The sequence below is a fragment of the Hemiscyllium ocellatum genome, chromosome X (assembly GCF_020745735.1).
Source record: "Hemiscyllium ocellatum isolate sHemOce1 chromosome X, sHemOce1.pat.X.cur, whole genome shotgun sequence".
In the NCBI taxonomy this organism is placed as follows: domain Eukaryota; kingdom Metazoa; phylum Chordata; class Chondrichthyes; order Orectolobiformes; family Hemiscylliidae; genus Hemiscyllium; species Hemiscyllium ocellatum.
In genome coordinates this window covers 7,478,348-7,550,436 of record NC_083453.1, presented here as the reverse complement: position 1 = coordinate 7,550,436, position 72,089 = coordinate 7,478,348, and positions in this window count along the sequence as shown.

Here is a 72,089-nt window from a genome sequence, read left to right as displayed (position 1 = left end):
CATGTGCTGGTCGGGGTAGAAATGAATGAATAGGCAGGATGAATGCGTGGCTTGAGAGATGGTGCAGAAGGTTAAGATGTTTGGGACATTGGGACCGGGGGAAGTGGGAAGATGACAAATCGGACAGTTGACACCTGGGTCGGACGGGAATCAATGTCCTTGGGGTGCTTTTGTTGATGCTGTTGGGGAGTGTTTAAACTCATGTGGTGGGGGATGGGAACAAAATGAGGAGGTTAGTGGACAATAAGGAAGGAGTAACTAAAGCCTGTAAGGATCTAGATAATGAAATAAGCGTGACTAAGAGGAAGAGTAGGCAGGGAGCAGATGATGAATGCAAAGGGACTGATGAGCTGAGGTGCATTTGTTTTAATGTGAGAAGAGTGTTAGCTAAAGCCGATTAATTTAGGGCTTGGATTAGTACCTGGGAGTATGGTGTCATTGCTATGACTGAGACTTGTTTGAGGGAAAGGCAAAATTGGCAACAAAATATCACAGGACATAGACACTTCAGGCGGGATAGAGAAGGAGGTAAAAGGGGTGAAGGAGCTGCATTGTAGGTCAGAGGGGATATCACAGCTGTGCTGAAGAAGGGCAGTATGGAGGACTCTAGCAGTGAGGCAATATGGGCAGAGCTCAGAAATAGAAGGGTGCAGTAACAATGTCGGCGCTGTACGACAAGCCTCCGAACAATGAGCGTGACATACAGGTTCAAATATGTAAACAGAGTGGAAAGCTGTAGGAGCAACAGGGTGGTGGTGATGGGAGATTTAAATTTTCCCAACATTGACTGGGATTCACTGAGATGATTAGATGGAGCAGAATTTGTAAGGGGCATCCAGGAGAGTTTGGAAGAGCAGTATGGAAATAGTCCAACTCGGGAAGGGGCCACACTGGACCTGCTGTAGGGGAATGAGCACGGCCAGGTGGTTGAAGTTTCAGTAGGGGGTTACTTTGCGAATCGTGGTCACAATTCCGTAAGTTTTAGAATACTCGTGGACAAAGATGAGAGTAGGCCTAAACAAAGAGTTTTAAATTGGGGAAAGGCCGACATTAGCAAAATTCGGGAGGAGCTGGGGAATGTGAATTGGGAGCAGCTGTTTGAGGCTGAATCCCCATTTACTATGTGGGAGACTTTTAAAGAGAGGTTGATTGCAGTGTAATGTCCCTGCAAAAATGAGGGATAGGAATGGCAAGATTCGGAAACTACGGATGACAGATGAATCTGTGAGAATAGCTAAGAGGAGAAAGGAAGCATACATAAGGTCTAGGTGATTGAAAACCGATGAAGCTTTGGAAGCATACTGGGAAAGTAGGGCAAATCTGAAATGAAGAATGAAGAGGGCAAAATGGGGTCATGAAATATCATTAGCAAAGAGGGTTAAGGAAAATCCCAAAGCCTTTATTTCGTATATAAGGAGCAAGAGGGTAACTAGAAAAAGGGTCAACCCACTCAAGAACAACGGAGTAAAGTTATGCGTGCTGTCAGAGAAAAGGGGTGATATTCTTAATGAGTACTTTGCATTGGTATTCACCGATGAGAGGGATATGACAGATGTTAAGGTTAGGGATAGATGTTTGATTACTCGAGGTCAATTCAACATAAGGAGAGAGGAAGTTTTGGGTATTCTAAAGGGCATTAAGGTGTACAAGTCCCCAGGTCCGGATGGGATCTATCCCAGGTTACTGAGGGAAGCGAGAGGTAAAATAGCTGCGACCTTAAAAGATATATGTACTGCATCCTTGATTACGGGTGAGGTCCCAGAGGCCTGGTCATGTTGCCCCCTTGTGTAAGAGGTGTAGCAAGGATAATCCAGGTAATTATAAAGCCTAACATCAGTGGGAGGAAAGCTGCTGGGGAAGATACTGAGAGATTGGAATCTCTTTACATTTGGAAGAAAATGGGCTCATCAGTGATAAGCAGCATGGTTCTGTGCAGGGAAGGTCACGTCTTACCAACTGAATAGAATTCTTTGAGAATTCTTTGACAAAGCTGATTCATGAGGTTAGAGCTGTATATGTCATGGACATGGACTTCAGTAAGGCATTTGATGGTGTTCCCCATGGTAGGCTGATGGAGAAGATAATGCCGCATGCGTTTCAGGGTGTACTGGCTAGATGCATAGAACACTGGATGGGCAACTGGAGACACAGATAGTAGTGGAAGGGAGTTTCTCAAAATGGAGACCTGTGACCAGTGGTGTTCCACAGGAATCTGTGCTGTGACCACTGTTGTTTGTGACATACATAAATGATCTAGAAGGTGTAGGTGGTCTGATTAACAAGTTTGAAGATGACACTAAGATTGGTGGAGTAGCCGATAGTGAAGGGGACTGTCCGATAATGCAGAAGAGGATAGATAGATTGGAGAGTTGAACGGAGAAATGGCAGATATAGCTCAATCTGGGCAAATGCGAGGTGATGCATATTGGAAGATCCAATTCTAGACAGTAACTGGAAAAGCCCTGGGGAAAAATTGGCGTGCAGAGAGATTTGGATGTTCAGGTCCATTGTACCCTGAGAGGGTGCAGAGGAGGTTCAGCAGGATGTTGCCTGTCATGGAGGGTGCGAGCTTTGAAAAGAAGTTGATAGATTAGGATTATTTTTATTAGAAAGACAAAGGTTGGTGGGGGGTGGGGTGAAGGGGGAACCTGATTGAGGTCGACAAAGTCATGAGAGTTATAAACAGGGTGGATAAGAAGAAGGTTTTCCCAAAGTGGGGAACTCAATTACCAGGAGTCGCAGTTCAAGGTGAGAGGTGAAAGTTTAAGGGAGGTATCCGTGGAAGGTGCTTTACACTGAGGGTTATGGGTGCCTGGAATGCGTTGCCAGCAGAGGTAGCAGGGGCGGGCATGATCGTGCCATGTAAGATATATCTAGACAGATACATGAAAGGGCAGGGAGCTGAGGGATACAGATCCTTAGAAAATAGGTGACAGGTTTATGTAGAGGATCTGGATCAGCGCAGGCTTAGAGGGCAGAAGGGCCTGTTCCTGTGCTGGAATGTGCTTTGTTCTTTGTTCTAATTCTGTGCTCCTTGCCATTGCAGTTTCTTCACTTCCTCTTCCCACTCAAGTCTTTTCATTCCACTCTGTCTTTTTCTCCCAATTGAAGTCTCATCATATGAAACATTATCTTAACTGGGTCTCACTGTGACATCTCAGTTCCACGTTCCCCTTCTTCTACGTTCAAAAGTTTATTCATTTCTGTAAACATCTCCTCTGGACAAGATCCTATTTCCGTTTCTGTTTCCAGTTTAGCTGTTAATTCTCTCAGGTTAGTCCGAATGAAATAATTCTAATACTCCACTGTCATATATTCCACTCGCAGAATGCTTTTCACAATGTTGCAATTCATTTTAAAACCTCGACAATAAAATTCATCAGAACACAACTGCTTCAATTTCAGAAACTCCTGGTGCCTGTATTCATAAAAGTTTCAAAGATGAAGGGCTTATGCCCGAAACGTCGAATTTCCTGTTCCTTGGATGCTGCCTGACCTGCTGCGCATTAACCAGCAACACATTTTCAGCATGAGAGAATACAGGTTCAGAATTAATTCTGGCTCAATAGATAGCATCTTTCATTCATTTAATGAGCCAGTCCTTCACTGGAAGATCACAATATCAGGCTGTGATATGGTTCTCTCTAATAAGTGGGCAGCACAGTGGTTAGCACTGCTGCCTGACAGCGCCAGAGACCCGGGTTCAATTCCTGCCTCAAGCGACTGACTGTGTGGAGTTTGCACGTTCTCCCCGTGTCTGCGTGGGTTTCCTCCGGTTTCCTCCCACAGTCCAAAGATGTGCGGGTCAGGTGAATTGGCCAAGCTAAATTGCCCGTAGTGTTAGGTAAGGGGTAAATGTAGGGCTATGGGTGGATTGCGCTTCGGCGGGTTGGTGTGGACTTGTCCACACAAGGCCCCGAAGGGCCTGTTTCCACACTGTAAGTAATCCAATCTAAAAAACAAGACAGATGTTTATTGCACAAAATAAATCAAACTAAAATAAAGCAAGTGATCAAAAGATAACATAGTTTGAAATATTTCACAAAACCCCTCTAATCCCCCAACAACATACTTTCCAGCGTTCAAGATGCAGAGAAATTGCCTGTGGATTTTCCAGATTTGATTTAATTGCTTCTTCTCAACTCTTATCTTGTAAACTGTGATTTTTTTGTGTGTGTAATATTCCTACAACGGGGAGTTTAGATTCAGTAATCTGCAGAAGTTGAGCAAACTCATGGACTGGAATGTACACTAACCGTACACTTTCACTGAGGCATTCTGTCATCTAAACTGCTTTGAAAAATCTCCTTTATCAGAGAGCTTGCCTGCTTCAAAGCTCAGTCAGCTCTCTTTTGAATTGAAATGAAATGTTTTCCAAAACAATTTAGAACCTTGCCTATCACTCTTGTTTAAGCTAACAATGTTTCCTCTGCTGTTTCAACTGCCATGGTATTAACAAACTTCTATTAACAGGGCAGTTACCTGCTCTCTGACAACTAAAATTTTTCTTAAGTAATGATCTTGAGAGACCGAAGTAATTAATTTTAAAATCCATAAAAAAAATAGACGAGCAACCAAAAGCTACTAATCTGATCGTCAAACTCCAAAATAAATAATATTAACACATAAAAAAAACACACAGACTTCACGTATACACAATACAGACTGAATTTTCATCATTAAGAAAAAAAACTCTGTTCCTCTGAACAACGTGTGCAACGTCACATGCATTCCCATCATTATAGAGCTGTCACATAGCCTTTCCAAGTCCGTCATAAGTTTTTTTCCTAACTTTGCATTGTGATCACATCACAGATTTCCATCTCCGGTCCAAGCTTGGAGAGTATCCAAATGCCAGCGGAGATAAGATTGTAAAACTGTTGAGATGTTTGATACAGAATGATTCTGGGGAAGGACTGAAATCTGGCAGTGATGATGGAGAGGGCATTCTGTTGCATTTGCTCACTTGGTGTATGATGTTCTGCCTGATTGTCCTAAAAGAGATAAACCTATTAATCGAATTGTAATCTAGATTTTGGCTTCATGGAATGGAATTGTATTTCAGCTGGAGTCCAAGATACGATGGTGGAACAGTAAAATCTGTGAATCACCAGTCAACAAGCCACATCCCACAGGTATTTCTTTGAAGCCAAACCCCTTCCATCCCTTTTTTTATATGTGACATGTGGAATAATTGGTCATTAACTTCCAGTTTACGTTACGAAATCTCTCTCCCCCACAGTTGATCAAGATGTGATCATGATTCTTTCCCATGTAAAGTATGGCCTCTACACCTGCACCACTTGCTATTAGGCTGTCATTTCAGCAATGGATCTGCTGTCTACTAACAGTAATACCATACTGAAGCAAAGTATTCCTTTATATGCTTTGCGACACTCTTCCATGGGTGTAGTTTTTTTTGTATGCCTTGTGCTTTGTGATTAGAGACTCTTCTGTCTGGTTCACTGTCTTCTTCTGTTTTGATAGATTTGTGGCCATTTGTTTCCCGAAGCTAAAAACAAAGTATTGTACTGAGGGAACTGCAAAGACGGTTCAAGCAACAACCTGCATTCTATTCTACATCAAAAAAGTGCCTATCTGCTTTAAATATGAACCTTAGTATATCGTCAACAATGTGCTTTTGAAATGTAAGCTGAAGGAATGGGCGGCATGGTGGCACAGTGGTTAGCACTGCTGCCTCACAGCGCCTGTAGACCCGGGTTCAATTCCCAACGCAGGCGACTGACTGTGTGGAGTTTGCACGTTCTCCCCGTGTCTGCGTGGGTTTCCTCCGGGTGCTCCGGTTTCCTCCCACAGTCACAAAGATGTGCGGGTCAGGTGAATCGGCCAAGCTAAATTGCCCGTAGTGTTAGGTAAGGGGTAAATGTAGGGGTATGGATGGGTTGCGCTTCGGCGGGTCGGTGTGGACTTGTTGGGCCGAATGGGCCTGTTTCCACACTGTAAGTCTAATCTAATCTAAAAGCTATTTGACTGAGGCAGGATGGATAGGGTATGACATATTTAACAAACTTAGAACCCCTTTGCTCACATTTGCATTAATTCTGTTACTCAGCATTCTGACAGTCAAGCACATTTTAGTGGCGAGTCAAGTCCGTAAGGGACTGAGGCATCCAAATAAAGGAGAGAACCACAGTGACCCCTAGTTAGAGAACAGAAGGAAGTTAATTATTTTACTCTTCGCTATTTCCGGCAGTTTTCTACTTCTTTCATACGTTCCAGCATCAGAAGAGATTATCTAACTGAAACGATCAAAATATGTAGAGTCATTTCAATTAATTTGGGGAATGTTAGTTCTTGCACGAATGCCTTTATTTATTTGGTAACGCTATCCAAGTTCAGTCAGCTGATCAAAGACACTTTTAAATCTGAGGTTGCACCAATTGCTCAATTATTGAAGAAATAAAAAAACGGAGAGAATCAGCTAAGACGTGGATGGTATGATTCCCAGTCTATAAATGCTATATCAATCTGTGACCTGGAGCTAATAAACTCTGGCAGTAAATGGGGAGTAGGTGAGTGAAAGCACACCCTGAAGGGCAAGACAGAAACCAGCATGGGTGATATACTCCCCTGTATGATGGATTTTCATCAATTCACATTGTCACCACTCACTTGGGAATGTGTGCTGAGCCTTGTACCCCATGACACTGAGGGTGGGGTTGGGATCATCACAAATATTAATCCTTTAATCAAAGCACGCAAATTCTACAAACCTCCTGTCGGCTTGCATCAAGTTCACAGAAAATGCTGACACTTTCCCTGGATTGGCAAGAATTAATATTTATTGCAGATAAGTAAATGCTAATCACAAGTAAACAGCTATGAGCTGATAACATATGGGTGCCCTGGTAACAGTTCATTTGGATCGTTAAAAAACCTGCACGCAGATGCAGACACAAGTTCACAAACTAAATACAACATTGGTTTACTGGTGATGGGGAAAACAACCCTGTGAACCACAGTTTGGTAGCATCACTCCAAATGGCTTCACTAAGATGACCCTTTTGGCTGTTGGTGACATTTTGTCATGCAATGACTTTTCTCCAGTCTCACTTCCTCTCAGAGGTACGGTACCCTATCGTCAACGTTGATGATAGCCCACTGCTTCAAGGCAGTGATCTGACAGCAAGTGATGGGAGGAAATAGATGCCTTTCTTCAGACTCCATGTATTTCAATGCATCACCTCACCCCTCCAGAGGTCCTCAGGGCTCTCCTTGTCTCGTTCACATCCACAAGCTACCAAGAAACCAACCATCGAGTTGCTTGCAGGCTCATAAACTTTGATATCTGAGAATGGTCAGGTTGCACAAACCAATCAGCGACTTGTTGAAGGCCAAATCCCATTATCCATATACCTGCTGACTGCCCGACTGAAAACCCCACCCCCTATTGTTCAAAGTAAGCAGCAGTGTAAACAGCACTTGCAATGAGTTTCGGGGATGTGCTTGCTTTTAAAAGTAAAACTATAAAAGAAATCTGGTCTTGTGAGGCATATCAAAATTACCTTTCCAGTGGAGAATTGGGAATGAGTCTGTTTTCCAGACTGCTTACCTTTGGATAGAATGGACAGAATCAAATTGATCCAACCAGTTAGGAACTGACGAGTGGTGATCTCCAGCTTGGACTAGTTTCAATCAAGTGATTTCCCCAGCACGACATTTGAAATGTTCTTATCCCTGAAAGGTAATCTGCCCATTCTTTAATTTTCCCTTAATGAGACCTTCAAATAGTAAATTATCTGCTCCTGTGGGTGTTTCTGCAAACACAGAGATGTCATACAATTTTGAGGATTCATCCTCCTTTTCATTGAAAAACGTATTGTTGAGAGTGGCATTAATTTAGCGTTCCATATCTGATGTTTGCCATGTCACATTAAACTTCATCTAACTGTGTCATATCAGTAAGTAGCCTTCTGCAAATGGAAACAAATCTCAATATGAAAACAGAGGACAGGTTATCACAATCCTTTATTTCCTTTCTTTGCCTCAGTATCTAATGTACCATTTCTCAATTAACTGTCAGATAAGTGCAACAAAATGGTCACCGACCTACATTACGCCACTGTGATCAGGAACTCCCTAATATTACCAGCAAGATAATGCACTTTCAATCTCATTCCCATGATCACTTCAAATCAGCAAATACCAGGATATTAATTTGGGGAATCTCGAGTAGCAGATATGAAGAAATATTGTCTCTTATTCCTGCCCTCTTCTGTTTCTGCCTTTCTAACAGGTTTTAGAGTTTGATGATACATAAAATATAGAACATGAAACGGAGAACACTACAGCACAGTACAGGCCCTTCAGCCTTTGATGCTGTGCCAACCTTTTATCCTACTCTCAGATCAAACTACCATACACACCCTTCATTTTACAATCTTCCATGTGCCTATCCAAGAGTCATTTAAATGTCCCTCATGTATTTGACTCGACTACCAGTGCGGGCAGTACATTCCACATACTTACCATTCTCTGAGTAAAGAACCTTCTTCTAATCACCTTAAAATTATGACTCCTCACGACAGCGATTTTCATCCAGGGAAAATGGCTTTGGAATATCCACTCTATCCGTAACTCTCTTCACTTTGTATAACTCTACCAAGTCACCTCTTATCCTTCTTCACATCATTGAGAAAGGCCCTGTCCCCCTCAATCGCTTTTCATAAGACTTGCCCTCCAGTCCAGGCAGCATCCTGGTAAACCTCCTCTGCAACCTCTGTCAAGATTCACATCTGTAAAGAGGACGTTTTACACCTGAACCACACTGGGACCAACACCCTTGCACGTAGGTTTGCTCGTGCAGTTGGTAGTAATTTAAACGAGCTGAAAATATGTTGCTGGAAAAGCGCAGCAGGTCAGGCAGCATCCAAGGAGCAGGAGAGTCGACGTTTCTGGCATGAGCCCTTCTTCAGGAATTAGGAAAGTGTGTCCAGCAGGCTAAGCTAAAAGGTAGGGAGGAGGGACTTGGCCCGGGGCGTTGGAAATGTGACAGGTGGAAGGAGGAAGGAGGTCAAGGTGAGGGTGATAGGCTGGAGTGGGGGTGGCGACGGAGAGGTCAAGAAGAATATTGCAGGCTCGGAAGACGGTGCTGTGTTCCAGGGATTTGACTGAGACAAGGTGGGAGGAGGGGAAATGAGGAAACTGGAGAAATCTGAGTTCATCTCTTGTGGTTGGAGGGTTCCTAGACGGAAGATGAGGCGCTCTTCCTTCAGCCATCGTGTTGCTATGGTCTGGCGAGGGAGGAGTCCAAGGACCTGTATATCCTTGCTGTGGTGGGAGGGGGATTTGAAGTGTTGAGTCACGTGGTGGTTGGGTTGCTTGGTTAGGGTGTCCCAGAGGTGTTCTCTGAAACTTTCCGCAAGTAGGCAGCCTGTCTCCCCAAAATAGAAGAGGCCACATCGGGTGCAGCGGATGCAGTAAATGATGTGTCTGAAGTTGCAGTGGAATTTGTGGCGGATATGGAAGGATCCCTTGGGGCCTTGGAGGGAAGTAAGGGGGCAGGTGTGGGCGCAAGTTTTGCATTTCTTGCGGCTGCAGGGGAAGGTGCCGGGAGTGGAGGTTTGGTTGGTGGGGGGTATGAACCTGACGAGGGAGTCACGGAGGGAGTGGTCTTTTCAGAATGCTGATAGGGGTGGGGAGGGAAATATATCCCTGGTGGTGGAGTCCGTTTGGAGGTGGCGGAAATGAAGACGGATGATAAGATGTATATGGAGGTTGGGGAGGCTGTAAGTGGGGACCAGTGAGGTCCTGTCCTGGTGGCGATGGGAGAGGCAGGGCTCAAGGGCGGAGGAGCAGGACGTGGAAGAGATGTGGTGGAGGGCATCGTCAATCACGTCTGGGGGGAAAAACTGTGGTTTTTCAAGAACGAGGTCACATGGGTTGTACAGTATTGGAACTGGTCCTCCTGGGAGCAGATGCGGCGGAGACGAAGGAATTGGGAGTATGGGTTGGCATTTTTACAGGGGGCAGGGTGGGAGGAGGTGTAGTATAGGTAGCTGTGGGAGTCGGTCGGTTTATATTCAGTGTCCGTGTTGTTTCGGCCACCCGAGATAGCAATGGAAAGGTCTAAGAAGGGGAGGGAGGAGGCTGTGACGATCCAGGTAAATTTGAGGTCGTGGTGGAAGGTGTTGGTAAAGTGGATGAACTGTTCACCCTCCTCGTGGGAGCACAAGGCAGCGCCGATACAGTCATCGATGTAGCAGAGGAAAAGGTGGGAGGTGATGCCAGTGTAGCTGTGGAAGATGGACTGTTCCACATATCCTACGAAGAGGCAGGCATAGCTGGGGCCCATGCGGGTGCCCATGGCTACTCCTTTGGTTGGGAGGAAGTGGGAAGATTGGAAAGACAAGTTGTTCAGGGTGAGGACCAGTTCAGTCAGTCAAAGGAGGGTGTCAGTGGAAGGGTATTGGTTGGTGCGGCGGGAAAAGAAGAAGCGGAGGGCTTTGAGCCCTTTGTGATGGGGGATGGAAGTGTACAGGGACTGGATGACCATGGTGCAGATAAGGCGTTGGGGACCGGGGAACCGAAAATCATGGAGGAGGTGGAGGGCGTGGTTGGTGTCCCGAACATAGGTGGGGAGTTCTTGGCCTAAGGGGGACAGGACCGTGTCGAGGTATGCAGAGATGAGTTCTGTGGGGCAGGAGCAGGCTGAGACAATGCCCCTCATTCCTGAAGAAGGGCTCATGACCGAAACGTCGAATCTCCAGCTCCATGGATGCTGCCTAATCTGCTGCGCTTTTCCAGCAACACATTTTCAGCTCTGATCACAAGCATCTACAGTCCTCACTTTCTCCTGGAATTTAAACGAGTCTGGCAGGGGGATATTGATGAAATCGAGGCACATCATGCGACAGCAAAGGAAGTAAGTCAGAGTGAGTTCAGGTATATTTAGTGTCAAGAGTGTAAGGCAAGGCTAACTTCAATACTAGGAGCTCAAGAGATCAGACTGATGAGTTAAATGTGTGTATTGACCAATGAAATTAAGATCTTGTTGCCGTCAAATAAACATGGGTTCGGGAAGGGCATGACAGGCAATTAAACTTTCCGGAGCATGGAATCTTTAGGCGTGACAGGGAAGTGTTAAAAGGATGGTAGGGATGTAGCACAATTAATGAAGGAGTCAATTACTGCAAGGAGAGAAGATGTCTTAGATGGGTCCTCAAACGAGGCATTGTGGGTAGAAAATTAGGAATGTTAAGGTGTAACCTAATTTATTGGGATTGCATCATAGGCCCCCAAAGAGTCAGTGGGAAATAAAGGAGTAAATATATAGACAGTCCACAAAAATGTGTAAGAATAATAATCGGATAATTGGACAAGGGGATTTCAACTTTTCCAACAGAAATTAGGATAGTCATCCTATTAAGGGTTTAGAAGGCGCAGATTTCTTGAAATGCATTTGGGGAGATTTTTCCCATCAACACGCAGAAGGCCCAACATAGGACTGTGCATTATTGAGTCTGGTTCTTGGGAAAGAATCTGGCCCATGGTATTGTTCAAATTTATTGTGATTAAAGTAAAAGATGACATGCGAAAAAAAATGGCGTTGGACTGGGGAATGCAGAGTTTATTAAAATAAAGGAAAATGTGGCCACCGTTGACTGGGAACATGTCGTTGTAGGTATGTCTATAGCAGAGCAGTGGGAACATTCAAAAAGGAGCTGGGGATATTGAAGGCCCACCGTGGCACTTTAGGGGGAAATACAGCAGCAGTACATTCAGGGAACCATGGATGTCTCAGACAATTCAGGACTGGATGAGGAAGAAAAGAAAGGCTTTGAGTAAATCCAAAAGGAGGAATTCAGATGTGGCCCGAGAGGAATACAGGAAGTGCAAGAGGGAATTAAAAAAAAAGAAGATGGAAGACCAAGAAGGGACATGAAAAAAGATTTGCAGACAGAATTAGGGAGAAACCTAAGGTATTTTTGAAATACAAGAAAGGGAAGAGATTAACCAGGGAAAGCGGACGGTCCATTAGGGACCAAGGGGGCAACGTGTGTGTGAAGCCGCAGGATATCGGACGGGTATTGAAAAAAAATTCTCTTCGGGTTTCACTCTGGAAAATTTGATGGTAGGAATGGAATTTCTGGAGCAGGGATTGTGAGGAACTTGCATAGTTTTAGAGAGGAAATAGGGAGGTATTGTCAGATCTGTCGGGCTTGAAAACAGACAAATCCCCTGACCCAGATGAATTGCATCCCAGGCTGCTGTGGGGAGCGGAAGAGGGATGGGGAATGTGAGGAAGGATATTGCAGGGGCTCTGACATAAATTTCTAACTCATCTGTTGCCAAAAGGGAGGTGCCAGAGAAGTAGAGGATGGAAGATGTGGTTTCACATTTCAAGAGGGGTGGGAGAGATGAACCAGGAAATTACAGACTGGGAAGTCTCACAGCAGTGGGAGGGAAGATGTTGGAGAAAGATCTAAAGGTTAGAATGTTATTTGAGGACTGGAGGCTGACATCCAGTGGTATACCAGAATGATCAGTGCGAAGAGCCTCATGTAGGTAAAATACAGAAATGATATGCATGGAAATATGGGGAGAATGTGAAGCAAGATTGAAGATGACACCAACATTGGTGTGGTGGTTAACAGTAAGTGAATTTGACAGAATGATTTTACCAACTGGGTGTCTGTTGAGTTGGGATGACTCGATCAGCCATATTCAGTCACAGTGTAACAGCAGGAAACAAGCCCCCCATTGATTTAGGCAAATTCAACAATTTCAGACATTTTTAATTGACCTGCACAGTGATGTGAGAAACACATTGGGAACATATTGACAATCTGTAAGCATTTTATGTCTCAAATGACTTGTGGATGAGTGTATCTTGATTCCCAGTGCAATGTTTCCATCATGTCTGGGACACTGTCCTTACTCCATGGTGGTATTTGACCAGCGATTTCGTGCACATTCATATTATTTCCAATGAGGCACGATATCAAAATCCTTCTGATAATCCAAATACATCACATCCATTGCTTCACCACGTCAACTCTGCCAGTAACATCTTCAGGAAACCCTGTCAGTTCCCTCCCCTTCGCAATTCTGTGCTGCCTCTGCTGAAAGAATGTTTTTTCTAATTATAAAATAATTGCTTGCTCCATAATATATTAATCACCTTCCCAACGACTGAGGTCAGATTAACAGATGTGCCACAGCCATTTTTATTGTCCAACCTTTCTTCAGCAATGATGGAGCATTTTCAAAATGCTGAAGAACTGTCCGCATTGAGATATCAATATTATTTAAACTGTGATGAACAAAGTACGTGATGAAAATCTTCATGTAATAATCACTCTCTCTGTCCAAATCTTTTTCACCTCTCCCAGGCAAAGGCTGACAGGTCCCCTCAATATGTTAACTTTCAGCCTCATGAATTTCTCCCATATCAATTCTCTATAACATTGAATTTTTTTCAGTTCCACACTTCACTGGATCATTTAATCGTGTTTGGTTTGGGGAGACTTCCGGTGTCTTACACTTTTAATTCAAAGTACTTATTTCGCTTCTTTACCATTTCTCTCTTTCCAATCATGAATGCCTGTCACTTCACAGAATTGACCCACATTAGTCTTTCTTCATCTGTTTTGCTGAGCATTGTGCAACCATCAGCGAACATCCACCCTTTCGACATGATGGTGGACGCAGTGTAAAATGGTTCAGCCTGAGGAAATCCTGCAGAGATGTCCTGGAGCTGAGTTGCCCATTCCCCAAATAACTACAACCACCTTCCAATATCTTCCATCAGGCTCCGAACAGAGGAGAGAATGCCCCTGATTCACATTGACTCCAGATTTGTGGTGTATCTTTTCCAACAAATTAACAACTGTCTCCGTGATGACAAAGACAGTTAATCCTTCCTGTTCTCCAGTGGTTGTAATTTGTAATAATAACAGGAAATCATATCATGATAATTCTTTTCATAGACTGGAACATGACGATTTCCACCTTAATAAATTCATAACCTGAGTGATAGAGGAGAAGGAAATCTGCTGTCTGGTAAGAATTAATGCAGTGAGTAAAGCTAAGTGTACCTCATGAACCAAGATCATATAAGGCTTAAGCCCTTGAAGCTTCAGAATAGTGGGTACACAGTTAACAGAGAGCCATGGCAGAAATATATTAATTGGTGAATGTTTAAGGAGTGGCCAGCCGAGTGGAATGTGCAGCTTGTCACATGTGGGGGGTCCTGGACATTGTCAGTGTCAGAAATGACCACATGTGCAGGAGGTGGTCCCAGCTACAAAAGCTGGAGCTCTGGGTCTCGGAGCTTGAGCAACATTTGGAGACACTGAGGCACATTCACAAGGCTGAGAGTGACCTGGACAGCACATTTAGAGAGGTGGTCACACTGCAGCTCAAGGGACTAGAGGTAAGAAGGGAATGGATGACCACAATACAGTCCAGAAAGAACAGGCAGGTAATACAGGAGACACCTGGGGTCCCACATACTAACCGGCATTCCATGTTGGATGCTGATGTGTGTGCTGGTACGTCGGAGGAAAGCAGTCAGAGCCAAGCTTCTGAAACCACAAGCAGCTTGACTGTACAGGGGAAGGAATGAAGCAAGAGGATTAGTGATAGGGGATTCTCTAATCAGGGGAACAGATATCTGCACCCAAGGATGTGACTCCAGGATGGTGTGTTGCCTCCCTCATGCAGAGTCAGGGATGTCAATGAATGGCTGCAGGGCATCCTGAAAGGATTGGCTGTTGGGCGAGAGAGCGGGCAGAATATTGGTGCCAATGATTCGTGCAAAGTGAGGAATGACATTTTACATCAAGAATTCTGGGGGTGAGGCAGGAGATTAAAACGCATGACCTCAACAATTGTAATCTTGGGATTATTACCGCTGCAACGTACCAGTGTGTATCCAAATAGGAAAATTGGACAGCTGGACACGTTGCTCATGCGTTAACGAAGGAGGGAGGGTTTTAGATTCCTGGATCACTGGGACCATTTTTGGGGAATGTGGGACTCGTATAAAGAGGACGGTTGGCACCTGAACCACACTGGGACCAACATCCTTACAGATAGGTTTGCTCGTGCTGTTGGGAGGAATTTAAACGAGACTGGCAGGAGGAGGGGACACAGTCTATTGATGAAATAGAGCCTCATCATGCGACAGCAAAGGAAGCAAATCAGAGTGAGTTCAGCTCCGTTCAGTGTCAAGAGAGTAAGGCAAGGCTGGATGGTCTTTACTTTAATATGAGCTTTGTAAAAAGTCAGATTGATGTGTTATTGGTGTTGATTGACACATGGAAGTACGATGTTGCTCCCATCACAGAAACATGGTTTTTGGAAGGGCTGCCTTTCCAACTCAACATTCTCTTTTCCAGGATCTTAAGGCGAGACAGAGGAGGGTGTACAAAGGATGGTGATGAAACACTATTCATGAAGGAGTCAATTACTGCAAGAAGGAGAGATGTTATCTTAGATGGGTCCTCAAACAAGGCTTTGTGGGGAGAACGTAGGGGACATTTAAGGGGACAGCTACTTTACTGGGAGTGTACTATTGGCCCCCAAAGCGTCAATGGGAAATAGAGGAATAAAGAAGTAATTGTTTAACAGAGATGTGAAAGAACAATATTCGGTAATTGTACAGAATAAGACGTTATAAAAAACCTTTCTACCGACAACATCCCCTCCAAACACTCATGGGGTAGGGACAACAAGGGATGGAACAGAAACATACTAATACATTTCCATGCTGTGGATGACCAGGTGCTCCCCCTCCAGGGACACCCGCGGGCGAATGTAACCGTGAAAGAGGGGAAGAGAGTTAGGAGCGACAAGCCCGTCTTCGGCCTGCTGCCTGGGCCTGTGAATGGCCATCTTGGGCAGGCCTAGGAGCAGACACATGAGAAGGCCTGGAGACTTGTCCGCTCATCCCCACACCTGGTGTCAGTAGATCCGGAAAGTAGGACTGAAATGTAAACAACATTATAACAGAAGTCCCTTCAAAAACCGAACAGGCTGCAAATGGACACACTGTACAGGTACATGGAAAACAGTCTCCTCTAGGTCACAGAACGTGTGTGTGGTCTGACACCTGTTGAACTCATTCAGCTGACAGTTGTTTGAGACCACTGCAGGCAGCACTCTCCACACCAGATCCCTGGGGTAAGAGGGGAGGACATCTTTGTAGATGACCCTCCGATTGGAATGTCAGCTCACAGAGGGAAAAACGTCACACCAAAGCATGTCCGGGCAGTGGGCTGAGGCGTAGCACTGGAGAATATGCAGCATCAGCCCGTACAGATAACACCTCAGTGCTGTTGGAAAGGACACCGGGAGGATATTCCTCAGACAGTTCAGATTGTGGAACACCCTGACACGGGGGAAGGTAAGGGCTGTGGGGCTGATGTCGAGTTCGGGATGGACAGGGATCAGAATTCTGTCTCCTTTCTTGCTCCAGAGGACACTGTGTGACACTGATCGTTCCCCATTTATTCATGTTCATCCATCCTTCTTGATGCAGTCATATCTGGTGTGAATTAAATGTGCTGTTTCATGACATCCTTTTATTAATGCTCTGAGTACCCTTTTCATCATCGCTAATATTAGACAGATTTGCTCCGACACACCCTTCCTTTTCCTCCATTCATCTCGCTATCAGTGTTATCCATTCACCTGCACATGCTGTGGCATTATCATTTGTTTTATTGATGCTGACATTGAATAATTCGCTGAAAAGGAAACATCAACACGTTTGTGAAGCTTTCTCTGAACTTGGACAGTGTTGCTACATAAATAAGTGTGTTTGTACAGCAGTTTATGTCCCGAAGCATATTTGCGACATATCGGAATACATATTCAGAATAGTCATCCAATAATGGATCTAAAGTATCAAAATATTTGAAAAGGTACCACAACCATAGAAGGATGAAGCTACTGGATATTGCGAAGAGTAAAATGATAGACTTTCTTCTGCTCTCCATCGCTGGGTCACATTGATTGTGCCCCTTGCTCTGCTCCCTCAGTCTCTTACGGGCTCGACTGGCCACTAAAATGTACCTAACTGTCAGAGTGTTTATTAACAGAATTAAAGCAAATGGGAGCATTGGAGTTAAGACCTTTTCAAAACTTTTGAATCCTCTCCATATGGGATCATCATAATAGGCGTCAGTATTGGTGCAGTACCACTCGACATTGTTAATGATTCGTTTAGCTTCATATCTGAAGTAGGTGGGGATGTTTTTGAAACAGAGCAGAATGCCTGTTGTTGCTAGAACCACTGTTGCAGTTTTCTTGGTGCAATATTTCATTTTCAACTTCTGGCAACAAATGGCAACAAATCGATCAAAGGTAAAAGTGACGGTGAACCAGACGGAACAATCGGTGGCAGCACGGCGCAGGGTATAGTGAACTCTGCAGGCAGTCGTCATATACAAGAAATTCAGAGGGAAATAATAATCATTGATCCGGTACAATATGACCTCAAGGATAATGTACAGCAGATCCGCTGTGGCCATGGCAACCAGGTAACAGTTGGTGCATGGGGAGATTCCACATTTTCCTCTGAATAAAAGCCCAAGTGCCAGTAAATTTACTGTGGGAGAGTGAAGGGAAAGGGAATTAGAAACTATGGAAAAATCATTCACACTTTCTGAGGACAGTCCTTTGAACAAGACAAATCAGCCATGCCTTCAACAGGTCTCCAAGGTGGACAGATCAGTGTAAAGATCAGGTTGAACAGTTATCAGTCAGAGGGGTGGATCAGACTGCTCACCAGAAGCATGTCAGTGCTTTAATATTCCAATGGAGAATTGTGTGTCTGAAGCAGGAGATGTGCAACTTTGGAGAAGACCCTCTGCCCCACCGGCTGAAATTTGTTCTATTTCCTTTTCTGTTGCAAAGTGTGTTACCTGCCAAGAAATACTCACTACCGCATTAGACACACTCTCTGAGTTGTGTGTCTATCCTTCACACGTCATATTTTGTGGTCTTACTTCCTGTAGATCACATTCAACTCCACCCCCAACCCGCCAGCCAAATTAACGAGCCAATCTTTATTGGTAATTTGCAAATCATTCAGGGATTTCTTTTCACTTCTAGACTTGTTTCAGCAATGAGGCAAGTGTTTGTTGATATATTACTGTCCAAAAATTGGGTATATTTCCCTTCATTCCTTCATATTGTTTGGCACCCTACTTCCCATTGAACTTTGTCTCTGTGACGAGACCCCAGTTGATGTGAAGGTGGATGCAGGAGGAGAGCTCTGCAGATGTGTTCCCACTGCTCCACATATCGCCAATTGAAATAAAACTGCGCAAGAATACTCATCATCAATTTACATTTCACACAAAACGATCTGTCAAACAGATTCCCCAGCAAATACAATTGTTTGTTTGCAATCAGGAGAAAACATATTCAACAAGTATGACATATTTGATTCCCATGGAATTCAGGAAGATCGAAGAGTAAATGGTTATCCCAATTAAAGTACTTAAAGACACTCTCTCCCTCTCTCTTTCTGTTCCCGAAAGGAACAGAAAACAAAACAGGTTCTTGTGCAGAGATGGACAAATTCTGAAAGAACGGGAACAATTTAACGACTGGATTATTTGTAAACACAAAATGAAAAGGTGTTGGATGTTGCAATGTTACTTGTTCTGTGTTTTTACACACGTGGTTATGTCAATAAAGGTTCACCTTTGCCCATAAAGTCTTGTACATACAGATTCTTCAGAAAATGTAATGCTTTGATGATCTTCCAGCCCCTCTATCAAAATGAGGAAAAGGATTCACTCTGAACTGATGTTGTGGGATTTTTTGTTTCTGAATTGGGGCAGGTTAGCCGGAACAGCTTCCTAATGGCAGCTTTCTCTCCAATTCAGCTTGTTCTTAGCAAACCTTCCTCCAACTCAGCTTTATCCTCAGAACCTTCCATCCAATCCTGCGTTTACTTACCAGACATTCTCCCAACTCAATATGTTTTTAAGTGAGCTTCTGTGCTACTCAGATTCCGTCCAAATGAATCAGACACAGCAATAACCTCTCCTAGACAGTCACAGTACAAAACATATTGACTCATGAAACCTCAACAATTCCAAGAAATTGTTCACATCCAAGAAATTCCCAGGAAATAATATTTTTTGATTCAGTACAGTGTGACCTCTAGGATAATACACAGTAGATCCGCTGTCACCATGGCGATCAAGTAACAGGTGGTGCATGGAGAGATTCCACATGTTCCTCTGAATAAAATTATAAGTGCCAGTAAATTCACTGTGAGTGAGTGAAGGGAAATGGGTTTAGAAATTATGGACAAATCATTCACAGTTTCTGAGGACAGACCATTGAACAAAACAAATCAGCCATGACTTCAACAGATCTCCAAGGTGTAAAGATCAGGGTAAAGTTGAAAAATGTGGCGCTGGAAAAAAAAACTCAGCAGGCCAGGCAGCATCCGAGGAGCAGGAGAATCGACATTTCGGGCATAAGCCTTTCTTCAGGGTAAAGTTCAGGTTGAAAAAACCTCAGTCGGAGGCACGTAGCAGACTGCTCACTGGCAGCAGGTCAATGCTTTAATATTCCAGTCGGGAATTGTGTGTCTGAAGCTAGAGGAGTGTAATGTTGGATTTGACCCTCTGCTTCACCCGGTGTAATGTGTTCTATTTCCTTTTCTGTTGCAACGTGCTTAACCTGGAAATGAAATACTCACTCCGCCATTAGATTCACCCTCTGACTTGAGTGTCTGCCCTACACACATCATTTTGTGGTCCTCCTGTAGATCAGCCTCACTCATCATTACTTTTCACTCCTCCCACATTAATGATCCAATCCTTGTTGGGAATTTGCATTTATTGGAGCGGCAGGGTGGCTCAGTGGTTAGCCCTACCAACTGATAACGTCAAGGATCCGTGTTTGATCCCAGCCTTGGGTGACTGTCTGTGTGGAGTTTGTGTGTTGTTCCCGCGTCTGCTTGGGTTTCCTCCCACAGTTCAAAAACGTGCAGATTAGGTGAGTTGGCCACGCTAAATTGCCCATAGTGTTCAGGGATGTGTAGGTTAGTTGCATTTTGAGGGGTAAATATAGGGTAACAGAGTGGGTCTGGGTGGGTTACTCATCAGAAGGCTGGTGTGGAGATGTTGGGCTGTACGGCCTGTTACCACGTTGTTAGGGATTCTAAGAAGAAAACAAAAAAAATTCTTTTTGTTTTCACTTTTATACTTGTTGCAGCAATGAGTCAAGTGCTTATTAATATACATTGTACAAGAAATCGGGTAGATTGCCCTTCATTCCTTCATACTGTTTTGCACACAAATTTCAATTGAACTGTGTCTCTGTGACGAGACCCCAGTTGATGTGAGGGTGGATGCGGGAGGAGAGCACTGTAGGTCTGTTCCCACTGCTCGGCATTTCGCCAAGTGAAATAAAACTGCACAAAAATACACATCATCAATTTACATTTCACACAAAACGATCTGGCAAACAGGTTTCTTAGCAATAACAATTGTTTGCCATCAGGACAAAACATATTAAAAAAATATGGCATCACTGATCAACATGGAGTTCAGGAAGGCAGGGAGTAAATGGTTATCCAAATTAAATGTACCAAAAGACAATCTCTTCTGCTTTCTCTCTCCCTCTCTCCTTTCTCTCTCTCTCTGTCTCATCGCGTTCCCGAAAGAAGCAGAGAACAAAACATGTTCTCGTGCAGAGATGTTCAAATTGCGAAAGGACACGTACAGTTTGACGAACAGATTATGTCTGAACACAAAATGAAACGGTGTCGGATGTGAATAGGTTTCACTCTGAGGTCATGTTGTGGGATTTTGTTTGTTTCTGAATTGGGAGAGATTATCTGGAGCAGCTTCCTTATGGCAGCTTTCTCTCCAATTCAACGTATTCTTTGCAGACTTACCCCAAACTCAACTATATCCTCAGAACCTTCCCTCCAATCCAGTGTGATCTTACCAGGCCTTCTGCCAACTCAACATGTTTTCATTGAGGTTCTGTGCTACTCAGCGTGTACTCAGCAGTTTCCCTCCAAATGAATCCGATACAACAATAACTCTCCAAGACAGTTAGTATTCAAAACATATTGACTCATGCAAACTCAACACTTTTAATCAAGCTGCATTGAGATGTGAGATACACATGGGGAACAGGGGGATAGTGTACCCAGGCCTGCTTCCGTTCAGAGGTTGGGACACTACCACTGCACGACAAGAGCCCTACTCTCAACAATCACAGACACTTACCAGGCAAACCGAGTACAGCAATTGCAACGTAGAATACGTTCCTGATCACTTGGATTGGTCGGTGCATTTTCCGAGTGAAGAAATGAATTAGCTTGTGCTGTGTAATCAATCTGATTCAGAATGGGATAAAGCCCCTTATTTTATAACCTGAAGGAACTGACAGGGGAAACGGTGGTTGTCGAATTATTCGAGTTGATTATTTTCTGGAGAATTCACAAACAAGAATTACGACAGCCGATTTAACTCCCTGGTGATAGAGATGTTTTGGACTATGTAGCTCTCCTGAGATGAAGAAATTCAATTGAGACATTCTTAGGCTCAAAGATATCACAAAGAATTCCCGCCTAGCATTTTTATCATAGAATCCTGACAGTATGGAAACAGGCCAGCATCTGGCCAAAAAGACCATAGTGACCCTCTCAAGAGTGACCAACCCAGCCCCATTCACCAGCATTATCCCAGATTAATGCATTAAGTTACACATCACTGAATTGCATGGACAATTGACTTAACCCTCACATCTTTGGAATGTTGGGGAAAACCAGAGCAAACCCACACAGACACATGGAGAATGTGCAAACATTATGCACACAATTGCATGAGGCTGAAATTGAACGCGGGTCCCTGGTGCTTTGAGATAGCAATGCTAACTACTTAACCATCGTGCCATCCGAAATGATTGGGCCCTCTCTGGTGGGAGGTTTTGCCACAGGGCCTGTGCTGAATGGGTCAGCTCTCAGTAAGAGCATCTCAGCTTGTCTCAATCAGCAACCCCACTTCAACCATCACTTCACTGTTTCCTTCGGCCAGATCAGAGTAATGTGCCCAGTTCTAGTCGCCCTCTTGCACAAAGGATAAAAAATAAGCTGGAGAGGGTTCAGAAAAGACTTACTAGGATGTTCCCAGAAATGGAAGATTTCGGTTGTTGGCTGTTTTCATAGGATTGCAGGAGTTTGAGGAGTGACTTATAAAGATTTATACAATCATAAGGTGGGTAAATCCCGTCAGTGTGGGATTTCCTGATGAGGGATATATTTTAATGTGAAAGGGGAAGGATTGAAAAAAAGACTTCAGGATATTATGTTTTAAGCGCAGAGTGCTTTGTGTGGAGAATGAACACCCCGAGAAAGTGGATGTGGGTACAGTTAAAACAGTTAAAAGATCATTTAGATAAATACATGAATGAGAAGTATTTGGAGGGATTTGGGCCAAGGGCGAGACTAGTTTATTTTGGAGTTATGGTCAGCACGAATTGGGTGGACTGAAGAGTCTGTTTGCGTGCTGTCTGACTCTCTGACTCTATAGCTCGATGAATGAGCTGATTTCACATTGAATCTTTCTTACCCACACTCCAAGACCATTCATTTCAGATCCTAATCACTGCCCTGTTAAAGGAACTTTTTGAATCAGGGCACTCTTTCATTCCCTGCCATTCAGTGTGTGTCTATGTCTTTGATGAACTTGCCACCAACTCCATTTGCTCATTGTGGATCTCTCTCTGCTTCTCTTACCTTTTTGAGTCTCTTCAATACGCCATCTCTGGAAAGTGGAATCTCTGTAACATTTCTCACCCCTTCACCCTGTGGCGATGCTGCCACTTTAAAAGGCTATTTTTTCCGTTTTTTTTAAGAGTGTTCATAAAGGCAGAGGTCCCGAGGAGCCTGGGGAGTTTAACAGCTTAACAATGGAAGGGGAATCTCCAGTTCTCCCAGATCAGGCATTCTCAGGTTTTCTTTTGCTGCAGCATTCATGGGATGTTGGAATACGGAAGTTTTGCAAGCTTCAGGAAAGGTTCCTTTGACTTTCTCTGAAATTTCTCTCTGGATGTTGCTCCCTCCTGCCTGTAAGAATGTGTGTTTGAATCTCCCTTTCTGCCTCGGGTTGTGCTTATGGGATATTACTGTATTGGAGCAGCTAGTTAGTTAAGTTCCTGTCTAGGGTCAGTTAGGTTTTTTGTGGACCAGGCCAGATCCCCTTCAAAATATTTTAAGAAGGGAGCCTCGACCCTGACATTTTCTTATTGTCAATGCAGATGTGAAGTGGATATTCCAGGTGTGATGCAGCTGGTCAAACCAATCAGCTTTAAATAAAATTTATTTCAGTTAAACACCACAGTGGGAGCACAAAGAAAAGAAAGTGGAATTTAGAATAACTTAATGATGGGTCAAATGCTGACAAATGGGACGAGATTGGGTTAGGATATCTGGTAGGCATGTGTGAGGTTGACTGAAGGATCTCTTCCAGTGCTGTACATCTCTATGCCTCTTTTGGAAAACTTAGCATTTTCACTCGAGTCATACCTGAATAGGTTTGTCTACTTTTTAAGGCTCAATTTATGAGGTTGTCTATTACATAGATGCGCCTTTTGAGTGTCTGAAATTCATGCCCGCCAAAGTTCATTCTCTATCATCAGCAGAAACCCAACTGTTCTCTGAACAAATAAAGAAAAAAAGCAATGAATTATGGTAATGCTGAAAACCTGGAGTGGAGGGTGACAGCCTGAACACTGGAAGACCCAGAGCGGAGCATGACGCCCGGCACACTGACTCGTAAATAGTTATCTGTTCTCTGTGAAGGACTGAGGTCAACTTTTACGTGAGATTTATTGAAAATTCCAGATTTTTGGCCAAAAATAAGTGTCAACATTTACATGAGATTGACTGTCATTCGAGTATATATGGTAACTGAGCCGACACAGGAACTATTACTAATGAACTGTTCCAACGTAGTACCATCCCATAAACACACCCCTTCGCAAAGGTAAATTAATCAAAACCAAGGACCAAATAACCATTATAAAGTGACAACATCGTCATACCTCGTCCCTTTAAAGATTGAACCATCAATATACAAAGCTGGCTTCATTTTAAACCCAATAGTCTTCCGCTGTTAGTACACTACAACACACATGCATTGACTCTAAAAATGCAAACATTCACTAAGACGTTGCATTCCAATCTATTTACTCCTGCCACAGAACACCTTTGTTTTTCATCATCCAAGACAATCACATTTTATTGTCCTGCCACGTGTTATATTTTCAATTCGAATGGCTGCCGAAATAAGCTCCATTTAAACAGTCTCCACAAATTTGAATGGGTTATTCAAATGTTAATACATTCAATTGTTTCAGACACATTTCTGACAATATAGATGTGGAAAACTTTGCAACACTAACACCATGATCAAGGTCTCCTTCTCAATTTTGAAATATTTCTGTTGATAGATATTCAATTTCCGTGAGAAATACCCAATTGGTCTTTCTATTTTCTCATCGTCTTCCAGTAAGAGCACAGCACTGACACCCACATCACCTGCATCGATAGCCACACTGAATGGCTTTGAGTAGTTGGATGTGCCTAACACTGGGGCAGTGATTAAGACAGGTTTCAGGCTGTCTCGATGCTGTATAACTGTTTACCGTCCATTGATATTTTCGGCACTTCTTCTCTGCGTCAGTGAGTCGAACAGCCACTCTGCTAAAATTTGGCACAAATTTCCGATAAAACCCACTTAATCCCGGGAATATTACTGCTTCTGTCTTCGTCAATGTGATGGGAAACTTCCCAATAAACTTTGCCCAGCAATGTGACTCGGATTTTGTTGAATTCACTCTTAGCTATGTTTATGTAAGTGTCCCGTTCCACTTTCTCAACATAGTCTTCCAAACATGGAACGGGGTATGAATCAGACTTTGTAACTTTGTTGACCTTGCGATCATCTACACATAATTGTTGGGTAACATGTGGCTTTGGCACCATTACTGCGGGGAAGCTCCAGTCAATGCAATTAACTTTGATTGCGTTGCTTTTGCACACACATTAAATCTCTTTTTGAACCTGTGCCAACTTTAGAGTGTTACACGTATAAAGAGGTTGCTCTATTGGAACAGCATTTCCCAAATCTACATAATGAGATTCGTACTTCCCAGCTTATTCCCACACATTTCCCCATGCAACAGTAATAATTCTTTCAGGTCATTTCGATTTCCTCTTGAAGATAACTTATTAATTTGTCCCAAAATTTGAGAACTTCCTCATTGTCCAATTTAATTTGAAGAATGTCCATTTCAAAATTATCTGAACTTGATTCCTCATGTTGTATCATTGTTATGGACCAGGCCAGACCCCCTCAAAACATTTTAAGAAGGGAGCCCAGACCCTAGCGTTTTGAGCTGTATTAAACAGGTGTAGAGTTGATATTGCAGGAGTGACACAGCAGGCCCAAACACTTAGTTTTAAATAAAACAGATTTTATTTGCAGACTACAGAATGAAACACAAACAAAAGATAACTAAATTTTGAATAACTTAACCTCACTGAAAACTCAATCAACTCTGTCACAACTTGATGAGGCTGTTCCAAATAGTTGCAACATTTCCATAAACATCCGCTTTGCAACAAAGGTAAAATCAAACACAGGTTCTTACAGGAGAGGTGACAAACAGAGACAGAAAATCAACATGGAACTGTTTCTTTGACCAGTGGCCTCCAAACCCAGAATACTTGCCAAAACGAATCCAAACCATGCCTTGAACTGGGAGAACTGGCCACTTCCCTTTCATTGTACAAGTGTTTTAAAATAAAGTACTGAAAACATTTTCAAGTAGAAATTTCCAAACCTCTGCCTTTACAACCCCTCTGGAAAAAAGCCAAGGGCAACATCACCTTGTCAATGGAGCAAAATCTCACATATCGCCGCTTCAAACAAAATGAACCATGGATATCCAAAGATGGTTTCATTCTGAAAGCCCTAAACACTGATGGTAGCCAACTTCGAATATTCATTATATTTATTATGAGCATGCAAACACGCACTACTACATTCTGTATCTGTCATTTACTCCTCCATTTCTCATTCACGTCTGGCAATATGTCGGCAATCATGTTTTCTTATCCTGCCATATGCACAATTTTCTAATTGAATGGCTGTAACAACAAGCTCCATCCGAACAGACTGCAATTTGTGTCCTTAAATTTCTTCACAAACTTGAATAGATTATGATCAGTGTATATGATTGCCCAGATACGTTACTGGCACCATGAATGTTTAAATGGTGTAACAACAATACCAAGCACAAAGTCTACTTTTCAAATGTTGAATGTTTCTGCTGATGACTGTTCATTTTCCTGGAGAAATATTGATAGATCTTTCCATTTTCTCGTCATCTTCCTGTAGGAGCACAGCACTGACACGCACATCACTCGCATCGATAACATCCTTGAATGGCTTTGTATAATTAAACGTGGCTAATACTGGGGCAGTGGTTAATATAGGTTTTCTTACCTATAAATGACCTCCTTCTGGTAATTCATGTGATACCCACACCATCTGTTGTGGTTCTGTTCGCCGAGCTGGGAATTTGTGTTGCAGACGTTTCATCCCCTGTTTCGGTGACATCCTCAGTGCTTTGGGAGCCTCCTTTGAAGCGCTTCTGTGATGTTTCCTCCGGCATTTATTATGATTTATAACTGTCGCTTCCGGTTGTCAGTTCCAGCTGACAAAAAAAAACAAAACAAAACAAAACGGCTCTAAAGACAGAATGGCCAACCCAACACACAACAGAGAGGACATGGCTACACACTCCTGGATTAGAAACCTCTCCCACAGACAGCTCACAGACACGGAAAGAACAATACGGGCCAACGGACTCAACTACAACCACAGTGACGGCAACACAGCAGACTTCTGAGCATCACTAGAATGCACACTCAGGAACAACGGACTGACAGAAGAGACGCAACAAACAGTGAGACAAAGTATCGTACCCCTGATGAGAAGGAAAAGACAAACACATAACCTCAACACCAAGGAGGAGGAACCACTAAAAGCACTAAGAAACGATAAGAACATAATTATACTACCAGCAGACAAAGGCAGAATGACGGTCATTCTGGAAAAAGCAGACGGCATCAAAAAAGCACAACAACTACTTGCAGATACCAATACCTACCAAAAGAGGGAGTGTGACCCTACCCCACAGCTCACCAATTGGAGAAACAACACACTGAGGAACCTACAGAAAAAAACGGACAGATAACCAGGTTTGACCAACAGAGAATGAAACTTGAAAGAAACAACACCCCCAGATTCTATGGACTACCTAAAGTGCACAAACCAGAATCCCACTCCGACCCATCGTATCACTACCAGGGACACCATCACACAAACTGGCTGAAGAACTACCACAGAAACTGAAACACCTGATCAGCAGATCCAGACACTTTATACAGTCAACACAGGAATTTTTGGACATCATCAGAAATATACACATAGATAAGGAAGAAACTATGATCTCATTCGATGTAACGGCACTATTCACTTTTATCGACAAAACCCGAGCCAAAGAAACAATAGCCAACCTGCTGGACATACAGACCAGACAACAAGAGGGAACCTATCAACAAAGACTCATTCTCAAACTACTGGATCTGTGCCTCACAACACACTTCACATTCAACAACCAAATATATGAACAAATCAACGCACACCCATGGGCTCACCCATCTCTGGACTCATAGCAGAAGCGGTAATGCAAAGGTTAGAACAAACAGTCTTACCGCAAATACAACCGATACTCTGGGTCAGATATGTGCATGACACCTTTGTAATCATTAAAAACACAGAAATAGAGAACACATACCGGATCATCTGCACCACACTCACAGGAATCAGATTTACGAGAGAGGAAGAAAAGGACAACCAACTCCCATTCCTAGACGTGATGGTACAGAGAACACCGAACGGACAATTCACCACAAAGGTATACAGGAAAGCCACACACACAGGCCAAGTCCTAAACTACGAAGGCAACCACCCCAACACACACAAAAGAAGTTGCATCAAGACACTTTTCAAAAGAGCCACAACACACTGCAGTACACCAGAAGTGCAAAAAGAGGAAGAAGAACACCTATACAAAGTATTCGCCAAAAATGAATACCCGCGCAATTTCATCAACAGATGCCTAAGGGAAAGACAATGGAATGATGACACGCCACAACCCAAAGGACTAGCCACACTACCATGCATCAAAAAAATTTCTGAACTGACAGCCAGACTACTGCGACCACTAGGACTCATAACAGCACACAAACCTACAGCTGCTCTCAGACAACAACTCACCCGATACCCAGCATGAGCAAAACCAATGTACTGTACAAAATCACGTGCAAGGACTGCACAAAACACTACATAGGACAAACAGGAAGACAGCTAACGGTCTGCATCCATGAACACCAACAAGCCACGAAATGACATGACCAGCTATCCTTAGTAACGACATACTCAGATAACAAGCAACATGAGGTCGACTGGGACAACACTACTATTATAGGACAAGCCAAACAGAGAACAGCCAGGGAATTCCTAGAGGCATGGCACTCATCCACAGATTCAATCAATAAGCACATCGACCTGGACCCAATATTCTGGCCACTGCAGCGGAGAGCTGGAACTGACAACCGGAAGCGGCAGGTACACATCACTATAAATGCTGGAGGAAACATCACAGAAGCGCTCCACAGGAGGCTCCCAAGCACTGAGGATGTCACCTAGACAGGGTACGAAACATCTGCAACACAAATTCCCAGCTCGGCAAACAGAACCACAACAACGAGCACACAAGCTACAAATCTTCTCCCAAACTTTGAACCCACACCATCTCTTTTTATTTATAAACCACTAACAACACAACTTGATGAAATTCTGCCATTTCTCATCTGCCTGAATATGTGATGATCTCTGTTTCCTCATCAAGCCATCATTTTTAACATAGTAACATTCAGGAATGTCCTCAAATTCTTCTGTGTTTATTTTTTTGATACAACTGCTTCAGTTTTTCATCTTTCTGTTGTAACTCAGTTAATTTGTTTGAATTAAAAAATACACTTTGCCCTCCCCCTGTTCTTGCTTGTCTCAACCATTCGATCAAACATGGTCTTTGATAATTCCACTTCAAATTCCTGATTGGTGATCTTTGATTTCTCCTTCGGTTTCAACTGGTGGCTTTGTGACCTTGTTATCATAAAGTCAGGGAAAATCCCATGGTACACTTACTGTAATACCTCAGTGCCTGGTTTTCCAACGGCTTTTCAACCACAGTAGGCAGAACACCCCCAAGGTCACTTCTTTCACCCCCAGTAAACTCTTAGCGATTACTAAACGACACACTGTTTAAACCAACCAAATTCAACAGCCGGAACAAAAGACACCAACACCTAACACATGTCACCTTTGAATCCAACAACTGTAATCCAAAGTGGAATTGAAATACCATAGAAAATACCACAGAATACCTACGGTGTGGAAACAGGCCAATTGGCCCAACAAGTACCCAACGAGCCGCCAAAGAATATCCCACCCAGACACATCCTCCCATCCGATCACCCTGTATTTCTCAAATCAAATGCACCTAACCTACACATCCCTACACACTACGGACAATTTAGCTTGGCCAATTCACTCTAAGTTGCACATGAAAACTGAAGCATCCAGACGGAACCCAGGCAAACAAGGGGTGGATACTTAAACTCTAGAGACGGCCGGCTGAGGCTGGAATCAAACCTGGGTCTCTAGCGCTGTGAGGCAGCAGTGCTAACCACTCTCGAATTCTTGAATCAACCGCAATAAGTGGAAGACCCAATTTGTTGTGGACCAGGTCAGACCCCTCAAAATATTTTACCCATTCGAAAGCCTAACCATCCCGACATAGTAATGGTTCTAACATGACAAAATCACATAAACACACCCCTGAGTAAAAAGGCAAATTCAAACACAGATTCTTACAGGCAGCAGGGAGCAACATTAATGGAGATTTCACAAGAAGGATAGAGGAATTCCTTCCTGAAACTTGCAACTCCTCTGGACTCACATATCTTGCGACTGCTACAGTTAAATACAAACTAGAAAATACATGAACCTGGGATAACTGGCCACTCGCCTTCCATTGTTAAATTAATTACTTCCGAGACTGTTCGATGCCTCTGCCTTTGCAACCACTATTCGAAAAAGTCCAGGACAATATAATCTGTTTGAGGTGACAGCATCATCCCAGGTTTGCCAATAGTTAAGTTATCTTAAACTCTGCTTTATTTTGATCATGCTTGAACTTTAGGGATTAAGTAAATTCTGCTTTGCCTACAGCAGAGTGGTTCAGTGAGTGATGTTATGAAGTTGAAGACATGTATTGTACATTTAAGAGAGAGTGAAAGCTGGCAAACACCTGTGATGTCATAGAGTATACTGGACAATTTGGAGATGTAACATTTGCCAATACCTCAGATACTGAGTTGTTTTCGCAGCAATTCAAATTCAGCCAATCAGTTTAAATGATGCCGCAGGATACTAAAATCCAATCGAATTTGACTTTGCTGTTTAGACAACATTGAACCAATGAGACGATCCAATGTTTTGGGGCATAAAAAAACAGGTATTTTGGACTTTTAGCCAGAGAAAGAGCACCTTCTGCCTTCCACAGACTGCCCACAAACTCTCACTCTGAAAAGTACCTTTTTCAGATGAAAAGTCTCTGCAGCAGAAGATCGATGACGACCCAGGGAGATGCACAAACATAGGAAGCTTAACACCCAAAAATAATAACCACGGTCCAGTTTTGAAAATCGATTTGCTGTAAATGTACAAAGGGCTTTATCGGGTCAGTGTATTGTTATAGAGTAGGAGATAGATAGCAAACCTTTAAGACCACAGAGGCATCGCATTGTAAATAATTGTTGTTTAACATTGTTTTTTGGAGTTAAAGAATAAAATTGCTTTTTTTTCTTCAAATAGTGGAATGTGGATAGTTCTCTGTCACTCATACTTCCACAGATTACGGGGCGAGTTGAGCTTTTCTGTGTGTTTGGTTTAATTAGCAGGAGTGTTTACCCAGTGTCATAACAGTTGCATTACACCTGGATTACCCAATTCGCATCTGCTTTTACAATAATAAAACATTAGGGTCTTGGTTACTTTCTTAAACTATTTTGAGGGGGGTCTGGCCTGGTTCATAATAACACTCTTTAAAACCCTTTGATGAAATGTGTGCCCAAGAACGACACAATCAACAGGATTTATACTTCCAGTGGACGTGTCTAGGGTTGTGAAGTTTCAGTTCTTCGTCTCATACATTAAAGATTGCATTTTCTTCCTTCAGACTGAACTCTAATATTAAACCAGTGGGGCGTCTAACCATTCCCTGAATTTTATTCGCTCCCGTCCATGTTCCCTTCCCTTCCAGGAATGTTCTATCCAATTCCAAGTTATAAAATCGACCATATTCAGTGACTGTCATTTGAAACTTCATTTCACTTTGTCATTCCAGAGTCCTGAAGGGGAGAGCTGAGAAGATTGTGGAGGCATTGGTGGTGATCTTTCAGGAATCACTGGACTCAGGGAGGGTCCCAGAGAACTGCAAAGTGACAGCGTTCTTTAAGAAGGGATGGAGGCAGAGCAGTGCAAACTACAGGCTGGTTCACCTGACCTTGAGTATTGGTCAGATTTTAGAGTCCATTATGAATCACAGACCCACAGAAGTGATACAGCGCAGAGCAGGTCCATTGGGCCCATCTTGTTTGCACTGACCAAAGACATCCAGATACCCTTCCTATCCCATCTTCCTGCACACGTCCCAGAGCCCGGCAGTTTACAGCACCTACAATGCAGATTCAGACACTTTTTAAAAGAGTTTAGTGGCTCTGCCTCCAACATCAACGCACACAGTGAACTCCAGTCACCCACCACCCGCTGCGTAAAAATGTTTTCCTCTCCATAATACTTAGGAGCAGAAATTAGGCCATTCGGTCCCACGAGTCTGCTGTGTCATTCAATCATGGCGGATAAGTTTCTCAACCCAAGTCTCCTGCTTTCTCCTTGTACCATTGATCCAGTTGCCAATCAAGAGCCTATCTACCTCAGTCTTAAATGCAGTTAATGACGTGGCATCCACAACCATCTGTGGCAATGACATCCATAGATTCTCCACTTGCTGGCTGGAGAGAGTTCTCCTTATCTCTGTTCTGAAGGGGCTTCCATTTACTCGAAGGCTATATTCTCGTGCCCTCGTCCCTCTTATCAATGGAAACATCTTCCCAACATCCAATTTGTCCAGGCCGTTCAGTATTCTCTGAGTTTCAATTAGATCCTCCCTCATCATTCTAAACTCAATGGAGTACAAACGCAGAGTCCTTAAACATTCCTCACATGTTCATGCTTTCACTCCTGGGACGATTTGCATGAAGCTCCTCTGAACATGCCCCAGGGCCAGTCCATTCTTCTTGAGAAATGGGACACAAAATTGCACTCAATACACCAAATGTGGTCTGACCAGAGCTTTACAACGCCTCAGAAGTAGTTCCCTGCTTTTATATTCTGGTCCTCTCGAATTAAATGACAACATTACATTTGCCTTCCTCACTATTCACTCAAACTGCAAGTTCATCTTGAAAGAATTCGGGACTGGAACTCTTAATTCTCTTTGCACTTCGGACGCCTTAAGTTTCTCCCCAGTTAGAAAATAATCCGTGCCTCTGTTGTTCCAATCAAAATGCATGACCTCATTCCTTCACACATATTAGTCCAGTTGCCACTTCTTTGCCAAATCTCCAAACCTGTCTAAATCCTTCTCCAGCCTCCCTGCCTCCTACCTGTCCCTCTTCCTATCTTTGTATCATCCCCTCTCGTCTTTCTGCCACTTTGTTGAATCGATGAGATCATGGTTTTGAACTCTCTGCCAAGGGAATCGGGTTCCTCCTGTCCACTCCATCTCTACTCTTTACAGTTTTGTCCACATGGATATTTGGGATGAGATTGTGGAGTGATTGGAAGTGCATGGTGAAATAGGGCGAAGTCAGCAGGGCTTCATCAAGGGGAGGTCATGCTGGACAAACCTGTTCGATGTTTTTGAGGAAGTAATGAGCAGAGACTGTTTCTTCAAGCACTGATGCAGTCACACAGGTATCAATCTCCACTTGAACAGTATGATCATTAAACCAGACGTTTATTTTGATTGGTTCTGATTTGGATGTTGCTAAGCAATTTACCTTTTCCAATCCAGATGTATGCCGCATTTTTCAGGGTGTTCACTCTCCTGGATACTACCCTGTGACTTCTCTTACTCAAATCAGATCGAGAGAGATTCTTTTGCTCTCGTGAGACCGCATGCCAGCAGCAACTACAATGGTTTTCCAGCCCACATCTGGAAGCAAATGTTAGTAGTTTAGCAGAGGCTTGGCTTTGTTGTGGGGTTTGGTTGTGGGTTGACCTCAAGTCCCTCTGTTCAGAATGTATCCTTCAAAATTTCTTCTGAGACACTCCGGGTGCAAGAGGTGAGCTGTGGTCTGGTACAAACCACCTGTATCCGAGTCTGAGTGAGAAGATCTAGACCCAGAGGGAAAACACTCCAGGAGAAGCTACAAGAGAAAGAACATCAAAATGCTGCAACATGTCATTCTATTTGTTGCATCTTACAGTGTTCGCAGTGTTGGTGGTGGAAGATGAAGAATCAGATCGACACACATTGATTACACAGAAGGATACTTCAGGAAATGTTACTTGGATTGGCTGCCTGCATTCCCTGCCTGCAGATTGTGTGCTTTTCAAACAAAATAGAATGATTTCGAACTTGGCCCATACCAGTCTTTCACCGGCACCTCTAGATCAGTGTTCAACTACACTTAGTGTCTGTTTGCTGAACAGAATGGACTTGTTGATCCCAGTGAATACACATTAAAATGGTGTAAAACTGAACTCAGGTTGATTCTCAGCCAGAATGGAAAACCTGCTCCCATTGACCATATATGACTGGGATTATCTGTCAGTGTTGAACTGCTCACAGTTTGCATTGATGATCAAAGCTGTATCCATAAAGCCGGTTGAACAATGAGTCCTGGGATTATCTGTCAGAGCACAACTGCACTCAGATGCACTAACTGGACTCGATTATCCGATCACATATACAGATATTCTTGAAATTGTTTGTCAGTCTATAACTGCTCTCAGTGAGTGTAATTAACTGGAGCAGAGTGTGTGTCCCAGTGAACACGTACCCCCGGCATTGTCTGTTGGTGTAGACGTGCACTCAGCGTGTGTCTCTGGCTTGAGTTGAATGTCCAACCTTCATGACTCCATGTTCCTGGGTTATCCATCAGTGTGGTAATGCAGTGCGTGTCACTTAATGGCCAGAATTGAAGCCCTGAGGCCAGTGAACATTCAGTTTTGGGATTATCCATTAGGGGCCAACTAAATTCAGTTTTGGGTGTGACAGGACTGGAGCACCTTATTCCAGTGAACATGTACTACTCAGATTATTTGCCAGTCTATAACTGCAGTGTTAGTAACTTCACTGGATTACGCTGTTATATTCTCAGGTTTTTTTTTACTGAATGCCAATGGATAATGGGCAGCGTACATGCATATTTCTCTGTTTCTCTTTCAAACATCGATTTCAATGTGTTGACGGAACACTAATAATGTCAATGCTTCTCTGGTGGAGTGCCCCCTCACATACTAGTATCTTTACTTTCAACAATGCTTTAATGGCTTTTCTATGAAGGATTCACCATCCTGTAACAAGATTGCACCTACCTGCAAGTCACCAACATCCACCATCATTTCAAAAACCCTGGAAAGTCAAGGATGGGATAAACTGGTCGATGCATCAGAATTGCCTTCAGCTTCAAGAAAGCTGCTTGACATTCTGACAATCATCTTTCCATCGAAAACGCTTATCCTAATGGTTAGCTGTTTCCTTTCGCATTTAAATATAGACTGTGCAACCATGTTAATTCTTGTTAATCATGCCCACCAGTCAAGAAGTGTCACTAGACTCGAACCATCAACTCCATTTTCTCTCTCCAAAGAAGCTGCCAGATTTTTCCACCACATCCTGTTGTTTTTTTTTTCAAATCTTCATCAACTGCAGATATTTGTTTCGTTACAATAATCTCTAAATGGCGATTTCCCATTTTCTCTTGCACCAATTTGACAGGTCCCTTCATCTCATGGCCATATTTCATTTCAAAAAGACTCAATTCAATCGACATATTCAAAGCAACTATCATTGAAAATGATAACAAGGGAATTCCTTTATCTGAGTCATTAAAAGAAGATATACAACAAGCTCTGACCATGAGCTTACAACGTTGATCCATAATTGCATTACAACTTAAATATTTCGGTGACAAGGAGAAAGTGATGTCTGCAGATGCTGGAGATCTGAGCTGAAAATGTGTTGCTGGAAAAGCACAGCAGGTCAGGCAGGATCCAAGGAACAGGACCTGATGAAGGGCTTATGCCCGAAACGTCGAATTTCCTGTTCCTTGGACGCTGCCTAAACTGATGCGCTTTTCCAGCAACACATTTTCAGCTATTTCGGTGACGAGTCTATGACACAAATTGTCTTATTCCCAATCTACACAACACTTCTTTGAACATTTGTGGCACAATGTTTTCATTGATAGCTTCAGCATCAAGCTCATAAACACTGAATTTTGACTTTGACAGAATTTTATAATCCGCACATTGATCTTCTGATAGACTGGCATGCACAGAGTTAGCTCTACCTGTAAAAAATTACTTACAACATTCATGTTTAACCACTTTTTTGCCACTTTGTCTGTATAGCTGCATTGTCAAAAGAGGTGACATAACATTCGAATCCATCCTTTATAAAGGTAGGTAATAAGTTCAGATTTGTCAGTTCAAACAAATCCTTCATCAGAAAAAGAACATTCCTCATGCTTTTATTTCTTCTTCCCTTCTTTAATTTGCTTTTGCCAGATCCTTTATCTTACTTTCTTTATCTCCTTGGAGTTTAAGATTCTACAATCTCATTTTTCATGAAACACTCTTGCTCTTTATCCTCTGCTTTCATTTCAAGTTTCCTTAACTTTTACATTTCGACAGTGGAGCTGAGTGGGTGCAGCCGAATTGCGATCTGGGAAGGTGAGTGAATTGTCAATGACTGAACCTGAGACACTCGATGTGTAGTGTCTGCCACACGCCTTCTGACTCTAACCAAAAAAAAAAGTGTGGTATATTAGTGAGGTAAGGCTTTTCTTTTTCTTTTTCTTTTCGTGTGCTGGTCAGTAGTGTGAATTGTAAGCATTTTTTAAAATTTCATTACATTTATCAATAATTTGACACTTTGGTTGTGCTAAGTGTTATTCTCCTTTTGCTCAATGTGGGAGCTCAGGGATGCGGCTGGTGTCACTGACTCCTGCACGCACAGGAAGTGTGTCCAGCTGCAGCTCTTGTTAGACCATATGACGGCTCTGGGAGCTGCCAATGGACTCACTTTGGAGCATCCGCAATGCTGAGGAGCTCAGGCACAGCACATTTCACGAATTGGAAACACTGCAGATGAGGATTCCTGAGGCTGAAAGGGAATAGGCGACCAAAGGGCAGAGAAAGAGCAGGAAGGCAGTGCAGATGTCCCCTGAGGTCATCTCCCTCCAAAATAGGTATGCCGTTCTGGATACTGTTGAGGGACGTGGCTCACCAGAGGAAGGCCGCAGGAGCCAGGTTCATAGCACTGTCGTTGGCTCTGTTCTACAGAATGACGGGGAAAAGAATGCAAGGGCTATAGTCAGAGAGGATACAATTGTAAGGGGAGTAGATAGGCAGTTCTATGGTTAAAAACAAGACTCCCAAAGGGTATGTTGCCTCCCAGGTACACTGGTCAGGGATGTCTCAGATCAGCAACAGGACATTCTGAAAGGGAGGGTGAACAGTTGCTGTACTGGTGGATTTTGGCATGAATATAGAGATTTTAAAAATGGTATGAGGTTCTACAAGCATAATTTACAGAGTTAGGAGCCAAGTTAAACAAAGAGGACCTCAGAGGTAGTAATCTCAGGATTGTTACCAGTGCCACGTGCTTGTCAGAGTCAAAATGAACGAATAGGCAAGATGAATCCACAGATTGAGAGATGGTGCAGGAGAGAGGGGTTAAGACTTTTTGAGGACTTTGGGACCGGAGAGGTGGGACGATGACAAATCAGACAGTCTGCACTTGGGCCTGACTGGAACCAATGTCCTTGTGGGTGCTTTTGCTAACGCTGTTGGCGAGGGTTTAAACTCATGTGGCAGCGGGGTAGGAACCAAATGAGGAGGTTAGTGGACAGAAAGGAGTGAGAAACTGAAGCCTATAAGGAACTAGATAATGAAGTCAGCGTGACTAAGGGGAACAGTAGTGTGAGAGCAGATGATGAATGCACATTGTTTTAATGCGAGAAGTGTACTGGTTGGAGCAGATGAACTTTGGGCTTGGAGCAGTCCCTGGAAGTATGATATTATTGCTATTACTGAGACTTGGTTGACGGAAGGGCAAGATTGGCAACTAAACATCCAAAGATATAGATGCGTCAGGCAGGAGAGAGAGGGAGGGATAAGGGGTGGAGGAGTTGCATTGCAGGTCTGAGAGAATGTTACAGCTGTGCTGAAGGAGAGTACCATGGAGGACTCGACTAGTGTGGCAATATGGGCAAAGCTCAGAAATAGAGGGGTGCTGTAACAATGTTGGGGCTCCCAATAGCAAGTATGAGATAGAGGTGTAAATGTGGAGAGAGATTATCGAAAGATGCATGAGCAACAGGGTGGCGTTTTGTGGAGATTTTTATTTTCCCAACATTGACTGGGATTCACTTAGTGTTAGAGGTCTAGCTGGAGCAGAATTTGTCAGGAGCGTGTGGGATTTTTAATGGAGCAGTATGGAAATAGTCCAACTCGGGAAATGGCCATCCTGGACATAGTGTTGGGGAATGAGCCCAACCAGGTGGTTGAAGTTTCAGTAGGAGATTATGTTGGGAATAGAGGTCACAAGACCATACATTTTAGAATACTCATGGATAAAAACGAGAATATGCCGAAACAAAATGTGTTAAATTGGGGAAAGACCGACAATAGCAAAATTTAGCAGGAGCTGGGGAATGTGGATTGGGAGCAGCTGTTTGAGGGTAAATCCAGATTTAGTATGTGGGAGGCTTTTAAAGAGGGGTTGGTTACATTGCAATGTCTCTGCAAAAATGAGAGATACAAAATGCAACATTAGGGAAGTATAGATGATAGTTGGAATTGTGAGACTAGCTGAGAGGAGAAAGGCAGCATACATAAGGTTTAGGCAACTAAAAACAGATGAAGCTTTGGAAGGATATTGAAAAAGTAGAACCAATCTGAAATGAGGAATTAAGAGGGTGAAGAGGGGTCATGAAATATCTTTAGCGAAAAGTGTTAAAAAATTTAAAAGTATATTATTTGTAGATAAGGAGCAAGAGGATAACTGGAGAAAGGGTTGATCCAGTCAAGGACAAACGAGAAAAGATATGCATGGAGTCAGAGAAAATGGGTGACATTCTAAATGAGTACTTTGCATTGGTATTCACCGATGAGAGGAACATGACGGATGTTAAGGTTAGGGATAGATGTTTGATTACTCTAGGTCAAGTCGGCACAAGGAGAGCAGAAGTGTTGGGTATCCTAAAAGGCATTAATGTGAACAAGTCTCCAGGTCTGCATGGGATCTATCCCAGGTTACTGAGGGAAGCGAGAGAGGAAATAGCTGGGGTCTTAACAGATAACTTTGCAGCATTCTTGAACACGGGTGAGGTCCCAGAGGACTGGAGAATTGCTCATGTTGTCCCCTTCTTTAAGAAGTTTAGCAGGGATAATCCAGGTAATTGTAGTCCGGTGAGCCTGGAGAAGATACTGAGAGATAAGATCTGCTTACATTTGGAAGAAACTGGGCTTATCGGTGATAGGCCGCATGGTTCTGTGCAGGGAAAGTCTTGTCTTACCAACTTAGGAGAATCCTTTGAGGAAGTGACAAAGTTGCTTGATGAGGTTAGGGCTGTAGATGTCAGAGACATGAACTTCAGTAACTTGTTTGATAAGTTTCACCCTGGTAGCTTGATGGAGAAAGTAAAGTCAATATGGGGTTCAGGGTGTACTGGATAGATACGTGTACTGGGCAACTGGAGACACAGAGTAGTAGCGAAAGGGAGTTTCTCAAAATGGAGGCCTCTGACTAGTGGTGTTACACCGGGATCAGTGCTGGGACCACTGTTGTTTCTGATATATATAAATGATCTGGAGGAGGGTATATCTTGTCTGATTAGCAAGTTTGCAGATGACACGAAGATTGGTGGAGGAGAAGATAGTGAAGAGGATTGTACAAGAATGCAGTAGATGATGGATAGTTTGGAGAGGTGGCTGGAGAAACGGCAGATGGAGTTCAATCTGGGCAAATGCAAAGTGATGCATCTTAGAAGATCCAATTGGAGACAGTAAGTGGAAAGACCCTGGGGAAAAGTGATGTGCAGAGAGATTTGGGTGTTCTGGTCCATTGTACGCTGAGAGGGTGCAGGGGAGGTTCACCAGGATGTTACCTGGTATGGAGGGTGCGAGCTTTGAAAATAGGTTGAGAAGATTAGGATTATTTTAATTAGAAATACGAACGTTGAGGGCGGGACCTGACTGAGTTCTACAAAATCATGAGGTATAGACAGGGTGGATAGCAAGAAGCTTTTCCCAGAGTGGGAGACTCAATTACCAGGAGGCACAGTTCAAGGTGAGAGGGGAAAGTTTAAGGGAGATATATGTTGGACGTTCTTTACGCAGAGGGTGGTGGGTGTCTGGAACACATTGACAGCAGTGTTAGTAGAGGCGGGCATGATTGCGTCATTTAAGATGTATCTAGACAGATACATGAATGCACAGGGAGCAGAGGGATGCAGATCCTTAGAAAATAGGTGACAGGTTTATGTAAAGGATCTGGATCAACGCAGGCTGAGAGGGCTGAAGGGCCTTTTCCTGTGCTGGAATGTTCTTTGTTCCTTGTTCTAACTCTGTGTCCCTTGCCATTGCAGTTTCATCACTTCTTCATCCCACTCAAGTCTTTTCATTCCTCTCTCTGTCTTTTTGTTCCAATTGAAGTCTTATCATTTTAAACTTCTTCTCAACTGGGTCTCACTGTGACATCTCAATTCCAGGTTTCCCTTCTTCCACGTTCAAAAGTTTATTCATTTCTGTAAACATCTCTTCTGGACAAGATCCTACTTCTGCTCTGTCTCCACTTTAGCTGTTAATTCTCCCAGGTTAGTCTAAATGAAATAATTCTGATATTCCACTTTCATATACTCCACTCGCAGAATACTCTTCTCAAGATTCCAATTCATTTTGAAACCTGTACAAGAAAATTCACCAGAACACAGCCACTTTAATTCCAGAAACTCGTGGTACCTGTATTTATAAAAGAGACAAAGAGTTTTCTTAATGTCAATGATTTCAGATTCCAGCAAGTGCCCCCAATGTTCTGATTGCAGCTAAGGTTGAGACTGGAGAATACAGTTCCAGAATTAATTCTGGCTCGATAGGTTGTATCTTTCATTCAGTTGACGAGCCAGTCCTTCACTGGAAGATCACAACTTTAGGGTGTGATACATTCTTTACAATAAGACAGATGGTTATTGCACGAAATAAATCAAACTAAAATAAAGCAAGTGATCTAAAAATAACATGGCTTGAAATACTTCACTACACCACTCCAATCTCCCAACAACATTACTTTCCAGTGTTCAAAATGCAAAGCAATTTCCTGTGGATTTCCAGATTTGATTTAACTGCTTGTTCTCAGCTCCTGCCTGGTAAACTGTGAAATCGTTTTCTAAGCTATTCTTGCAATATTCCTAGAATGGGGAGTTTAGATTTGGCAATCTGCATAATTTGAGCAAACTCCTGGACTGGAATGTGCACTAACTGTACTCTTTCACTGAGGCAACCTGTCATCTTATCTGTTTTGAAAAATGTTGTGGTTCTGTTAGCCGAGCTGGGAGTTTTTGTTGCAAACGTTTCGTCCCCTTTCGAGGTGACATCCTCAGTGCTTGGGAACCTCCTGTGAAGCGCTTCTGTCATGTTTCCTTCGGCATTTATAGTGGCTTGTCTCTGCTGCTTCTGGTTGTCAGTTGCTGTCCGCTGCAGTGGCCGGTATAGTAGTGTTGTCCCAGTCGAACTCATGTTGCTTGTCATCTGAGTGTGTGGCTACTAAGGATAGCTGGTCATGTCCATGAACACCAACTAGCCACGAAACGACATGACCAGCTATCCTTAGTAGCCACACACTCAGATGACAAGCAACATGTATTCGACTGGGACAACACTACTATTATAGGACAAACCAAACAGAGAACAACCAGGGAATTCCTAGAGTCATGGCACTCATCCACAGACTCAAACAATAAGCACATCGACCTGGACCCAATATGCCGGCCACTACCGCGGACAGCTGGAATTGACAACTGGAAGCGGCAGATACAAATCACTGTAAATGCCAGAGGAAACATCACAGAAGCGCTTCACAGGAGGCTCCCAAGCACTGAGGATGTCACCTAGACAGAGTACGAAACGTCTGCAACACAAATTCCCAGCTCGGCGAACAGAACCACAACAACAAGCACCTGAGCTACAAATCTTCTCCCAAACTTTGAGGGGATTCTGTTGCAATCAGTAGCTTTAGGTATAACCACATAATGTATAACAATGTGTCTGATTGTCCTAAAAGAGTTAAACCTATTAATCAAAGCATAGTCGAGATCTTTGGATTTATGGAAAGGAATGTTGTTTCAGCTGGAATCCAAGATATAATGGCGGAGCAGTGAAATCTATAAATCACCAGCCAACCAGCCACATCCAACAGGTATTTATGGTGAAGCCAAACTCCTTCCATCCCCTTTTTGTATGTGACACATGGGATTTTTGATCAATACCTTCTGTTTTACTTTTGAATTCTCTCTCCCCCACAGTTAATTTACTTGCGATTGTTATTCTTTCCCGTGTCAAGTATGGTCTCTCCACCTGCACCACTTGCTACTTGGTTGCCATGTCAACGATGGATCTGCTGTCTACTATCATTAACACCATCCTGAAGCAAATTATTCCTTTATATATTTCACAAGACTCTTTCCTGGTTCTCATTCCCGTTTGTAGCTTTTTGCATGCCTTGATTTTGTGATCAGTGACTCCTCTGTCTGGTTCACTGTCTCCTTCTCTTTTGAATGATTTGTGGCCATTTGTTGCCAAAAGCTAAAAACAAAGTATTGCACTGAGAGAACTGCAAAGGCGATTCTAGCAACAACCTGCATTCTATTCTGCTTCAAAAATGTGTCTATCTACTTTAAATATGAACCTCGGTATCTCGTTAACAATGTGCCATTGAAATGTAAACTGAAGAAAAAGTATTTGATTGATGGAGAGGTTATGGCATATTCAACAAGCTTATAACCCCTTTTATCTTATTTGTATTAATTCTGTTACTCAGCACTCTGACAGTCAAGCACATTTTAGGAGTGAGTTGAGTCTGTAAGGGAATGTGGAGTTAGAATAAAGGAGAGAACCACAGTGACCCCGAATTAGAGAACAAAAGGAAGTCAATTATTTTGGTCTGCGCTATTTCCGACACTTTTCTACTTCTATGGATGGGCTACATTCTAAATTTCATACGTTACAGCATTAGAAGAGATTTTCTAACTGAAGCTATCAAAATTTGAAGAGACATTTCAATTAATTTGTGGAATGTTTTTTCTTGCACAAATACCTTTATTTATTTGGTAACACTATCCAAGTTCAGGCAGCTGATCAAGGACACTTTGAAATCTTTTGTTGCATCAATTGCTCGATGAAAGAAGAAACAATAAAAAAAAAGGAGAGAATCAGCTAAGATGTGGATTGTCTTAGTCCCAGTCTATAAATGTTGTATTTATCCCTGACCTTGAGCTAATAAACCCTGGCAGTAAATGCGGATTGGTGAGTGAGAGCACCCCTTGAAGGGCAAGACAGAAAACAGCATGGGTGATATACTCCCCTGTATGATGGATTTTCATCAACTCACATTGTCACCATTCAGTTGCTGAGCCTTGCACCCCAATACACTGAGGGTGGGGTTGGGATAATCACAAATATTAATCCTTTAATCAAAGCACGCAAATGCTACAAACCTCCTGTCGGCTTGCATCAAGTTCACAGAAAATGATGATACTTTCCCTGGATTTGACAAGAGTTAATATTTGCTGCCGATAAGTAAATGCTAATCTCAAGTCAACAGCTATGAGCTGATAACATTTGGGTGTCCTGGTAACAGTCCATTTTGATCGTTAAAAAACCTGCATGCAGATGCAAACACAAGTTCACAAACAAAAAAAACAACATTGGTTTATTGGTGATGGGGAAAACAACCCTGTGAAACACAGTTTTGTAGCATCACTCCAAATGGCTTCACTAAGATGACCCTTTTGGCTGATGGTGACATTTGGTCCCGCAATGACTTTTCTCCAGTCTTCACTTCCTCTCAGAGGTACGGTACCCTATCGTCAACGTTGATGATAGGGTCACTGCTTCAGGGCAGTGATCTGACAGCAAGTGATGGGAGTAAATAGATGGCCTTATTCAGACTCCATGCACTTCAATGCAACACCTCACTCCTCCAGAGGTCCTCAGGGCTCTCCCTGTGTCGTTCACATCCACAAGCTACCAAGACACCAACCATCGAGTTGCTTGAAGGTTCATCAACTTTGATATCCGAGAATGTTCAAGTTGCACAAACCAATCAGCGACTTGTTGAAGGCCAAATCCCATTCTCCATATACCTGCTGCCTGCCCGACTGAAAACCCCACCCCCTATTGTTCAAAGAAAGCAGCAGTGTAAACAGCACTTGCAATGAGTTTCGGTGACTTTTTTTATTAAAAGTGAATCTTGGGAAGATACCTGGCCCTGTGAAACATATCAAAACAACCTTTCAAGTGGGGAATTGGGAATGAATCTGTTTTCCAGACTGTTTACCTTTGGATAGAATGTACAGAATCAAATTGATCCAACCAGTTAGGAACTGACAGGAGTGGTGATCTCCAGCTTGGACTAGTTTCAATCAAGTGATTCCCCAGCACGACATTTGAAATGTTCTAATCACTGAAAGGTAATCTGCCCATTCTTTCATTTTCCCTTAATGAGACCTTCAAATGGTACCTCATCTGCTTCTGTCAGTGTTTCTGTAAACAGAGATAGAACATAGAACATAGAAGGATACAGCGCAGTACAGGCCCTTCGGCCCTCGATGTTGCGCCGACCGAATCCTACCTAACCTATACTAGCCCAATAACTTCCAAATGCCTATCCAATGCCCGCTTAAATGACCATAAAGAAGGAGAGTTCACCACTGATACGGGCAGGGCATTCCATGAACTCACAACCCGCTGTGTGAAGAATCTACCCCTAACATCTGTCCTATACCTACCACCCCTTAATTTAAAGCTATGTCCCCTAGTAACACCTGACTCCATTAGCGGTAAAAGGTTCTTAGTATCTACCCTATCTAAACCCCTAATCATCTTATACACTTCTATCAGATCTCCCCTAAACCTTCTCTTCTCCAATGAGAACAGCCCCAAGTGCCTCAGCCTTTCCTCATAAGATTTTCCTACCATTCCAGGTAATATCCTGGTAAACCTCCTCTGCACTCGTTCTAAAGCTTCCACATCCTTCCTATAGTATGGCGAGCAAAACTGCACACAATACTCCAGATGAGGCCTCACCAGAGTCTTATACAACTGCAACATGACCTCAGGACTCCGGAACTCAATTCCTCTGCCAATAAAGCCCAGTACACCATATGCCTTCCTCACAGCAGTATTTACCTGGGTGGCAACTTTCAGAGATCTGTGTACATAGACACCAAGATCCCTCTGCTCATCCACACTACCAAGTAGCCTACCATTAGCCCAGTAATCCATCATCTTGTTATTCCTACCAAAGTGAACGACTTCGCACTTAGCTACATTGAATTCCATTTGCCACATTTCCGCCCAGCTCTGCAACTTATCTATATCCCGCTGTAACCTACCACTTCCTTCCTCACTATCCACAACTCCACCGACTTTTGTGTCATCCGCAAACTTGCTTACCCAGCTTTCAAGTCCTTCCTCTAGATCATTTATAAAGATAACAAAAAGCAATGGTCCCAAAACAGATCCTTGTGGTACACCGCTAGTAACTGCGCTCCAAGATGAACATAATCCATCAACTACTACCCTCTGTCTCCTTCCAGCCAGCCAATTCCTAATCCAAACCTCTAATGTATCCTCAATGCCATACCTCCGAAGTTTTAGCATTAGCCTACCATGGGGAACCTTATCGAACGCCTTACTAAAATCCATATACACAACATCTACTGCTTTACCCTCATCCACTTCCTTAGTCACCTTCTCAAAGAACTCAATAAGGTTTGTGAGGCACGACCTGCCCTTCACAAAACCATGCTGGCTATCCCTGATCACATTATTCCTACCCAGATGTTCATAAATCTTATCCCTTACCATTCTCTCTAAGACTTTGCCCACCACTGAAGTCAGACTCACTGGCCTATAGTTACTAGGGCTATCCCTACTCCCTTTCTTGAACAATGGGACCACATTCGCTATCCTTCAGTCCTCTGGTACTATTCCCGTTGACAATGACGACATAAAAATCCAGGAGATGTCATACAATTTTGAGGATTCATCCTCCTCTTTATTTGAAAAAGGTATTGTTGAGAGTGGCATTAATTTAGCATTCCATATCTGGTGTTTCCCATGTCACATGAAACTTCATTTAACTGTGTTGCATCAGTAAGTAGCCTTCTGCAAATGGAGGGTATGTCTTATGAAAAACGATTGAGGGGGATAGGGCTTTTCTCAATGGAGTGAAGAAAGATGAGAGGTGATTTGATAGAGGTGTACAATTCGGTAAGAGGCGTAGATAGAGTGGATAACCAGAGACTTTTTTCCTGGATGGACATCGCTATCATGAGGAGTAATAATTTGTAGGTGATTGTTGGAAGGTTTCGGATGCAACACAGTTAGATGAAGTTTCATGTGACATGGGAAACACCAGATATGGAATGCTAAATTAATGCCACTCTCAACAATACCTTTTTCAAATAAAGAGGAGGATGAATCCTCAAAATTGTATGACATCTCTGTTTACAGAAACACTGACAGAAGCAGATGAGGTACCATTTGAAGGTCTCATTAAGGGAAAATGAAAGAATGGGCAGATTACCTTTCAGTGATTAGAACATTTCAAATGTCGTGCTGAGAATAACAGAGTTAGAACAAGGAACAAAGAACATTCCAGCACTGGAAAAGGCCCTTCAGCCCTCTCAGCCTGCGTTGATCCAGATCCTCTACATAAACCTGTCACCTATTTTCTAAGGATCTGCATCCCTCTGCTCCCTGTGCATTCATGTATCTGTCTAGATACATCTTAAATGACGCAATCATGCCCGCCTCTACTAACACTGCTGTCAATGTGTTCCAGACACCCACCACCCTCTGTGTAAAGAACGTCCAACGTATATCTCCCTTAAACTTTCCCCTCTCACCTTGAACTGTGCCTCCTGGTAATTGAGTCTCCCACTCTGGGAAAAGCTTCTTGCTATCCACTCTGTCTATACCTCATCCCTCAAATAAATATGGTTGAGGGATGGGCATGACAGGCAATTAAACATTCCACAGCATAGAATCTTTAGGCGTGACTGGGAAGTGTCAAAAGGATGGTAGGGGTGTAGCGCAATTAATGAAGGAGTAAATAACTGCAAGAAGGAGAGAGGATATCGTGGATGCGTCCTCAAATGAGGTTTTGTGGATAGAACTTAGGAATGTTAAGGGGCAGCTACTTTGCTGAGAGTGTACTATAAGCCCCCAAATAGTCAGCTGGAAGTATAGGACTAAATATAGTGACAGTCCACAGAGGTGTGTAAGAATAATAATCGGGTATTTGTACAAGGGGATTTGAACTTTCGCAACAAAAATTGGGATAGTCATCGTGTTAAGGGTTTAGAGGGGGCAGATGTCTTGAAATGCACTTCAGGGAGTATTTTTCGTATCAATACACAGAAGACCCCACAAGGGACTGTGCAGTGCTGGGTCTGTTTCTCGGGAAAGAAGCTGGACAATCATTTGATGTGGCAGTGGGGGAACATTTCATCTATAGCGACCACAACACTGTACGGTTCAAATTTATTCTGGTCAAGGAAAAAGATGACCTGCAAAAAATAGCTTTGGACTGGGTGAAACCAGAGTTTATTAAAATAAAGCAGAATGTGGCCGAAACTGACTGGTAACAGCTCCGTGTAAGTAAGTCGACAGCAGAGCAGTGGGGGCATTCAAAAATGATCTGTGGATATTACAGGCCCAACATGACCCTTGATGGGGAGATACAACAGCAGTACGTTCAGGAAACCCTGGATGTCTTGGACAATCTTGGACTGGATGAGGAAGAACAGAAATACTTTTAGCAAGACCAAAGGGAGCAATTCAGATGCAGCCCAAGAGGAATACAGGAAGTGCAAGAGGGAATTTAACAAAAAAACAACGAGAAGACGAAAAAGGGGCATGAGAAAGGAGTGGCGGATAGGATTAGGGAGAAACCTAAGATATTTTCGATATACCAAGAAAGGGAAGAGATTAATCAGGGAAAGAGTACGGTTGGTAAGGGACCAAGGGGGCAACCTGTTTGTGAAGCTGCAGGATATCAGAAGAGTGTTGAAAAAAATACTTATCTTCATTCTGCACTCTGGAAAAGTCGATCGTTGGAACAGAATTCAGGAAAAGGGATTATGAGGAATTTGCATAGTTTTACAGAGGATATGGGGAGGTATTGTCGGATCTGTTGGTTTAAAGCTGAAAATGTGTTGCTGGTTAAAGCACAGCAGGTTAGGCAGCATCCAAGCATTCCTGATGAAGGGCTCTGGCCAGAGCCCTTCATCAGGAATGCTTGGATGCTGCCTAACCTGCTGTGCTTTAACCAGCAACACATTTTCAGCTCTGATCACCAGCATCTGCAGACCTCACTTTTTACTCTGTTGGTTTAAAAACAGACAAACCCTCTGGCCCAGATAAATTGCATCTAAGGCTGCTGTGGGGAGCGGAGGGAGGGGTGGGGAATGTAAGGCATGAAATTGCAGGGGCTCTGCCAAAATTTTTTAACTCCACTGTTGCCAAAGGGGAGGTGGCACAGGACTCAAGGACGGCAGATGTGGTTTCCCATTTCAGGAGGGGTAGGAGAGATGAACCAGGAAATTACAGACTGGTCAGTCTCACATCAGTGGGAGAGAAGGTGTTGGAGGAAGTTCTGAAGCTTAGAAGGTTGTTTGAGTGACTGGAGGCTGATATCCAGCAGTGCACCTCAAAGATCAGTAAGAGGAGCCATCTAGTAGGTTATATACAGAAATGATATGTGGGGAGAATGTGAAGCACGTTTGCAGGTGACACCAAGTTTGGTGGGGTGGTTAACAGTGAGTGAATTTGACAGAATGAATTCACTGACTGGGTGTCTGTTGAGTTGGGATGACGCGATCAGCCATGTTCAGTCACAGTGTGAGAGCAGGAAACCAGACCCACATTGATTCAGGCAACCTCAACAATTCCAGACATTTTTAATCAACCTGCACAGAGATGTGAGAAACACGTGGGGAACAGGGGGAGCTTGGGCCAAGGCTTGCCAGGGTATGGTTAAGAGATAAAGACATTCAAAGACTGGACACAAAAAAAAACATTTAACTCAGAAAGGCCACGCCCCTCTGCCCACCCCCCACCCCCACCCCAAGATATTCAATTGTGCATTGTCTCTGCCGACAGAAATGTGAAACATTCACCCAAACCTGAAATAACAGTTTGGCAGGTCACCTCATTTCCTCTTCTGCTTTGGATACTTTAACCTCGGGATATTTTAGTTTGTATTTTCATGCAAAGATAATTCTACAAAAGTCTCTCATGTGTCTTGTTTGTCTTTCTTCTGTGATTGAATGTACACGTGAGTTGATTATTTTGGGAAATACTTGAAGCTTTCAGATCAGTAATCACTCATCGATTATCCATTGTTGAAGGATAGATTTGTTACAGAACACATTATTTCTGTTTACTTGCTGTAGTACTCTAAATTTTATTCTGGGAACTGGCTTCCTTATCTTAGATGGAGACCAGTAAAGTATTAACCATCTGTAAGTATTTCATATTTGAGGTGACTCGTGTGTGAGTGTATCTTGATTCCCAGTTCAATGTTTCCATCATGTCTGGGACACTGTCCTGAATCCATTGTGGAATATTGCCAGCCATCCCGTGCACATTCATTTTGTTTCCTGTGAGGCACTTTATCAAAAACCTTCTGATAATCCCAACACATCACATCCAGTGCTTCATCACATCAACTCTGCCAGTAAAATCTTCAGGAAAATATCTCAGTTCCCTTCCCTTCGCAGTACTGTGCTGCCTCTGCTGAATCAGAGAATGGTTTTCTACTTATAAAATAATTGCTTGCTCTGTACTATATTACTCACCTTCCCAACCACTGAGGTCAGCTTAACAGATCTGCCACTGCCATTTTTATTGTCCAACCTTTCGTAAACAATGATGTAGCCTTTCCAAATTGCTAAAGAGCTGTCCGCATTGAGATATTGATATCATTCGAAATGTGATGATCAATATACATGCTGAACATCTTCATGTGTAAATCACTCTCTATGTCCACATCTTTTTCACCTCTCTCAGGCAAAGGCTAATGGGTCCCCTCAATGTGTCAACTTTCAGCCTCGTGAATTTTTCCAATATCAATTCTTTATAACATTGAATTTCTTTCAGTTCCACACTTCACTAGATCATTGAATCGTGTTTGGTTTGGGGAGACTTCCTGTGTCTTTCATTTTTAAGACAAAGTACTTGTTTCGCTTCTTTACCATTTCTCTCTTTCCCATTACAAAAATGTCTGTCTCTTCACGGAATTGACCCACACTAATCTTTCTTTAGCTGTTTTGCTGAACATTGTGCAATCATCAGCGAACTTCCACCCCTTTGATATGATGGGGGACGCAGTGCAAAATGGTTTAGCTGGAGGAAATCCTACAGAGATGTTTTGGAGCTGAGTCACCCATTCCCCAAACAACTACAACCATCTTCCATCAGGCTCCGAACAGAGGAGAGATTGCCCCTTGGTTCACATTGACTCCAGGGTTGTGGTAGCTCTTTTCCTACAAATTACCAACTGTCTCCTTGATGTCAAGGACAGTCACTCCTACCTGTTCTCCAGTGTTTGTAATTTGTAATAATAATAGGAAATCAAACCATGGTAATCTTACTTATGACTGGATCATGAAGATTTCCACGTTAATATTTTCGTGACCTGAGTGATGGATGAGTGAGAAATCTGCTGCCTGGTAAGAATTAATGCAGTTAGTAAAGCTAAGTGTACCTACTGAGCCAAGACTGTATGAGGTTCAAACCCTTGAAGCTTCAGAATAGTGGGTATAAAGTTAACAGAGAGCCAAGGCAGAAATGCGTTAATTTGTAAATGTTTATGGAGAGGCCAGCCGAGTGGAATGTGCAGCTTGTTACATGTGGGGAGTCCTGGACATTGTCAGTGTCCGAGATGACCACATGTGCAGGAGGTGGTCCCAGCTGCAGAAGCTGGAGCTCTGCGTCTTGGAGCTTGAGCAGCAGTTGGAGACACGGTGGCACATCCACAAGGCTGAGAGTGACATGGACAGCACGATTAGAGAGGTGGTCACACTGCAGCTCAGGGACAAGAGGGAAGAAGGGAATGCGTGACCACCATACAGTCCAGAAATAACAAGCAGGTAGTGCAGGAGTAACCTGGGGTCCCACTCACTAATCGGTATTCCATTTGGGAAACTGTTGTAGATGCTGGTACCTCAGAGGAATGCAGTCAGAGCCAAGCTTCTGGCACCACAAGCGGCTTGACTGTACAGGGGGAGGAATAAAGGAAGAGGATTAGTGATAGGAGATTCTCCAGTCAGGGGAGCAGACATCTGCACCCAAAGATGTGACTCCAGGATGCTGTGTTGCCTCCCTAGTGCCGGGGTCAGAGATGTCACTGACCCTGGCATATGGGTGCAGGGCATCCTCAAAGGACTGGGGGATTGGTTAGAGGGTGGACAGTATATTGGTCCCAATGATCTGGGCAAAGTGAGGAATGACAGCATGCATCAAGATTTCAGTGAGCTAGGCAGAAGATTAAAAAGCAGGGCCTCGATGGTTGTAATCTATAGATGATGACCAGTGCAACATACCAGTGAGTATAGAAATAGGAAAATTGGTCAGATGAACACTTTTCTCATAGACTTTATGCAAGAGGGAGAGTTTTAGATTCCTGAATCACTGAGACAATATTTGGGAAAGGTGGGGCATGTGTAAAGAGGACGGTTAACCCCTGAACACACTGGGACCAACACCCAACAGGTTTGCTAGCTCTTTTGTGAGGAATTTAAGTGAATCTGGCAGGGGGAGAGGACACAGAATATTGATGAAATAGAGACACATCATGCTACAGCAAAGGAAGCAAATCAAGTGAGTTCAGCTACGTTTAGTGTCAAGAGAGCAAGGCAAGGCTGGATGGTCTTTAATATGAGGATTGTAATAGGTCAGATTGACGTGTCATTGTTGTGGATTGACACATGGAAGTACGAATTCGCAGAAACATGGTTAAGGGACGGGCTGGCTCGGCAACTCAACATTCCCGGGTACAGGATCTTAAGGCGAGACAGAGGAGGGTGTACAAAGGATGGTGGTGAAACACTAATAATGAAGGAGTCAATTACTGTAAGAATGAGAGATGTTATCTTAGATTGGTCCTCAAACAAGGGTTTGTGGATAGAACGTAGGAATGTTTAGGGGACAGCTATTTACTGGGAGTGTACTATTGCCACCCAAATCGTCAACTGCAAATAGAGAAATAAACATGTAAATGGTTCACAGAGATATGAAAGAATAATAAGGCACGGGGAGGATTTCCCTCAGTCAGCTCAGATTGTGGAACACCCTGTCATGGGGGAGAGTACGGGCTGTGGGGTTGATGTCGAGTTCTGGACAGACAGGGGTCAGAATTCTGTCTCCTTTCTTGCTCCAGAGGGCACTGTGTTACACTGATCGTTCCCCATTTCTTCATGTTCATTCCTCGTTCTTGAAGCAGTCATATCTGGTGTGACTTAAATGTGCCTTTTCATGGCATCCTTTTATTAATGCTCTGAGTACCCTTTTCATCATCACTAATATTAGACAGATTTGCTCCGACAGACCCTTCCTTTTCCTCCATTCATCCGCTCTCACTGTTATCCATTCCCCTTCACATGCTGTGTATTGCCATTTATTTTATTGATGCTTACATTGAATAATTCGTTTAAAATGAAACATCAACACGTTTGTGAACTTTTCTCTGAATTTGGACCGTGTTGCTACATAAACAAGTGTGTTTGTACAGCAGTTTATATCCCAGAGCATAGATGCAACATATCGGAATATATCTTCAGAATATTCATCAAATAATGGATCTAAAGTAGCACATACATAGAAGGATGAAGCTACTGGATATTGCGAAAATCAAAGAGAATGACTTTCTTCTGCTCTCCATCTGTGGGTCACATTGATTGTGCCCTTTGCGCTGATCCCTCAATCTCTTACGGGCCCAATTGGTCACTAAAATGTGCCGCACTATCAGAGTGTTGATCAACAGAATTAAAGCAAATGGGAGCATTGGAGTTAAGACCTTTTCAAACCTAATGAATCCTACCCGTGCAGGATCATTATAATATGCTTCAGTATTGGTACAGTACCACTCGACATTGTTAATGGTCTGTTTAGCTTCATACCTGAAGTAGCTGGGAATGTTTTTTGAAACAGAGCAGAATGCCTGTTGTTGCTAGATCCACTGTCGCAGTTTTCTTGGTGCAATATTTCATTTTCAACTTCTGGCAACAAATCAATCAAAGGTAAAAGTGACGGTGAACCAGACAGAACAATCGGTGGCAGCATGGCGCAGGGCATAGTGAACTCTGCAGACAGTCGTCATATCGAAGAAATTCAGAGGGAAATAATAATCATTGATCCAGTACAGTATGATCTCAAGGGTAATGTACAGCAGATCCGCAGTCACCATGGCAGCCAGGTAACACGTGGTGCATGGGGAGATTCCATATTTTCCTCTGAATAAAATCACATGTGCCAGTAAATTTACTGTGGGAGACTGAACAAAAAGTAGATTAGAAATTACAGAAAATAAGTTCGCAGTTTCTGAGGACAGACCATTTAACAAAACAAATCAGCCATGACTTCAACAGGTCTGCAAGGTGGACAGAGCAGGGTAAAGTTCAGGTTGAACAGGTATCAATCAGAGGGGTGGATCAGAGTGCTCACTGGAAACAGGTCAGTGCTTTAATATTCCAGTCGGGAATTGTGTGTCTGAAGCTGGTGATGTGCTACTTTGGAGTAGACCCTCAGCCCCACCTACTGCAACGTGTTCAATTTCCTTTTCTGTTGCTAAGTGTGTTAGCTGCCAAGAAATACTCACTACCCCATTAGACTCACCCTCTGAATTGGGTGTCTGTCCTTTCACATGTCATATTTTGTGGTCTTAACTCCTGTATATCACCTTACTCACCGCTACTTTTAACTCCACCCGCAACTGCCCAGATGTATTAACAAGCCCATTCTTTTTGGTAATTTACAAACATTGGAGCAGCATGGTGGCTCTGTGTTTAGCACTGTTGCTTCCCAGCGCTAGGGACCCGAGTTTGATTCCAGCCTTGTGTGATTGTCTTTGCGGAGTTTGCACATCCTCCCTGTGTCTGTTTGGGTTCGTTTGTATGCTCCAGTTTCCTCGGACAATCTGACGATGTGCAGGTTTGGTGAATTGGCCTTGCTGCATTGCTCAAAGTTTGCAGGGATGTGTGGGTTAGTTGCGATGTTAGGGGTAAATATAGGGTGGTGAAATGGGTCTAGGTGGGTTACATTTTGTAGGCTTGGTGTGGACAGTTGGTCTGAAGGGCCTGTTTCCACATTATAGGGTTTCCCAAAAGGAAAAAAATAAAATCAAGGATTTTGTTTTCACTGACATACTTGTTTCAGCAGTGAGTCAAGTGCTTGTTCATATATTACTGGACTAGACATCAGTTGGAGTTCCCTTGATTCCTTCATACAGTTTGGCACGCAACTTCCATTAGAACTGTGTCTCTGTGATGAGATGCCAGTTGATGTAAGGGTGGATGCTGGTGGAGAGCTCTGTAGATCTGTTCCCAAGGCTCCACATACCACCAAGTGAAATGTAACCGCACAAGAATACATTCTATCAAGTTACATTTCACACAAAACGATCTGTCAAACAGGTTCCTCAGCAAACGCAATTGTTTGTTTGCCATCAAGTTAAAACATATTCAACAAGTATGACATGTTTTATTGACATGGAATTCAGGAATTCAGGGAAGTAAATGGTGATCACAATTAAATGTACCAAAAAACAATCTTTCCTGCTCTCCCTGTCTCCTTGTCCCGCTTTCACTCCCTCTCTCTCACCCACTCTCTCTCTCTCTATCTTCCTGTTCCCGAGAGGAGCAAAGAACAAACAGGTTCTCCTGCAGACATGGAGAAATTCTAAAAGAACAGGCACAGTTTGACGAACAGATTGTTTCTGAACACAAAATGAAAAGGTGTTGGATGCTCCACGATACTTGTCCTGTGTTTTTACACATGTGGTCATGCCACTCAACATGCATCTTTGCCTATGAAGTCTTGTACATACAGATTCTTCAGAAAATATAATGTTTTGATGTTCTTCCAGTCTCGCCTTCAAAATAGGAAAATCTTTCACTCTGAACTGACGAATGGGATTTTTTGTTTCTGAATTGGGAGAGATTATCCAGCTTCTTTACGGCAGCTTTCTCTCCAATTCAGTTTGTTCATAGCAGCACTTCCTCCACCTCAACAGTATCCTCAGAACCTTCCCTCCAATTTAGCGTGTTCTTACCAGGTGTTCTGCCAACTCCATTTTTTTTAAATAAGCTTCTGTGCAACTCAGCTGCTTCTCAGCAGATTCCCTCCAAATGAAACAAAGACCTCTCCAAGACAGTCACTGTTCAAAACATATTGACTTATGCAGCCTCAACAATTCCAGACACTTGTAATCAATTTGAACAAAGATATGAGAGACAAGTGGGGAACACGTGGTACATGTACTCAGACCTGATTTAGTTCAGGGGTAAGGACACTACCACAGCACCACAAGAGCCCGACCCTCAACAATCACAGACACTTACCAGGCAAACCAAGTATAGCTATTGCAGTGTAGAATATGTTCCTGACCACTTGGATTGGTTGGTGCATTTTCTGAATGAAGAGATCAATTACTTTGAACTGCGAACTCTCTCTGATTCAGAATGGAATGAAACCCCTTATTTTATTCTCTGCAGTAACTGCCAGGGGAAACTGTAGTTGCAACAAATTTAGAGTTGATTATTTTCTGAAGAATTCACAAACAAGGATTACAACAGCCGAGTTAACTCCCTGGTGATAGAAATGTTTTGGACAGCTCTGCAGCTCAATTGAGATGAAGAAATTCAGTTGAGACACTCTTTGCTTCAAAGATATCTCAAAGTACTCCCGCTCAGCGTTTTCATTATAGAATCCCTGCAGTGTGGAAACAGACCAGCATCTGGCCCAACAAGTCCACACTGACCCACTCAAGAGTAACCCACCCAGACCCATTCCCCTATAACTCTACCTTATTCTTGACTAATGCACCTAACTTAAACATTGCTGAATAATAATGGCGATTTAGCATGACCAATTCACGGAATCTACACATCTTTGAATTGTGGGTGGAAACCAGAGCAAACCCACCCATAAACAGGGATAATGTGCAAATTCCACACACACAGTGGCCTGAGGCTGGAATTGAAACGGGTCCCTGGTCTTTAAGGTAGCAATGCTAACCACTGAGACACTGTGCCGCTCTTAAATGATTGGGCCCTCCCCAGTGGGAGGTTTTGTCACAGGGTCTGTGCTGACTGGGTCAGGTCTCTGCAAAAGCAGCCCAGCTTGTCTCAATCAGTAACCCCACTTCAACCATCACTTCACTGTTTCCCTCAGTCAGATCAGGAGTAGCGTGACCAGTTCTGGTCACCCTCTTATAGAAAGGATAAAATTAAGCTGGAGAGTGTTCAGAAAAGATTTACCAGGATATTTTCAGGAATGGAAAGTTTCAGTTGTAGGGAGAAGTTGGATAGGCTGGAACTGTTTTCACAGGATTGCAGGAGGTTGAGGGGTGACCTTATAAAGTTTTGTAAAAGCATGAGGTGTATAAATGAGGTGAATGGAAGTTGTCTCTTTTCCCTCTGGTGGGGGATTTCCAGATTAGGGGCACATCTTTAATGCGAAAGGAGAAATATTGATAACAGACATGACGGTATTATGCTTTGTGTGCAGAATGAACCACCAGAGGAAGTGGTGGATGTGGGTAGAGTTACAACATTTGAAAGACATTTAGATAAATAGATGAATGTGAAATGTAGGGATATGGGACAAGGGCGGACAGAAGGGATTGTTCACTTTGGAATCATGGTCAGCATGGACTGGTTGGACCAAAGGGTCAGTTTCCATGCTGTATGACTCTCTCACTCTATGACTCTATGAATGAGCTGGTTAGTCAATACCCTTCAGAAGCAATCTTTCTTACCCACACTCCAAGACCGTTCATTTCACATTCCAACCACTATCCTGTTAAAGGAACGTTTTGCATCAGGACACAAGTTCATTCATTGCCATTCAGTGTGTATCTGTGTCGTTGGCGAACTTTCCCCCAACTCCTTTTGCTCATTGTGGATCTCTCTCTGCTTCTCTTACCTTTCTGAGTCTCTGCAATACCCCATCTCTGGAAAGTGGGATCTTTGTAACAGTTCTCATCCCGACACCTTATGATGATGTTGTCACTTTAAAAAGGCTATTTTGTCCTTGCATTTTGTTTGAAGAGTGTTCGTAAAGGCAGAGGTCCCGAGGAGTCTGGGCAGTTTACCAGTGTAACAATGGAAGGGGAGTGGCCAGTTCTCCCAGATCAGGCTTCCTCCAGTCTTTTTCTTTGCTGCAGCATTCACAAGATGTTGGAGTCCGGAAGTGTTGCAAGTTTAGGTAAAGGATTCCTCTGACTTTCTCTGAACTCACTCTCTGGATGTTGTTCTCTCCTGCCTGTAAGAATCAGTGTTTCTATTTACTTTTCTGTGTCGGGCCATGCTTATGGGCTGTTACTGTCTTGGAACAGCTAGTTAGTTAAGTTCTTGTATCGGATCAGTTAGGTTTGTTAAGGACCAGGCCAGTCTCCCCTCAACATATTTTAAGGAGGTAGCCTAGACCCTAACATTTTTTATTGAAAAGGCAGATGTGAAATGGTTATTCCAGGTGTGATGCAGCTGGTAAAACCAATCGTCTTTAAGTAAAACTTATTTAATTTAAGCACTACATTTGAAGCGCAAACTAAAGAAGTCGGAATTTGGAATAAAATAATGACGGGCTAAATGCTGGCAAATGAGACGAGATTGGGTTCGGAAATCTGGTCGGCATGGACGTGTTGGACCTAAGGGTGTGTTTCCGTGCTGTCAAACTTTGTGACTGTACTAGAAAGCTTACCATATGGACTCGAGTAATACTGGGATTTCTTTGACTACTTTTCACGTTTAAATCTATGGAAACTACTTTTGAGTGGCTGAAATCCGTTCCGTACCATTAGCAGAAATCCAAATGATCTCTCAACAAATAAACAGAAAAAATAATGAATTACAGTAATGCTGAAAACCCAGAGATGAGTGCAACAGCCTGTGCACTAGAAGACGTGGAGCGGAGCATGACGGCTGGCACACTGACTTATAAATGGTGATCTGTTCTCTGTGAAGGACTCAGGTTGACCTCGACACAAGATATATAAAAACTTCTAGATTTTTGGCAAGAAATAGGTGTCAACTTTTACATGCGATCGATTATTACCCGAGTATATATGGTAACCGACCCGATAGAGTAACTATTACTAATTAACTGTTCCAATGCAGTAATATGTCATGAACACACCCCTTCCCAAAAAGGGAAAATCAAAAGTACCAAGGACAAAACGGTGGGCTTCACTTTAAACCCCTTGGTCTTATTCTGTTAGGACACAACAACACACATATACGACATTGACTAATTGCATGCAAAACTTCACGATTACATTCTATATCAGTCCGTTCACTTCTGCCACCGAACGCCTCCATTTTCCATCATCCAAGTCTTGACAACTCGTTGACTATTACATTTTCTTATCCTGCCACGCGTATAATTTTTAAATTGAATGGCTACAGTAATAAGCTCCATTTAAACAGTCTGGAATTTTGGCCTTAAATTTCTCCACAAACTTTCATGGGTTATAATGACTATATATAATTGTCTCAGATACATCACTGGCAATATAGATGAGGAAATATTGTAGCACTAACACCAAGCTCAAAGTCTCCTTCTGAATTGTGCAATATTTCTGTTGATGAATATTCAATTTCTGGGAGAAATACCCAACAGGTCTTTCCATCTTCTTGTCATCTTCTTGTAAGAGGACAGCACCAACACGCAATCACCTGCATCGATAACCACCATGAAGGACTTTGCATAATTAGGTGTGGATAATAGTGGGACAGTGATTAACCTAGCTTTCAGGCTGTCAAATGCTGTTTGACAGATTACTGTCCATTACAATTTTCTGCGCTTCTTCAAAAAGTCAGTGAGTGGAGCAGCCACACTGTTAAATTTGGCACAAACTTCTGATAAAGCCCACTCAATTCCTGTAATCATAGTACTGCTCTTTTCGTTGATGGTATGGAAACGCCCCAATAACCTTTTTTGTCACATTCCGTGGGTCCATCTGTCCATGTCCGATAACATAGCCCAGGAACGTGACTTGGGTTTTGGCGAGTTCACTCTTAGCCAGCTTTATCACCAAGCCGACTTTCCGAAGTCAATCAAATAATTCTAATAAATGCAGCAAATATTCCTCCCACGTGTGAATAAACATCACCAGGTCATCGATGCATTTAACACAACTGGGTAATCCAGAAATGACTTTATTGGTTAGTCTTTGAAATGTGGCTGGTACATTTTTTATACCAAATGTCATGACTTTAAACTGGTAAAGCTCATTTGGTGTTTCGAATGCTGAAATTGTAATCCCTGTTTCAGATGATGATACCTGCCAGTATCCTAAGACTAAGCCCAATTTGGAAATATTAGTTTCTGGTTCCACATTCTCAACGCAGTCTTTCAAGTGTGGAATTGGATATGAATCAGACATTGTAACTGCATGGCCTTTGCAATATTCTGCACATAATTGTTGGGTACCATGTGGTTTTGACACCATTACTACTGGGGAGCTCCAAGCACTGCAATTCACTTTGATTGTGTTGTCTTTGCACATGCACCCAATCGCGTTTCGAACCTATGACAACTTCAGAGTGTTACGTCGCAAGGGATGTTGCTTAAGCAGAACAGTTTTTTTCCTAAACCATGCATAATTTAGGAAAAATGCATAATTATGTGTGGCGAACTCTGGGCCAGTGTTTAACACAGCTTTCAGGCTATAAAACGCCTTCCAACAGTCTGCTGTCCTATGAAACTATTTGCCTTTCTTAAGCAATTCAGTAAGCGGAGCGGTCACACTGCTAAAATTTAGTGTGAATTACCGATAAAATCCACACAATCCCAAGAATCGTAGTATTGCTCTTTTCATGGATGGCATGGGAAACTCCCCAATTATCTTTGCTTTTGCATTTTGCATTCCATGGGATTGTTTGTCCATGTTCAATAACATGGACCAGGAAGGTGACTTGGGCTTTGGCAAATTCACTTTTAACAAGATTAATCACCAAGCCTGCCTTCCAAAGTCGATCAAACAATTCTAATTAATGTTTCAAATGTTCCTTCCATGTGCGAGTAAAAATCACCAGGTCATCTATATAAACGACACTATTGGGTCATCTGGGAATGACCTTACTGACGAGTCTTCGAAATGTGGCAGGTGAATTTTTCATACCAGATGGCATGACTTTTAATTTAGAGCTGAAAATGTATTGCTGGAAAAGCGCAGCATGTCAGGAAGCATCCAAAGAGCAGGAGAATCGATGTTTCGGGCATGAGCCCTTCTTCAGGAATGAGGAAGATGTGCCAAGCAGGCTAAGATAAAAGGTAGGGAGGAGGGACTTGGGGAGGGGTGTTTCAAATGCGATAGGTGGAAGAAGGTCAAAGTGAGGGTGATACGCCGGAGTGGGGGAGGGGACGGAGAGGTCGGGAAGAAGATTGCAGGTTAGGGAGGTGGTGCTGAGTTCGAGGGTTGGGACTGAGACAACGTAGGGGGAGGGGAAATGAGGAAACTGGAGAAATCTGAGTTCATCCCTTGTGGTTGGAGGGCTCCTATGCGGAAGATAAGGCGCTCTTCCTCCAGCCATCATACTGCTATGGTCTGGCGATGGAGGAGTCCAAGGACCTGCATGTCCTTGTGGAGTGGGAGGGGGAGTTGAAGTGTTGAGCCACGGGGTGCTTGGGTTGGTTGGTCTGGGTGTCCCAGGGATGTACTCTGAAACATTCCACAAGTTGGTGGCCTGTCTCCCCAATATAGAGGAAGTCACATCGGGTGCAGCGGATGCAATAGATGATGTGTGTGGAGGTACAGGTAAATTTGTGGCAGAAATGGAAGGATCCCTTGGGGCCTTGGAGAGAAGTAAGGGGGACATTTGGGCGCAAGTATTGCATTTCTTGCAGTTGCAGGGGAAGGCGCCGGGAGTGGAGGATGGGTTGGTGGTGGGGTGTGGACCTGACGAGGGAGTCACGTAGGGAGTGGTCTTTTTGGAAAGCTGATGGGGAAGGAGGGAGATATATCCCTGGTGGTGGGGTCCGCTTGGAGGTGGCGGAGATGACGACGGATGATACAATGCATATGGAGGTTGGTGGTGCGGTCTTTGAAGAAGGAGGCCATCTGGGTTGTTCGGTATTGGAACTGGTCCTCCTGGGAGCACATGCAGTGGAGACGAAGGAATTGGGAATATGGGATGGCGTTTTTGCAGGGGGCAGGATGGGAGGAGGTGTTGTCTAGGTAGCTGTGGGAGGCAATCGGCTTATAGTAAATGTCCGTGTTGATTCAGTCACCCGAGATGGAAATGGAGAGGTCAAGGAAGGGGAGGGAGGAGTCTGAGATGGTCCAGGTAAATTTGAGGTTGGGTGGAAGGTGTTGGTAAAGTGGATGAACTGTTCAACCTACTCGTGGGAGCACGAGGCAGCGCTGATACAGTCATTGATGTAGCGGAGGAAAAGGTGGGGGGTGGTGTCAGTGTTGCTACGAAGATGGACTGTTCCATATATCCGACGAAGAGGCAGGCTTAGCTGTGGCCCATGCGGGTGCCCGTGGCTATTCGTTTGGTTTGGAGGAAGTGGGAGGATTGGAAAGAGAAGTTGTTCTGCTGTCTACCGTCGCCACAACCACTTCCGCCCCCAGTGACATCACTCACCTGCACAACGACCACGCCGCATGTTTCTCCTCCCCCACGCCGATCTCCGTCCTCACGTCTGACCCCGCCCCCACGCCGAAAGCCGTCACCACGCCTAACCCCGCCCCCACGCCGATCACAGTCCTCACGCCTAACCCCGCCCCCACATCGATCACCGTCATCACGCCTAAGCCCGCACCCACATGGATCTCCGTTCGCACGCCTAACCCCACCCCCGCCCCGATCTCGGTTCCCGACCCTAAGCCTAACCCCGCCCCCACTCCCAGCTCCAGCCCCACACCAGGTCCTAGGTCCTAGCTCCCAGCCCTCCTGAACAACCCCTCTCTGAGGATGAAAATTCTTCTGTGGATGATTTAATTTAGTACAGTCCATTCGCTGTTACAAAATCCAAAATCGTCTTCACTCTTTCGGACACAGGTTCCTGCCAGCATCCTCTGAGCAAGTATAACTTAGAAATATAAGTCGTTTCTCCCACGTTTTCAACACCGCCTTCCAAACATGGAATTGGATACGAATCAGACTTTGTAACTGCATTAACTTTATGATAGCACACACAAAACCTTTGGGTACCATCTGGTTTTGGTACCATTACTATGTGTGAGCTCCAGTCACTGTAGCTCACTTTGTTTATGTTGTTTTTAGAGCAGGCATTCAATCTGATTTTCAGCTTGTGCCAACTTTAGAGAGTTATGCCTATAAGGATGTCACTTCATTGGACCAGCATTATCTTTCCTTACATCATGCATAATTAGATTATTACTTGCCAGCTTATTTCAACATATCTCTTCATGTGATAGCAATAACTCTTTCAGGTCATTTCAAATCTCCTCATGGAAAGCAACTCAATTATTTATCCCAATTTTTGACGACTTCCTCATTACCAATGTAATTTGAGGAATGTCCAATTAGAATCCTCTGAACATGATTCTTCCCTCTGTGTTGTAACCAATAACACATTCTCCTTTTGCTTTCCTTCCCTGTCAAAAGACTTTTTGAACATATTCTGGAGTCCTTATCAAATGGTTCACCTCACTCAGTCTCCTTTTGACTCGTTAAGATCCACTAAACCTTGCTTTTCAAATTTCACCTATCACTGGAAGTCACTCTAGCACCTTATCTCGAATAGCAAAATTGTGAGTTTTTGATTTCTTTCCTGTTTCCTGTTTCATTGTATGCTGTGATACTTTTAAATGCTGTCTAACCAACTCACCCACTCTATTTAATCTTTCCCTAAAATTTGACACATGCCCCAAATGTGTGGTCTCTGAATTCTGACACCAATTTCTCCTTAATCAAGTTCAGAGGTCCTCTCACTTTATGCCCAATAGCTAATTCAAATGGACTGAATTTGGTCGATTCATTTGGTACATCTCTGATGGAAAAAAAGTACAAATGGAATTCCTTTATCCCAATCATCTAGATAGTCTTGACTATTAACCATAAATACAGTCTTCAATATCTAATGCATCCTTTCTAGCACTCCCTGTGAGTCTGGATGGTATGCAGTCGATTTGAAGTGTTTTATTCGGAAGCTGTCCATAAATTCCTTGAATAATTTTGATGCCAAGTTTGACGTTGATCTGATTATATCTCTGTGGGTAGTCCATATCTGGTGAAAGATTTGAGTAACTCCTTCATAATCCTTTTTGCTGTGATAATATGCAATGGGGCAGCCTCTGGAAATCGAGAGGACACACTCATTATTGTTAACAAATCCTGATCCCCACCTTTTGTTTTCAGCCAGGGTCCAACACAATCAATTAAGACCCTTGTAAATGGTTCCTCATATGTAGGGATTGGTATTAAAGCTGCTGGTTTTATCACTAGAACATAGAACATTGAACAATTATGCCGTAGAACAGGCTCTCGCTGTTGTGCAGACCTGTGAAAAGAATGCGAAGCCCACCTAAACTACACTATTCCATTTTCATCCATAAGTATGAAATGGTCATCCAATGACCATTTAAGTACTCTTATAGTTGGTGAGTCTACTATTGTTGCAGTCAGTGCATTCCATGCCCCTACTACTCTCTGAGTAAAGAAACTACCTCTGACATATGTCCTACATCTATCACCCCTCAATTTAAAGCTATGTCTCCTCGTGCTCGCCATCATCATCCGAGGGAAAAGGGCTCTCACTGTCCACCCTATCTAACCCTCTGATTATCTTATATATCTCAATTAAGTCACCTCTCAACCTTCTTCCCTTTATCAAAAATAACCGTGAGTCCTTCAGACTTTCCTCGTAAGAACTTTCTTCCATATCAGGCAACATTCTAGTAAATCTCCTCTGAACCCTTTCCATTTCTGAATCTTCCACATTCTTCTTATAATACAATGGCCAGAACTGTCTGAAATACTCCAAGTGTGGCCACACCAGAGTTTTGTAAAGCTGCAGCATGATCCCATGGTTCCAAAGCTCAATCTGTCTACTCATCAAAGCTCACACACTCTATGACTTCTTAACAACCCGATCAATCTAGGTGACAACATTCAAGGATCTATATACATGAAGACCGAGATCTCTCTGCTCATCTACACTGCCAAGAATCTTACCATTCAACCAGTACTCTGCATTCAAGTTACTCCATCCGAGGTCAATCACCTCACACCTTTCCGCATTAAACTCCATTTGCTACTTCTCAGCCCAGTTGTGCAGTTTATCTATGCCCCCTTGTAACCTGTAACAACCTTCGGCACTATCCACAACTCTACCAACTGAAGTGTCATCTGCAAATTTACTAAAACATCCTTCTACGCTCTCATCCAGGTCATTTATAAAAATGACAAACAGCAATGGACCCAAAAGAGATCCTCATAGCATTCCAAAAGTAACTAAACTCCAGAATAAACATTTCCCATCAACCACCACCTTTCTTTCAGCTCAGCAATTTCTGATCCAACAGCGAAATCACCCTCAATCCCATGCCTCCGTATTTTGTGCAATAGCCTACCATGGAGTACCTTATCAAACGCCTTACTGACACGCCTCACTACCTGAGATTTTCCAGTTACCTTACATGCACGACGTGTCTAACAAAATTCAATTACATCCTTATGTCCTCCAGGATAATAAAAATGTTTTTGTATTTTACTCCGATGTTCTCTTACCCCTAAATGACCTCCTACTGGTAATTAACATGTGACCCGCAACATCTCCCTTTTGTAATCCGCAAGCAATACGACTTGATGAACTTCTGCCATTTCCCATCTGCCTGAAGACTTGATAAACGCCATTTCGTCATCAAGACATCCTTTTTAAGATAGTAACATTTGGGAATACGCTTAAATTCTTCTTCTGTGTCTGTTTTTTAATACAATTGCTTCAGTTTTTCATCTTTCTGTTGTAACTCAGTTAATTTCTCTGAGCTAAAACTATCCACTTTGTCCTCCACCTGTTCTTGCTTTGTTTCGAGGGTGTTAAATCTCTATGAGTCATTGTTGCAGGAGGCAGTGGAAGCCAAGTCATTGAGCTTTATTGGATGCAGCTGGATTACCATTAGGGCAAGAAACTTTGCTGTGTGTATCTGTTTGATTATCTATTATCTTTGCACCGTCAATGTGATGCACATATGGAGATTTCTACTACCTGGCGCTTTGGGTTAAAGATAGAAAGATAGAAACTGGGAGCAGTATTCAATCTGTCATCTAACAAAGAACAAAGTAAACTACAGGACAGCAACAGGCCCTTCGGTCCTCCAAGTCTGCGCTGATCCTGATCCTCTTCCTAAACCTGTCACCTATTTTCTCAGGATCTGTATCCCTCCGCTCCCTGTCCATTCATGTATCTGTCTAGATACATCTTAAAATACATTGTCGTGCCAACCTCTACCATCTCCACTGACAATGTCTTCCAGGCACCCATCACCATATGCCTAAAAATCTTTCCACGCATATCTCCCTGAAACTCTCCTCTCACATGAACTCATAACCCCTTGTAACTGAACCCACCTCCTGTAAAAAGCTTCTTGCTGTCGACCCTGTCAAAACCTCTCGTGATTTTGTAGACCGCAATCTGGTCCGCCCACAATCTGTTTTTCTACTGAATGTAATTCTCATCTACTCGACCTCTCTTCATAGTTAGCACCCTTCATATCAGGCAAAATCCTGGTGAACCCCCTCTGCAGCCTTCGCAAAACATCCACATCCTTTTGGTAATGTGACGACCAGAACTGTATGCAGTATTCCAAATATAGCCGAACCAACGCCTTATACAACTGTAACATGCCCTGCAACTCTTGTACTCAATACCTCGTCCGATGAAGGAAAGCATGCCGCATGCCTTCTTGACCACTCTGTCAACCAGCATTACTTCCTTCATTGCACCATGGACCTGAACACGCAGATCTTTCTGCACATGAATTCTCCCCAGTGCTTTTCCATTTATTATAGAATTAGCCCTTAAATTGGATCTTATAAAATGCATCAACTCGCATTTGCCCGGATTCAACTCCATCTGCCATTTCTCTGCCCAACTCTCCAATGTATCTGTATTCTGCTGCATTCTCTGACAGCCCCCTTCATGATCTGCTGTTCCATCAAGCTTAGTGTCATCTGCAGACTTGCGAATTAGACTGCCTCCACCTTCCTCTGAGAGCAGGCTCTGCCATTTTATACAATAAGAGCTGATCCTTTCACTGAAAACATATTCCCACCTGTTGAGTTTAATGTCTCAACAGGTATCAAGATCTTTCTTGAACATACTTTCGCTCAAATCGCCGAATCTCTTCCTCTCACATTCCATCTCTCTCTCCATCGTTCTTGCCCTGACCTGACACCACCGCCCCCCGCTCCCCCCCCCCCCCACCATCTCTTAGACCTTTTCACTCTGCCCTGACCTATGTATCTGTCTCTTTCATCCCCCTCATTTCTCTCATCTTGGTCATTCTATCTTGGTATATCTCTCTCATCCCATCCCTGCCTCTCTCTCAGCCAAACCCTCTGTCCTTCTCATCCTTTCTCCATCACATCCTCAATATCTCACAGACTGTGTCACCATCTCTATCACTCTGTCCATCTTTCAGCCTCTCTCTCTATCTCTCTTCCTTGTCTCTCTTTGATACTCTGTCTCTCTCTCTCTCTCTCTCCCTCTCCACACCACAGTCTCTCTCTCTCTCTCTCTCTTTTTCTATCAATCGATCTTTCTATCCAGTCTCTCTCTCATCTTGTCTTTTTCTGTGTCCCTGTCTCTGCCTGTGCCTGTCTTTCCTCCTCTTGCTGCTGCAGTGACTGTAACAAGGTCAGTTAGTAGGATCCCAGAGAATCTGGTGGGATCAGCGGCCTCCATCTTGCTGCAGCAGCCGTGGGACCAATGAACGTGAGGAGGAGGAGGAGGGGGCTGCCGGGAAGGTCAATTAATCCTTTAATAATTTATCTCGTGAATTGGCTGACGACATGCTGAGTAGGAGCACACACGGGACGGCTGAGTAAGTGAGGTGGTTGCGATAGCTGAACAGCTACTTTGGTAGGGTCTCCCATCAATCCGCCTCCTTCCAAAGAACAGGTTTTGTGTACTGATTCATTCAGGTTAGGAATCGTTTCATTAGTCCGTTTGGGAATTCAGAGCAGTGGGAATGGATGTAAGTGCAGTTGCATGATCCTCCGGCCGGATGTGGGAAGTAAGGATCACCACTCGTGTCCCCAATGAGTTCATCTTTCAGAATTGCTCCCAGTTCCATCCCTTCGGAAACTGCGTTAGGGAACTGGAGCTGGAGCTGGATGAACTTCGCATCATTCGGATTTATCATAGAGGAGTAACATGGACGTACTCCTGAGGATCTGAAATTTGAATTCAAGCAGTTGTCAGAAGCATCAAGTATATGTAGATTTCTATTAACCACTCCGTGGTCTCCAACCTTGCAAAGGGGGAGATGATAAAGATCAAACTTGACCTGGTGTGTGGACTTGCCATTGCCAGCATTGGTGCATAAGAAGGGACAGTTTACCTGTGCGATCCTGAGCAAACAGAGACTGTGTACCAAATATGCCAGGAAGATGGCCTTGTGTGTTGAGAGACTGAATATTACCAAGAATGACTATTGCAGTGGTCAACTGCATCAAAAAGATTGACCAGTTCATTTACAGGACAAGTCTAAATGGTCTTTACCCTGTAAAGGTGTTGTGTGCCAATTTGATTTCGTTTGTACTATGGGCATCCCTGGTAATCATTATCCCCTTCCAAATAGATCAATAGTAAAAGTGACAAAGGGGGGGATGTTATCCTTCACTAACAATTTGTTTCGAGAAACTCATAATATAATATATGAAGAGGATGAATTCGTCTGTTATGCCTTTACTTCAGCAAGAGACTCCATGACCACTTTTACCTTCTAAGTCCTAATATAGGTTTATAAAATAGTTCTAAAGTATTTACAGGGTTATGGACTTCCTCCAATAAATCCACAATATCCTATCCAAATTGCTACAATGGTAAGGGATGGGGGTGCACTTTTGTAAAAGTGCCTAACATTATCCCCTGTGTTATGATAAAATGTATCAGTCGTCACAGCTTCTCTGGAGTTCCTCATGTCTCATGCATATGCCTGAAGGAGGAATGTGTCCCTATTACCACTGCTATTCAAATCCTTTGTGGGGTGGGCAACAACACCCACCTTCATTATGTTACCTCTAATGGCACTAATGTTTTCCCAATTACTGGATAGGTAGAAACATTCTGGGATGTTGTTCAAGTCTCTTACCAAGAGACCCACCTCGTTCGACTAAATGATTTTCAGCCTTTACGTTCGGGACCAAACTAAATAACCATGAATCACCCAGATTCTCCAGGAAGTCAGAAAGATGGGCCCGCTTCTTATTGGGAAGCTGCCTCCGTTATCTATGCTAAACGTGGATATTATTTTTTTCAGAGATAATAATGCATTTAAATACCTTGTCCTGTATAGAGGAATTACTCCTTGTGTTGTAGCTGTAGGAACACTACTTCCAAACACTGTTCCCTGTCCAATTACCTGGCAACGAGATTAAAATTCCCCTGTTAAACGTTCAGTTTTTCCTGACTTTTGTGCAGAATGGAAGAATCCAAAGGCCATATCAAGAGGTAAAACTCACTCATTGGCATATGCAGTCCTTAGTGTTCTTTCCGTCAGAGGGTCATCAGGAGTTATTAGTCATCAAAACCGTAATTCCGTAATTACCTCATTGTCGACTCACGATTTTGGGAAATGAGACAACTGCTGCCCTAATAGAAATTAGGGACATACTTTCAGAATTGTGCCTATTTACCCAACAAAACCGTTATGCACTCGATTACATACTTGTGAAAGAAGGTGGGGTTTGTGCCATAGTCAAAGGGAATTGAATCATGGGGGTCACTAATTTTATTGAAAACATTACGAGACATAAAGATAACATCCGCACTTTTGTCAACCAAATAAATGAAGGTGCAGAATGGGGAGGTTGGCTTTTGTCTCTGCTACAACTGGCTAGTCAATATGGCTACGTATGTTGCTATTGTTCGAGTTGGTACTTTTGTTGGTATTGCTATTGTTAAGTGTATTATTGCTAAAATATTCGCTTGTATTGACATTTTTTCCACCCAGAAAATAGTTCTCCTTCACTCAGGTGATGGTGCGGAAGCAACATTGCCTGCCCTTGGTTCCTCTTCAGAGGAAGACGAAGTATGGTAGTCATTCACTGCCATCAAATTGGATTAATCTTATCCATGACTTTATGATGTGGTCACGGCATGACCAAAAGCGGGAATGAGTCTGTTTAGAAAGATGTTGCCAGGTTTGGAGGATTTGAGCTATTGTGAGAGGCTGAACAGACTGGGGCTGTTGTCCCTGAAGTGTCGGAGGCTGAGGGGTGACCTTTTAGAGGTTTACAAAATTATGAGATGCATTAATACGGTAAGTAGACAAAGTCTTTTCCCTGGGGTCAGGGAGTCTAGAACTAGAGGGCATAGGTTTATGGTGAGAGGGGAAAGATATAAAAGAGACCTAAGGGGCAACTTTTTCACACAGAGTGTGGTACGTGTATGGAATGAGCTGCCAGAGGAAGTGGTGAAGGCTGGTACAATTACAACATTTAAGCGGCATTTGGATGGGCATATGAATACGAAGGGTTTGAAGGGATATGGGCCGGGTGCTGGCAGGTGGGACTAGATTGGGTTGGTAAATCTGGTCGGCATTGACGGGTTGGACCGAAGGGTCTGTTTCCATGCTGTACATCTCTATGACTCTATAACAAGTATATGTAGATTTTTTATTAACTCACAAAATGGCTTTTCAATTAAAATAACACTACAAAATGGCTGCAAGTAATGATTTGCCTCTGATTTGAACTGATGATTTGCTAAGTTGGTTGTTTTTAGAGATAAGAGAGAACAATGGATTTTTCATATGAATATGAATTATAAGGCAGTGATTTGGTATTCGAACTAACCTTGAACTGCTAACATGGGGTGGTGATCTACGTAAATGAAGAATCATTTCCCAGGAAATATCATTGGATTAACCTGCTGTGCATCATGTCACCATATTATATGTGATAGGTCTTTTCTTGTAATTAGGGCTGCACTACCTCTTAAAAAACTGCTAACCTTGCTTTAAACAGACCATACCCCGAGTGATTCTTTTGACCAATCTTGAACCAAGAGGCCCCTTTAGAGGGGTCTAAATCTTCAGATACACCTGATTGGCCCTACCCTCTCTCCGATCATCCGCTTATTCCTCACGTAAGTATAGAATGCCTTTGGGTTTTCCCTACTCTTTCTTGCCCAGGCATTTTCGTGTCCCCTCCTCAGTCTCCTCAGTCCATTATGTGCGTTCTTTCCTCGCTACCCTGTAATCCTGTAAAGCTGTGCCAGATCCTTGCTTGCTCAACCTTCTCCTCTTCTCTTGTCATCCAAGGCTTTGTCACCTTACCATTCCTTACCTGTAACAGTGGGACAAAGTTGTTCAACAAGTGCTCTTTCATCATTTATATTGTGCACTTCCCGTAGAACAATTGTTCCCAATTTATAATCCACAGCTCATGTCTAATAGCAGTGTGTGTTCCCCTCCCCGAATTAAATATCTTCCCATACTGTCAGTTCATAACCCTCTCCATGGCTATGGTAAAGGTGAAGCAGTTGTGGTCACTTTCACCGAAATGCTGTCTGATCAAGAGATCTGGCACCTGCCCTGGCTGGGGACCGAGCACATAAACCAATATGGTCTCCCCCTTATCTGGCCAATCTACATATTGAGTCAGGAATCCTTCCTGGTCACACCTGATATAATTGGCCCCATCCAGACCATCTGCATTATGGAGGTTCCAATCAATACTGGGGATGTTGAAATCACCCAGAACAAAAACTCTCTTTCATCTGCACCCTTCCAAGATCGACTTCCAATCTGAACTTTCATCTCTCTGCTTCTATTTGGGGCGGGGAAGGGGGTGCTATAGAAAGCACCAAATTAAGTGACTCCTCCTTTCCTTTCACTGACTTCCACCCATACTGACTCAGAAGACAAACCCTTCTCAACAACAGCCTTTTCTGCATTTGTGATGCACTCTCAAATTAACAATGCTCCACCTTCCTGTTCGTTATAAAAGACCTAAAACTTGGAACATCCAGCAACCATTCCTGTTCCTTTGAAATCCATGTCTACATTATGATTACAACACCGTATTTCCAAGTACTGATCCATGCTCCAATTTCACCACACTAATTCCTGACACTCCTTGCATTGAAACATTCACGAGGCGTCATAATTTTGAGATGTTTGGAGGAAGGTATAGGGCAGATGTCAGAGGTAGTTTCTTTACACAGTGTGTGGTGGGTGCGTGGAATGCACTGCCAGCATTGGTAGTGGAGTCAGAGACAGATATCAGGGACTTAAATAAGTGACTGCTGAACAAGCACATGTATGGCAGTAAATTGAGGGGTGTGAAGATTAGTTTGATCTTAGATTAAGGTACATGCTCGGCACAAGATTGTGAGCTGTACTGTTGCATGTTCAATACACTGACGATCTGTGATTCCACTTTCAAGATATTATTTATGTGCATCCCAAGGTCTCTTTGTTCATCTGAACTCCCCAGGACCCCACCGTTCAGTGTATAAGCCCTGCCCTCATTTGCCTTTTCAAAATGCAGCACCTTACTTTTATCTAATTTAAACTCCGTCTGCCACTCGTCTGCCCATTGGCCCACCTTAAAAAGACCCCATTGTACTATGAGATAACCTTCTTTATGTCCACTACACTACCAGTTTTGGTATCATCTGAAAACTTACTAACCATTCCTCCCATATTCATATCCAAATAATTTGTACAAATGAAAAAAAGCAGTGGACCCAACACTGATTCTTGCAACACACCACTGGTCACAAGCCTCCAGCCTGAAAACAAATCCTCCACCACCACCCTGTGTCTCCTACTTTTGAGGCAATTTTGCATTCATACAGTTAGTTCTCTCTGGATTTTAACCTTGCTAACCAGTCTAACATGTGGAACCTTGTTGAAGGCCTGGCTGAAGTCCA